Source organism: Hipposideros armiger, unplaced genomic scaffold, assembly GCF_001890085.2.
Source record: "Hipposideros armiger isolate ML-2016 unplaced genomic scaffold, ASM189008v1 scaffold_215, whole genome shotgun sequence".
NCBI lineage: Eukaryota > Metazoa > Chordata > Mammalia > Chiroptera > Hipposideridae > Hipposideros > Hipposideros armiger.
In genome coordinates, this window is record NW_017731565.1 from 1,779,612 (window position 1) to 1,851,700 (window position 72,089).

The following is a 72,089-nucleotide window of genomic DNA, read 5'->3' on the forward strand; positions in this document are numbered from 1 at the left end:
CAAGATTTGATATTTTAAAAGACACATTGACTTTTGATCATTTAAGTCTTTAAGAATTTGAATATTTACATTCTCCCATTCTCCCAACCATCATCTCATCTTAATTTTTATTTTATTGCCCAAATATAATACTTATTGTTCCTATTTTAAAAAAATAATTTGTTAATTATTTTACTACTTTGGTGTGATAGGAGAATACTGTCAGAGGAGAGTACTCGTATAAGGAAGTATTCATGCGTACCTTAAGGTGGTGATTTAGGAATGTTAATATTCTCTTTCTCTTGCCATATATATTTAATATTGTATATGTAAAATGTGTATATTATATATGTGGAGAAAGAGAGACAGAGAATTGGCATTTATATTATATATATTGTGTCTTTGTATACATATCTATATGTATACACATATAGATTTATATATATTGTCTTAGAGATATAAAAGGTAAAAAAGAGATTGAGGACTTTTTAAACCTATAATGATTGTATGGCATATCCTAGACTGAGTTTCTGTGTTTCAAAGTCTAAAATAACTCTTATTTTTATTCCCTGGCTTTTTTTCTTTTAAGACTATGAATAAACATGTTGAATTAATTTAGAGCTGTAGTTATTTTTGGTGTTGATTTCTGAATTTGTTATTCTATTAAGATACATTATATGTACATACTTTGTGATTTAATAATACGTTATTTTCAAATTTTTGTGAGTTAAAATATTACTTTACTCACAATCAATATTAGTCTTAGATATTTTAAACATGGACTTAAAAGAGAAACATTATGGTATTTTGTTCTAAATCACCCCCACCCCAATGTGGTATTTCCTTAAATCAGCATTTTTAAGAAAACATTGTAAATGTTTATGATGTGATAAGTTTGAGGTGTTTCCCCATAATAATGAATTTCTTAACATTAATAGAAATTGTGAGAAAGTGTAGCATTTTACATTATATATATTAGGATATGTTGATAATCTCTCCAATGTGAAGTGCAGATTTTTTTTTCCTTATTTGGTCTTTTTACTCTTGGAGTTCCCAGAGGTGATAGAAGCTTAAATATTGTGAGGTAAGTAAATAAATGATAGAGTTAGTAGTGATAACAGGCCTACATGCCACTGATGACTAGCCTTCATGTTTATATTTTGACATTTGATTTCTCCCTGTGAAGTATAGGTCTATTATGTAAGAATTGGAAGGATATCATTTATACCCATGCAAGTACATCATGTAAAACTAACAAGTCAGTGATCTCACCTGGTTAAAGACTAGTTGCCCCCAATACACATTTGTGTAGTGTTTAATTATGATCAATAAGTGACCAACCTAGAAAGAAGGGTGTTGATGGAAAAATGACTATGAACTCTAAATGATCATTAAAAGGCAGAGGTACTAATGCACATTTTTCTGAAACAACCAAATGGACAATAGGTATGTGAAAAGATATGCAACATCACTAATCATTAGAAAAATGCAAATCAAAACCACAATGAGATAACACATCACAACAGTAGAATAGCTACTATCAATAAGACAAGAGATAACAAATGTTAGTGAAAAGAGAACCCTTGTGCACTGTTGGTGGGAATATAAATAGGCTCAGCCACTGTGAACAAGTATGGAGGTTCCTCAAAAAATTATAAATAGAACTACCATATGATCCAGCAACTCCACTCTGGGTTTATATCCAAAGGGAATGAAAACAGGATATTGCAGAAATATCTGCAATCCCATGTTCCTTGCAGCATTATTTATAATAGGCAACATAGGGAAACAACCTTAGTGTTTGTCAAAGAATTAATGGATAAAGATGTGATACACACACACACACACACACACACACACACACACACACACAGAGGAATATTCTTCCTCAATAAGAAAGAAGGAAACCCTGCTATTTGCAACAACATGGATGGAAATTGAGGGCATTATACTAACTGAGATAAGTCAGACAAAACAAATACTGTATGATCTCACTTTATATGTGGAATCTTACAAAATTGAATTCATAAAAACAGAAAGTAGGATAGTTGTTACTAAGAGTTGGTGGGGGTGGGAGAATTGGGGAGATGTTTAAAGGTACAAACTTATAACTAGTAGAATAATAAGTCCTGAAGAATGCATGCACAACACAGTGATTATAGTCAACAACACTGTGTTATAAACTTCAGAGCTGCTAAGAGATCTAGATCTTAATTGTTTTCATCACAAAAAAGAAATGAAAATTATGTGAAGTGATAGAGGTTTTGGCTAATGCTACAATGGCAATCATATTGCAATATATAAATCAAATTAACACCTTGTACACATTAAACTTATAAAATATATGTCAATTACACCTCAATTTAAAAAGTATTTAGGAAATGAGCAAAACATTTCACAGTGGCTAAACATCTCACTTTTAATTCCATGTTCTATAAGAGAGAGTGGAGTAAAAAGATTTTTATGGATAATTTAGAGCTGGCAGGTTTCTGTTCCTGGAACATAACTTATCAAAAAATAGTTTTAAATAAAAGAAGTTGAAGTAATAGTTGTCTTCATTTATAAAATACAGCAACTGGAAACTCCACAGGCCTATAAATTGCTATGAAATTTATATCATGTTGACTTCTCTTCTGACCTTCAAATGCATTAAAATAGCATGGTATTTCTCAACTTTGTGTTTATTATTGCTCCCCCTAGAAGCCTTTAGATATTTTAATCTAATCCTCCCATGACATTTAATGTATGTACAACATATTGTGTACTGTTTGTATATCTATGCATTTCACATAAAAGTGAGATTGTTTTTCAACCCCTAAATAACTAATTATCACCCCTTTAGGACAATATCACCCCTTTTGAGAACCCCTGAAATAACTCTCAATCTGAGAGCTAAATTTATTTTTTTAAATCATTAAAACTATGGATATTTATTTTAAATGATTCAAATTATACCATTAAGATTAAAAAGTATTGGGCTGTTGGAAAAGTCATGACATATTTTTTTCTATGTTTTTCGTTGCAAATTTGCATCATGACATTTCTGACAGCCCAACAATTTCTCAGCCTAAAAATATTCTGTATAAGATTTCCACAAATGAAGTTCTAGAACATATAGTTCCATTCTGAGTGATAAGCAAAACAGCCGAAACATCTACCTTTGAGAACCAATGCTGTTATTTTGATATTAAAAAATCCCAAATAAGGTTTTGTTCCACCTTGGCTATGAAAATGGATGCTGGGTGGTTATGCTTTAAGACATGCATGGGCCTAATCATTGACTTTCTCATCTTCTTCCTCGAATAAAAACTGTTAGATTCTATACCCACAGCAAAGCAAAGGACAATTTGATAGGAATTTAAAACCAGAAGAAAATACCATCAGTGCTGAGTGAAATAAATGTCCCAGAGGATATAAACAGGGAGGTTGGTAATTACTTTTTATTGAAAAGATCACATTTCTTCAGTTCCAGAAGTTTAAGACAGGCAGATTGTGGTTGTATCATTAACTGGCAACTCCTTTAGTTGTTGAGTGGGGTCAGAAAAATATCTCTTAATACGGCTTGTGCAACACAATGATCACTGGAGAGGCACTAATATAACACCTAATGAGGAAAAGGGTAGTTTGAAAAGTTAAGTGATTAGTCTGCATCATAATCAGAGACTCACTTCCAATACAACCCTACCATTGTTATTGATATATTCAAGTATTCACCAAAAATGAAATCATCTTTTTAAATATCAAAGAAAAGATCATATTCAAAAATAAAATTTTAGTTTATATGTTGTGGGTCTTTCATAAAAATCAAAATTAAATCATAGTAAGACACTATCAGTACTTTTCAATTTTATTACAATATTTACTGAGAGAAGATGTTTGAAAGGGTTTAAATACATAGTAAAATTGAGTCATTCTTACTTAAAATTCTAATGTTTAATAACTAAAAGCAGTTTTTCCAATTTGATACATAGTTATAGAATGTAGCAGGAACCAATAAAACCTTTATTGCCCAATTCACCCAAGATAATCCAACCTTCTATTCTTAACTCTCTTTAGTATTGAGTCAATTACCAAGTATTAATTGAGCAGTTACATGGCACTGACAGAATAGCTCAATGTTTCTTTTTTTTTTTCTCATACATAGTTTGCTGCAGAGGACATGGGAGGACTCTTTCTCCACTGGTGGTTTCTGACCGCTGTGAGACAGGGGCAGTGGCAGAAATGTGCATGGACAAGTGAGAATTGGGATGAATGGAGAAAGGAAGGAAAATTAAATAGAGTTTTTAAGGTTATTTCCTCACATTTCTCACCTGTCTGACTTGTGTTTTCTGCCCTCCTTTGATGTCTGAATATAGCCTTCTGGCAGAAGGGTTTGAAATGAGCTCTATTAGAAAAAGCTTGTGATAGGAGTACCTCATTTATGACAGCAATTAGTCAATAGAGAACATGATTTAAATCGATATAACTTAAATTGAAACATATATTTTCATTAAAACAACTGTTATGGTACAGTTAAGTGTATAATCCTTTGATATATTAATTGTCCATTATACACAGAAATGATTTTTAAATCACTCAAATTCACTTTGCAACATTAGCAAGTTAATAAATGGAGACCAGGCTTGAGAAAGAGAACCTTTGCTTCATTTATTTTCAAGTATGTTCAGATTATCGAGAGCTACAATTGGAGAGGACCGTAATAGTGCAAAAATTTAAAAAAACCCAAAAAGCGAAAAAACCTTTGGATAAGAGAGTCTGCATTTAAAATTAGGCTTTGATATTTAATAATTACATGATGTTTTATAGGTTACTAAACATAGCTAAGCCTCAGTTTCCTCACCAGCAATAGCAAAACTACAAAAGAATAGTAAAATTATATTGCTGGATTTTTATAGGAAATGTTATATAAATATAAAGCATCAGAAAGTAATGTATGTGGCCAAGGCAGCAGAAAAGTGCTTTATAAACAGAATCTGAGCTTGTCTGGTACACACAGGATTGATATGATAATTAAATTAAGCGAGTATGTTAGGTAGAAAGGATTTTAACTCCTGCTAGGTTCCTATATTTCTTTACTCATTTATCCATTGACCCATCCAACTCACAAATACTTAGAGAGTATCATGTGTGATCTGGTGGAAGTGTCTATATTATTCAGGATAAGATATGCTGTTTCAATTAGAACAACCATAACATCAACTGGAGTAACATAATAAAAGCTTGTTTCTAACTCATATCATGATCTGATGTGGGTCTCACAGCTTTCCTTGGTTGTTTTCCAAGCTATGGCTTTGAGTTTGCGACCTGGGTTTATCTCCTATCTCTGAGGTGTGACTGAAAAATTTCTTAATATTTTAAATGACCAGTTCCATCATTTGTAATTTGAGGATGAAAATAGGAGCTACCAGGAAAGAAAATTAAATGAGATAATGTGTATAATCACTTCGTACCAAAATGGCGGACAGCATGAGCTCAATTAATGTGAGTCATTATTTTCCTGGGAACAGCCCGGGTGAAGGTAATAATAAACCCATTTGTGATTTCTCAAGGCTTTCTCTCATTTCTGATCTTTACGGGAGCACAACTTCAGGTTTATAGTGCACCTCATCCTCCAACGTCCGTTTTGTCTCACATTCACTGAACCTGCAGCTTTTGGTGTCTGATTGTCAGTATGAAAAGCTTCATTCTTCACACCTGTGCTGTACTTTGGCCATGCTCTTAGTGATTCTCCCTCCTTTTCATGCCTGTTATTTCTGAAGCAGGCCAGCAAGACTCCGGGATGCCTTGGCTTGACTGCCTTTTCTTCCTATAAAGTGACTTTCCTGATTTTTTTCCCCGCTTCATGTGATTGGGGAAATCACTTTGGGGAGTTTAAGCATCTCAGACTTTGTCTCCTGATCAGAATATATGTTAATGTCTTGAATCATTTTAGAATATCTTTGCCTTATGTTCCTGCCACCTTCCTGAATGAGGAAATGGACAAGACCAGCCCTTATGTTTTCTGTTTTCTTATAGGAAGCCATGTTGGGAGAACCACCAAGCTTTTATCTCCCACCCAGAACTCGCAGTCTTTCATTTTCAGTCAGCAAAATAGACCTCACCTGGGGGGGCGGGGTATAGAGGAACATTTACCCTTGTTTGACTCCTTGTACTCAAAGACCAAAAATCAAAACAGAGGAAATAAAATAAACAAAAAATAATAATTAAAAAAAAGAAACAAACAAAATCCATGATGGAAAGTCCATGAATACATCAACACTTTCTAGAAAGCTAGGAAGGGGAAAATAGATACCATGGATTGTGACACCCTCAGACAGCCTTGTGTAGCTTCCTTAAAGCTTTATTGGATTAGTTTTGTATGTTGAGAAAGTAGGGAATTCTTTAAAATCTTCCAACATACCCTGTAGCTCTGTGAGGAGAGCTGCAGTGTCTTACATACCCCTCACACATTGCTCAATGTTTGACACATAGTAGGTGCTTGACACATGTATGTGTTGAATAAATGTTTGCCAAATATTTATCCTTGTGTGTTGCCAGGCACTGTGGTGAGTGAAGGGGCCATACAAAGATCATCCTAGAGGTCCCATATATAATAAACTTTTCATAAGGAGTATTTCTAGTTTTAAAATTGGATTTCCGAAAATGTCTTATGATATAGTAGGAAAAAAGAAAAATCACTGAGGAACATCTAATTTTTAGTAACCTTCAAACATGGGGAATAGAAGAGAATAGTAAATTGTAAAGAAAATCCTAAGGGCAAATAGACTAGTCCACAAATGAATATACATAAGTTTCAACATTAATGTTTTCACTACAATGTGTAATATTTTATCACAGCATTTTAAGTTATTTTAAATTGAGGAACTAAACCATCCAAACAATTACTCTGAGATATTTTCCAAAGTTGTATTTCAATTTGCATCTTGCTAATAGGAGCTAATAGTGAGAAAGCCCAGTCCTAAAACCAGAGAGTATCATAAAATATATAATTTTGCCCAGTGGTACATTTTGGCCAGAGATCATTCAATAAAAGAAATGAATATATACAAAAAATGTTCAAAGATAATTATGCTACTTTTTCAGCCTAAATACCTTGGAATTTGCAAAGACAGCTCCTAGACAAAAGGAATACTACTAAAATTCAGTGCCATAGATTTCTCCATTCACAGTGACAGGAACATCTCTCTCAATATTACTTAGCTAATGAACGAATAGATCTGCTGTGAAGTTCCTAGGAGGCTCATTTTCTTGAGTACAGTAGTAAAAGTTAGCTGATGAATGACCTAAACTGCTTAATGCTTCTCCTTATAACTTCTGAGCAGCAAGGCATATCCAGGCAAGTACTGCAGGAGTTAGCCTCCAGGGGCCCTGATGTCCTTGCAGGTTGTCAGAGGCAATGAGCCAGGTTTATTTCAAATGGCTCCTTAAATGAACATTTATTTTGTGCCAGTAACACGTTTTTGATTAACAGCTCCTTTTGACTAATTTGCTTCCCAAAACAGCCCAATAAAGGACTCATTTAAACCATAATTAAAAGCATGTTATTGCTAGTAGTTAATACTGATTAAAACAGGCATTAAGACAATTATCGTTGAAGGAAAGTAAGCACCCCATAGTTAGTATAGAATCCATCCTTACTGTTTTTATGCATCATGTACAGGAATGAATATATGACAAGTCAGAGCAAGGGCTCAATCTTTGTGGGATCATATCAAAACATGTTTCAATTTTGTTTGTTTACTTTAATGAATGGACAGGTCTTTATATAGGTAGGGTATTGATTTTTTTTTCCTTGCGGGAAATATTTATGTATTAAGCTCATTTCAATCAATCTAAACTATTTCGGTTATATGAAGTAAAGCTCCACTATTCTTTTAAATTAATGGGATATAAGCCCTTGTTCTTTCTGCTCTCAGAACACAAAATTCTCTCAGTCACATTGTAGATTGAAAGCAATGGGTGTTTTTATTACTTTATTTGGCACTTTTGATCTGTTTGTTTTCGTATAGCTTCTTGTTCAAATCATGTCCTGTTGTGATGTGAAAGAAAAGCCCTTAAATGATTTCTGAATCTAAAAAGAAAAAAAAACAAACAAAACTTTTAAGACATAGCAATGGTGGAAATTAATATTATATGAAATAAACACATTAAGATTTTGTAAAACTTGTTTTGCATTAAATTATGATTTTTCAAGAATTGTGTAGGTAACATAAAAAGAGCATATGTTTTGCATTAATGATTATTTCATTAAAAATGAAAATACAGAAAATAGCCACCATTACATATGAAAGGTTTCTTTCAAAAAATATTTTTCTTATAATTAATTTTGTATTTTAGTCTAACTAACCTTTTATTTTTGTGACTATTCCAGAAGGCACATGTTGAAAATAATGGAAATTCAGTTTTGATATACTTGACTAGAGTGAAATTGCCTTTAGAGAATACATTTATAATAGGTCCTTTTAAAAATTTAGCATAAAATATTGCAGAGATAAGACTACGCCCACAGATTTGATCATTTGTTTTAGTTTCCTGCTTTGCTGTGGTAGCCCCTGGATATTCTCACAAATGGACAAATGGACTGCACTTACCAGGCGCCTTGGCCAAGTGCATTTATCAAGGGTGATTTGTCTTGTCCTTCATGAATCCAAGAAGGATCAGGAGTCACTCTAGTCACCAGAGGCCCGTTTCCAAACCTTGTAAGGCTTGCAGAGATAAAATCTCGAAAAATAACAACAAAATCTTATGAGGCAGTATGTGTTCTGAAACTGTTGGGGGCAAAAGCATAACAAGGAAAAGGAGAAAGCCTCTTATCGTATTTGATAGAAGTGCATTCATTTCTTTTCGTTCTATATAGGCTTTTTACATCTCCTTTCTAGATGATTTCAAGAGATTTTGAAAATGTATCCCCCTTTCTGCTTTGGTTCATCCTTCACGCTGCCATGAAAACTATGATTCTAAAATGCAAATATGATCTCAACCTGTCCCTACTTAAAGTCCCTCCATGAGTTATATTGTTTCCTTTTGACAGGGTATAATGTCTTTAATGATCTGACCTCAACCTGTATATTCGGTCAAATTTTCTGATCTGCTGTCTTGTGGAACCTCCTCACAGAGCTGACCTGCATCTCGCTTCTCCAAATATGCACTTCAGTGTACACCTACACTTTTATGTACAGGTCTCTGCTCATATTCACTTTGCTGGAAATGTCCCCCTCCTCCCTCCTTATATTCTCTAAGAGTCAGACAGACTTCTACTCATCTTCAAGTATCCAGGTTAGCAAATAAAAATAAAGGACATCCAAGTATCTTTGAACTTCAGGTAAATACCGAATCGTTTTTTAATATAAATATATGCCCTGCAATGATTTCGCATACTCCCAGTTATAACTAAAACAAATAACTACAATAAAGTTGATAGCTCTCCTATAAATAGGTCTTTGAAATTCACGTGTTCAATTTTCAGTCATATCAGCTAGTGGAAAATTTGGTACATGAAAGATAATTAATAACTTTTGTTGAATAAGGATATATATTTCATTTTATGTATTATTCACATTATGTTAAAATGCATGGGTGTTTCTAACAGTGAATAAAAATGCAGATAATATTTTGAACTATCAGATCTACTTAGATTAATGGAATAACCACAGGGACTTGGCCACTACTATACACAATGGACTGGGTTTGTTATGCAATAGGTAGGCGTTCTGGCAGACAGTTTAGCTGTGATATCTGATCTAGTCACCCGTGCCTCAGTTTCTTCATGTGCCAAATGGAGATAATGAAAATGGGAATAATAAAATGAGACTACTAAGTAAGATTTACTGGGTTAAAAATATCTCAGGAGAATACATAGCAAGTTTTACATAAAAATGAGCCTTTATAGCAACCTTGGGTACAGGCATCACTATCAGTCATCTTAAAATATCTGTGATTATCAATGTTCAGTAAGTCTAAAGTAAACAATTCTTTGTTTCTTCCTTTGCTCCTCCTGATCCAATCTGTTCTCTCCCCTCTGCTCTAAGTCTTAGGACAATGGCCCATACAGACAACTTCAACAGGCTCCCTGCCCTCTGGTTTAATGTGGGACCAGCCAGTGCGGAAAACTGGCAGGAGACAGAGTAGGAGGGTGTGTTCAGGGAGTATAATGCATTGGCCGCCATGGCTGACTGGCTGCCAGGACTTGAGGTCAGCAGGCCTGGCCAGGGACCCTCTCCATGTGGCACTCCCTCCTTCTGGGATCTAGTAGCCACTTCTTTTGCTTTACAACTCAGGCCTGAGGTTGTTGGCATTTCACGCTTACCAGTCCCAAATCAATGGGCACTGAAGTCCCCTGTATAAAATGATGTAGAGAAATGCATATGGTTGGCCCTCAGCATCCAGGAACTCTCAAAAACAAATAAAAATTATTACAGGCATTTATTGAAAAAAAATCAATATATAAGTGGACCTGTGCAGTTCAAGCCCATGTTGTTCAAGGATCAACTAATTTGATTTCAAACTCTTATCATAACCTATCTTCCATATCTAATATATTTCTATACTGTCAAAGATATTAAAAAAACTCTATTGTCAAAATGGTTTTATTATCTTTACCATGGTCATTACAATTGGCTACTTACATTGCGTTTCATCAAAATATTGTTTCCACTTAATGGCAATTGATTTTTTTTTAAGTTGACAGATAGAGAAAGGCAGTTGTTTCTGGTGGCCTTGAAACCAAAGTAGTCTTCCTCAGATATTAAAGCCATGATATGGGGATTATCTAATGAGCAATGTACTCATATTGTCTTGTCTGGGAATTCAAATACACAAAGTCACTTGGATCCTGGCAGAGCATGTTTAAAATAGAATCTGTTCTATTCACAGAAATGTATTTGCCTATTTTGACAACTCACTCAAAACTATAAAATTGTTTTTCCAAGTGGCAACTTTTAATTCAACACTGAGAAAGCTGGTGGGCAGGGTGAGAGTGCATGGGTAAAAGTAATGGCAAAGGGTGAGGGAATACAGGATTTATCTTCTGTATATTCCCACAGGTGTTTTGCCCATAGCAGTAACATATAATCATATATATATATATATATATTGGGTCTTAGGGAAAGTCATGACGCATGTTTGTAACAGATGGGGCACTAGTTCATTTTTGGAAGTACTAGAGTCATTTGCATCTATGTTATTGCTATGTAATTTGACAGCTGACAGTATTAGCTTCATTCTAAAAAACAATTGAGCGATCTGGTTGAGTTTTGGAGATTTTACAACAAGTTGAAGATGGAAGACCAAACTGTGTTTTTGCCATATTTTACTGTTTTACTTCCATAAAGGGAAAAGCACACATCAAGCTTGTGAAAAGTTGCATAAAGTTTACTGTGACAAAGCTCTACAAGAACATCAGTGCCAACAATGGTTCACGAAATTCCATTCTAGTGATTTTTATCTCAACAACACTCCTCGGTCAGGGAGTCCCACCGAGGTTGATGACAACAAAATAAAGGCATTGATTGAGTCAAACTCATGTTACATGACACGAAAGGTTGCAGAAACATTGAACATCCATCATTCAAGCATTCACAACCACCTGAAGAAGCTGGGATATGTAAGCAAGCTTGATATTTGGGTTCCACATGAACTCAAAGAAGTTCATTTGATGGTGCATATAAACATCTCCAAAATGCTCATTAAAGTGAGGAAAATGATCCATTTTTGAAGCGACTGATAACTGGTGATGAGAAGTGGATTGTTTACAACAATGTGGTGCGCAAATGGTCTTGGTCCCAACATGATGATTCGCCTCAAATGACACCAAAAGCAGACATTCATCAGAGGAAGGTTATGCTCTCAGTGTGGTGGGATTTTAAAAATGTCATGTTTTTCAAGCTCCTACCAAGAAACCAAACAATCAATTCAAACATGTACTGTTGGCAATTGGACAGTTTGAATGAATCCATCATCCAGAAACGTCCAGAGCTTGTTAATTGTAAAGGAGTTGTGTTCTGTCATGACAACACGAGACCACAAACAAGTTTGATCACTTGTCAAAAATTATTGGTGCTTGGATGGGTTGTGTTGGCACACCCACCATACTCGCATGACCTTGTGCCATCAGACTTCCACTTGTTTCTCTCTCTTCAAAACTCCTTGCATGGTACAAAGTTCAAATCGGATGAGACTGTAAATCAGCACCTTGTTCAGTTTTCCACAAATAAAGACAGGTCTTTCTATGAACGAGGAATTATGAAGCTCACTGAAAGATGGGAAAAGGTTATCGAACAAAATAGGCAATATATCGATTGATCTTTGTTCTTTATATAAATAAATGACCTTTGAAAAACATAGACAAAATATGTCATGACTTTTCCCAAGACACAATATTTAATGTAAGAGAGACAAAAAAAATATTTGGGAACCAGAGAATGATAAACTTGATGTCTGAATTTTTTTGACTCATGAAAATTTTGTTGCTTTGATTATACTTAAAAATCTGTTGATCTGTTAAATGCATTGAAATAATTTATATTTTTCCATCTGTAAAATGGGAATACAGGGCATTTTGAAGTGGAACATTTAGTAGATCATTTAAAATATTTTATTGTAATCATTAATAAAATAATATTATTGAATATTACATATTATCAAGACATTTTATAGGTGGAAAATTATACTTGTAGTTATAGTAACAGATATTATATAATTAAAAATATTTTTGATAAAATTATAATTATATTAAAAAGATACTCTTATAGAAATCCTTATTCCATGTATATCCATAGCTAACTCTTTGGTAATTTATAAATTATATTTATTTTTAGTCTTTTGTTGATAATATTAGCTTTGCTGATACAAAAAAAATCTGTGAAATTAAAAAAAAATGTTGTGAATGTAAAACTGAGCTTTGCAACCTAATGGATAGCCATTGAGTTTGATGTGCCTTCTAAAACAACTAGTCTTAGGAAACCTGCTGTGCAAATTTTACTTCCCAGATATGCCTATCTTTAGAAAGTGGCACACATCTTTACACTCAACACATAGTTTAATTACTGAGGTTTTATAGAGGAAGGCATTTTTTTTGTGATTATTCTGAAATAATATTCTTTTTATGTAGCCCAAACAATTGATGCAAACCTAAATGTTTTCCATTCTCGAAGGGTTTCTTTCCAGATCTGTAAAGGCCAAGTAGGCAGTTACTCACTGCCCTTTGAAAACAAGCAGATGATGTCTCGTTAGAAGGAACAGACTTTTGGCAATAGTAAGATATCTAAGGGCCTGTGTCTGGTTTGAAGGAAGCAAAAAAATGACAGAGCTAAAATGAGCTCTGAAATGATGCAGTTGTCAAGTGAGAATCTGTTCCAAAATTAAGATTTACTGAACCAATAATTTCTCCGCCAGTGCATTGTATCGGTGGGACACAGACATTTTATGTTTTGGAGAAATAGCCAGAGGAAAACCAGCTGAAACAGCAGACGGTGTGCCTCATTCATAACTTCACACTTTCTGGCTTTTCTCTTGATGTCCTGCTCTTAATACTGTGCGGACTGTCCTCTTACATTTCACTCCCCAATTGATTGCAACGTAAAGAGCCCATTCTCTACTGTGCGATTCAGTTTTTTACCTTCTTTCTAAAAGAGAAACTTGTTAGAAGAATTTATGCAGCTTAAATATAATGAAGAAACTAAGGCAAACTCTCATTTCAAATTATGTGCATTACTGGAATGGGTCCTCTAAGGCAGTTGTGGTTCATACATAAAATAACTGATCTAATATTAAGGAAAAAGAAAAAAATATTGGCGTAGTGGGTGCAGGGTTGTGGAGCCATGGAAAATAATCATTCACAGAACTCCTGACAGTTTCAATCACAGGATCCCCGGCAATGACTGGAAGAAATTGAAGGGTAACCAGTTCAGGAATGATTCAGAGATTGATGCAGCCCCAAAGGATGACTTCTTTGTTGCTGATTTAAGATGTGAACCACCACAAATATATCATCATTGAATTATTTGTCCTAAAAGGGCCTATGTATATGTATATATATATATATATGTGTGTGTGTGTGTGTACATACACATGAAATTTCATGTTTTGAGATGAATCAGGCTTCTTTTTATTTTCCCCAAACATGTTACTAGGTACCTATTAAATATGAAATTTTCCTGGTAAAATAAACCTGATGTTGCTTTCCATGCAAGAATTTGAAAAACTGAAGTTGAACTTAGGCCATAGTATAACACAAAGAGATCAATCCTTTATACCAATCCATGTGTAACTCCAAACCAAATAGCTGCAAAATAAATTGGCAACTGGCATATTCCTTCCAATATGCTGCCAGTTATGGAGCTGGGATAAACTAAACCTGAAATTTAATTACAAATGAAAGCCAAAATAAAAAAAAGTAAGAAACTGGGTAAGAATTCATTATGATAATATGCTGAAACCTTATTTCTTTTTTTGTATCTTCTTTTCTAAATTCTCACTTTTAGATACTAGTTTCTTACAGTTTTTCTCAGGATCCCAAAGTGCCACTGAGAGAATTAAAGTATCTGCTCAGAGTATTTAAAGCAGTCCATATGAAATCAAACAAACAAAACTACAATTCGCATCCTCTGATTTCATCTACTAGTCATCTACTTAGTCATTGTAATTTCCCCCCTTACTTCTGAAATACAGTAATACCTTGGTTTGAGAGCATAAGTCGTTCCAGAAACAAACTATTCATATTGCAAGACATTGCTCATTTACCACGTTAAAATGTATTAGAAATATTTGCTTGTCTTGCGGAATACTCGCAAACCAAGTCACTCACAATCCAAGGTTTTACTGTACTTTTGCCCAGATGGTACCTATATGCAGGGAGAAAAAAAAATCAGTTTTTCCATGAAACACTTAACGTATAAATCTATGAGGATGACGCATATGAGTAACATGTTCCTAAAATTGTGCGGTACCCAACCTAGACAACCATACATGTGTCAAGATGTTTTAAACTGTTTACTTTTCTATACCTTTGGTTTTCGATGTAGAACATGCACATTTCTCCCAACTATCTTAACACTGAGGAACCAACCACTCATATTTATTGTAGAAATAAATCCTGAAAATAAAACCCTCTACAAAGTGATGGCTCATCAGGAAATTCACTACATGACCCACTGGTTGCAGAGTGTTTTGAACCAGATTTTGTTATACTTTCATTGGACAGCATCACACTAATTTGGTAATCAAAGTATCCTCTAAAATCAGACAGTGTTTTTGGATAGTGACCAATAAACTACAACTCATTTTAAGGTAATAATCTAATAATATAGTTAGAAATGTTTCATATATGTACCATATTCTCAGATGGCTATGGAGAAGCAATTCCTGTCAATTCTTAATATAGACATTAATGCCAAGTAACACATAAGAAACAGGCTCACACTATTTTCCTGGCAGAATAACTCTAAAAACTAAGAACTTTGTGTTCTAGGACTTTGAAAATAATTCCATGGTAAGATCTGCTGTTACAATGAATTTGTAAAACCTAGAGCAACCTACACACATTTTGCTGTATTGAAATATCCAGAGAGGAATATTATGCATTTCTTACGTATAGAAGCATAGATTTCTCAATGCGTTAATCATGGCCATTTGTGTGCATTTTTTATTTTTATTGCCTAGGCTTGGAGCAATCTTTGTAAAGCAGACCCATAACAAACACGTAAAAATGGAATAAAAAGCACATTCTCCATAAAGTGCTTGCACAGCACAGAAATGTAACATTTTGGCACCCAGTCAGTTTTGTGTGGTACAAAAAAAAAATCTTATATTTAAATTCTCTGTATTTTCCCAGTCTTTCTATGTAAAAGTTTAAGTGGAGTTGACTGTTTATGCCGATTGATTTGACCATGTGACGCCTTCCGGGTTGGGGAGCTTTCACTTCACTCTGTTTCCTATCAGCCCTCCTCTCTACCAGCATGTGGGGCCAATTTGTTCCTTCTGCAGAGAAAGGACAAGGAGTTTGGATTTAATTTGAAGCCTTGACATAAGGTTTAATTTGCTAAAAAGGGGAGCTCTGCCATTGTAAATCTTGGAGGAGACACTAAGGTTGTGAGAGCTGTCAGCCCAATCTGTTTTCAGCACTGTTTGAGGTATTTGTTAAAGAAACTGTATTTCTTTCCAAACCTCACTCACCTAATCCAGTTGATGCTAAATTGCAAATATGCTTCTATTTTTTTTTATTCTGATCACTGTTGTTTTTGTTGTTGTTTTGAGAGGGGATGGATCAGAGAAAAGTTTTCATATGAAATAAGAATTTACAGTAGATGCACAGAGGAGATAGTGTGCTAAGAAGAGGAAATTCAGGAAAGGGCAATACTCCTCTTATGTTTTACATCTCAATAAAAATAGAAGAGAAGGAAATGCAATTAGCTGCAGTAGGATGAACCACATAAAGAAATATAGGAGATTCCTAACTGGGGTATTATTTAACATGGAGGAGTATTTATGTGGGAAGTTAGGAAATGTTTACTTTACATAGTTTTTAAAAATTAAAACAGAGTCAGGTCAACTTACAGATTTTACTTGTTTCAATGCCTTGATAAGGAATGGAGAAATAGACTTATTCTCACCCTGGGGCTTCACTGCATCCCCCATCCCAGGAGCATTTGTCAATGTGAGGGGATTTCAGCTCTGATGATTACTGAAGGGGACACTCCATCATGCAGTGGAGAGTAACCATGGCTAGAAGGTATCCTTCAATGTACGGGCCATTTCTGTAGCATTTCTGCCCTCTACAATGCCAGTAACTCTGCAGTTAGAAAAACTATGCCTAAATGTCTGTTTTACTTACTTATAGAAATTATGCATTTGTGTGTTCATGTGTGTGTGTGTGTGTGTGTGTGTGTGTGTGTGTGTGTTTAATATTAGAGAAGCAACATAGTATGATATTTAATATCACTGTTCTGAAGCCATACTGTCTAGGTTAGCATTTCACCTAGCTATTTGCTATTTCCTGTGATTTTGAATAAGGTACATGAACTCTCTGTGCTTCCAGTTCCTTCATCTGTAAATATGGAATAATTATAATACTCTCTTCTACATTGTTGTGTAACTAAATGAGTTAAGACATATCATGTGATTAGCAAAACAAAACAAAATAATATACAATAAAAAATACATTTGTATTTATGGCTTAAATGCTAGCAGTTATTATTAACTACTATTTCTTCTGTGATGTTAGACCAAGCTTTCTGGAATCTAACATACCCATCATATCCATGCCTGGTCTCTACAAAAGTGTGTACATGAAGAAATAAATTATATTTTCCCACGAGTATTCAGAATTTAAACACAGAAAACCTTTGAGTTCCTTAAAATTTAAAGTATGCATGAATACTCAATTCTACTTCCAAACCTCCTAACTGTTTGATAGATGCATAGTAAGAAATACTTTTTGGAATTATAATTTTAAATAGTATTTAAAATCTAAAATTGAAGTGAAGCAAAATTTTAGAAACAAGAGTAAATTTTTGTGTGTCTAAAAGTTACTCAGTACTTTTAGTTTGTCAAAGATTTGTTTCAATAATTCAAATATATGAGCCTAACCTCATACTGTTTTAGTAAAAAGTGAATTTTTGAAATGAAATCTAACTTTATTACTTTGTATACTCACAGTAGTCTTGAAGTTAATTTGAGATATTATCATCAGACAGCATCTTTTTTTGTTTTGGACAATAATTTTACTTTGAAATGAGCATTGATGCAGTACTAAATATTTTTAAGCCTATTAACAGTGTGCTCTGGGCCCTACTAATTTGCTGAGAAACCTTTATTTAATTGAAATCAGTCATCGAAGGTTTTTATAAAGCTGTCATATCCTTAAAAGTGTGCTAGATAGTTTGAGGGTGCTGGTGAAGCATGTGGCATGAGACCAATCCTGGTAGAGCTTGGTTTCTAATTAAGAAGAAGGCAAGACTGATACTTGTGCACTCACTTATTAAGCAGATACTTTTGTGTACCTGCAGTGCTTTGCATGATGGGGATGCAACAGTAAATAAAACTAAACAATGACAGTGCTTGTAGTCTAGGGATTTGAGAAGGCAAACAGTAAGATAAAAATATTTACTACCATATGAGAATAAGGATTACAGAAAAAACTAACCTATGAAGGGTGCTAAAGAGAGCAAGACTGAGGGTGTTGTGATTTTAGATTGGATGATCAGTAATTTACATTTGGACACAGGTCTAAATGTAAAGGAAGCCAGCAGGAAGTGAGAGATCCCAGGTTAAGTAGAATATAGAAACACAAAAGCCGAAGAGCTAGAACTTATATAGTAAACTCCAGGAAAATCAAGGAGGCCTAAAATATAGTGAGAAAAGATTGAGTGAAAAGAAGTTTAAGTGGGATATGAGTCAGAGAGGCCCAGATCATACACGCTAGTTGGATATTTGACTTTTACTGAGTGATCTAGAGAGTCATGGAAGGAAAGAAGAATGATCTAGTGATCTGATCTGAACTACCGATTTTATAAGAATTACATGGTATGCTGTGTTTAGAATAACCTTGCCTACTGCACTTCCCACCAAAGGCCTCAGGATAGGAAACACAGAGACCACTGAGGGGAAGAAGATAATGGTATCTTATGGATGAGTGGTGGCCATACATAGAGAGATACCTGGTAAAATAGTAGATATATTTTTAGGACCGAGCCAACAGGATTTGCTGCTAGGTTCGTTATTGGGCAGGAATGAAAGAGTAGAGTCAAAGATGGTGGCCAGGGTGTTAGGCCTGAGGAACTGGGAAGGGGATATGAAATAGACTGAGATGGGACAAGCTGGAGGTTTGGGAGGAATATCACGAAGAGTTTGAACTGGGGCTTATTAAGTTTTAGCTGCAGGTTTGGCAGCAAAGTGAAGATGTTGGGTGGACAGGGCATGCATTCCAGTAGGCTGGAATCTAGAGAATGAACAAGGATGAGATGTCAATTAAGCTGTGTACATCAGTTGGCATTTAAAACCAAAAGGAAGTATTTAAAACACCAAGGAGGAGAGTGCAGATAAAGAAGAAAAACGGTCCATACATTCTCGGTCCTTGAGATAATCGAAAGGTACAAGTTTGGGGAAATGAGATGGAACATGAAAGCAGACTGAGGAGGAGTAAGGAGGGAAATAGTAAGACTATCATGTTATTCTATAAGCAGGTAGGACATGGAAGTAATGGTGGGAGCTTGTGGAAATTATATCCTGATTGCTTTTCTTTTATCAGGAAACAAGGTTATCAGCTGGGAAAAAGATGAAGAAAGGGGTTCGGGTTTAAGGAAAGAGGGAAATATAAGACACATATATGAGTATTCTTTTATGTCACTGAGAAAGTGAACAGACAGAGCAATGTAATATGGCTGCTCAAAAGCCTGAAGGGCTGCTTGAGTTTTCTGTGCAAGGACTTAAATTGAAACTAGTCAGCATGACTGCATGCTTTTTTCTAGAGATGTTAATTTGCGTGCATGCAGTCAAGATGTTCTGGGTACCTAACAAACTACTTCAATACCTAGGGTCTTAAAATCACAACAATCATTTATTTTGCACATGGACCTGAAAGTCTGAGCAGGACTCAGAAAGTATTGCTCATGTCCGCTCTGCACCATCAGTTCTGTGGGTTCACCTTGGGCTAAAGGTCCTGTTTCTGAAGTGGCTTCCTCGAGGCTGGCAATCTAATGCTGCCTGCCTTCTGGGAATGCAGTGGCTGACAGCTGGGTCCTTGGTTGCTCTCTACATGGGCTTCCTTGCTTGTGTTCCCTTACAGCCTGGCAGCCCATGTCCCACAGCAAATATTTCAAGAGAGCTAGAGAAAATGCTGCCAGGTTTCCTATGAGCTAGCCTCGGAAGACTAAGAATGACACTTCTATTGGTCTAACAAACCATTGAGAGCAGCCCGTCTTCTCTCAAGGGAAGAGAAATTAGACTCCACTTCTATTGGGAGGAATCTATGGACCGCTGTAAGATACCACACAAGGGCTTGGTGGGGGTTTGGATTGTATCAGGTGTGGGGGTTTTCCAGATTAGTATTTAGTATAAGGAAATTAAGACAACAGCGTATTCACAGTTTCTCAGTACAAATTCTGGAATTTAATCGAGTAAGTTAGGAAATAAATGCAGAAGCAAAGTGATGGCCCATAAAAAATTTGTAGGGCAGGTGGAATTTAGTTCCCAGTGGCATTGAACACCTGTTGGAAAAGACTATTAATGGGAGACAGATAAAATATGAGATGTAATGAAGAGCACTAGCAAAATCTCGTGACATGAAGGAACGTAGCACACAGGAGGAACTGAAGGGAGTATGTGAGGCTGAGAGCAGAAAGCAGTGGGGACCATGTCTCTAGAAGCCAGAGAAACTGCAAAGGTGCTGACCCTGCAGGGTCTTTTAGGGTAAATTAAGAATTTCAGTATTTATCTTTAGGATAGTGGGAAGTTATTGAAGTCTCTTGATTTATGAGTTGATATGATAAATTATTGTTCCGTCAATGTGAGCGGAGAAATAAATAGGATGAGTTAAAAATAAAAAAGAGACGCAAACATGGGAATGGCAATGAAAACTGAAAGTAGACAAGAAAAGTTTATCAAGTGAAAAAAGTACCTCTGTAAGGGTTAGCTCCATTCTGCTGAATGATATCTTAGTTATAGATGGGCATTTACCAACAAAGTGTAGAAAATTGAAATTGGTCATTGCCCTAGAATTTTGTCACTATATGTTCGACACTAGGTCACCAAAATATTTGGTGCCAATAAAAATCATCGTAGTGCCAGTTCTATAAGAGATTACTGAAAGAGAATGCCCATATAGACAAATGTATGCACAAAAATGTAGTTTGGCATGACTTTTGGATTACCAACATGTTTCCATATAATAGGACAAAGGTGTGTGTCAGGACCAAATCAAATTAATTAACCACGCCACTATCACTAAAACAAACAAACAAACAAACAAACAAAAAACACGGAGTGCACAGCTTAGTCATCACGAGCTGAGAACATCTGGCTTTGGGTATGAATAAAATAACATTTAATGTTTTTTTAGTGTTTTCTGTGTGTCAGGTACGGATTAGAAGTTTTCATGGATAAAGTTCCCCCAGCTACCCCAGGCAGTAGGAACTATGTTTTATTTTTTACATATGAGTAAGCCCAGGCCCAGGCATGCTCAATTGATTCCTCAAAGTCACATAGTTGATCATAGTTAAGTCCTGAGTTCAGGAATTAAACCCTGGTAGTCTGACTTTCCAGTGCATATTGAAAATCTGGTTATAAGATAAGACATATGACTACAGAAGTCAACACCTATTTACACAATGTGTATTTACTGCACACCTAATTTGTTCCAGTCCTGGCAGTAAGAATGGAGTCAAAACTATTGAGGAGACAAAGTACCTGTTCTCATAAATCTCCCCATGTAATTCTTCATTTTGACTCTTGTAGAGTTCAGTGATTTACCCTTAGTTGTTTTGCTCTAAGGCTGTGGATTGCAGTGCCATGTAACAACATGATTTTAATTTAAATAGCATGTATTAACGTCTTAATGTTACTATATATATTCTGTTTTATAATGCAACTGACTGAAGGCAGTTGTGGTGTTTTGTCTCATTTTTTAGCCAGCATAAATATACACCCCTCACTTTTCCAGACTCTAGAGCAACATCAAATTAATTTAAAGTGTGTTTCATTTTGCTTAGTTTCTCTGAAACTCTCTTCTTGTTGTTAATAATAATAATTACTCTTTCTTAGCTTTATGATCAGCTAGTAAATTTCACCAGTTGATCAAACTGGTCAAATGGGATGAAATAGAAATCTTAGTTGCATGTATACCACTGAAAGTCCTACCATAAAACAGTGTTCCTTTCTATTCCTTTAGTTTATGTCCTTCATGCACCATTGCTGTATAATACATCTTTGAAAACACAAAATCTGCAGCCCCAGTAGCCTTATGTTGTATGTCAATGTTGATAGCATACATTTTCAATATATTTTCAATATATCAAATATTTAAAACATTCCAGTGCCAAGAAAAATTACATGGAGTATAGTTTTGCATTACAGGAGATCTAAGAAACCTTTGATATTAAGTATAAAATACTGAAAATTCTAAGAAAAGAGTGGAAACAGGAAGGAAACTGAGATATTTAATATTAGGCTGATACTGAGATAGACCCTTCCCCTAATATAATGAACAATTGAAATACGTTTTGATGTAGACATGATAATGCCAAAATCATGTTGCTGTTGATTGTAGCCACAATGCATAGGTGGATATACATGAACTACCTTTATTATGAAGACAATGTACCTTATGCTCCCTTTATATACATTTGTTGGGGATAGACTTTGTGTGTTTCTTTCCAAGAGTTATGATACATTGTGATGACTCTTCCACCATTTTCACTTGGAATCAAGTCTAGTTTGGTTTAAAGGTGTTGTCCATGGCCATTCAACTGCAAAAATATTTTCTATCCAGGTGGTAACATAATTCTTAAAATCTTTTATTCATTCAAGATATATTTATTGAGCACCAGATAAGCATCAGTCATTGACTGACCCATGTACTCACAATATATTAGGGAACAAAACAGACACAATCCCTGTCCTCCTGGAATTTACATTCTAGTGGAAAAAAGAAAAACAGTAAAAAGAAATCAACAAATTAATATACATTATATCAGGTGGTGTTAAGTGCTATAAAGTGCTGTAAAGGAAAAGACAATTAAGGGGACAGAGAGCTAGAGGCAAAAGCGCAATATTTTATACACTGATTTCCATGAAGACTGCTATGATAGGTGACATTTAGAAAGAAATTTGAATTCCGTTTGCCATATATATATGGGGCAGGAGGACTTTTCAGGCAAAGGAAATCAATACAGTCAGATTCCATCCTTTTTTTCCCTAACAATAACAGTAATATTAGCTTGTTTTTTTTATAGCAAGAGTATGGAAATATTATTTTCTTATATTATGAAGTCTTATGACTTAGATTGAAAAGATAAGATTTTTGGTGAGAAAATTCTGTTTCTGGTATATATCTCAGTAGAGATAACCTACGAAGGAGAGACCATGTACTCTGTAGCCAGAAGGCCTCAGTTTAAATCCTCTATCAGGCCCTTATTAGCTGTGTGTCCTTTCATTAAGTCACTTACCAGCCCGTGACCCTTTTCTCTGATGTGTGAAATACTCAAACCATCCCCACCTCAGAGTTTTGTGGGGAGGATTCATGAGATAACGCATGTAAAATATACAGAACTTTCCTTGGAAAACTGAAACTGTTGGCCATTTTTGCCTTTTTTAGCTGAGCCATCCTGCCACATGTTGGCAGCTCAGCTCGGGCTGGGAATCAAACCAGCGACCCTGTTGCTGCACTCTTGAGTGAGCTCTTAACCAACCGAGCCACTTGGCGGGCCCTGTTGGCCATTTTTATAATTCCTCCTGTTTTGTAACTCTGATTCGGATGTCCCATCCCTTGGTGATGGATTGCCAAAACATGGGAGTGGCAATTATATACAGGAAATGCCTTCCAGTTACTTTGTGGACCATCTCAGTGAATAAAAAGGAGTCTGGATTTCTGAAGTGAAATTCCAGTGCTAAAATGTCCCTCCCACACTTCATCTACATTGCATTGTGTCTAGATTCCAAAAAGAGACATTGTAGTTGAAAGTCCAACATGTTTGAAATGGCCTGCCAACACCTTTACAACAGATTAAGAATGGACTCATCCAGAACAATTGAATTTAATGGGGAGTGAATTCAACTTTTTAAATGTTTCTATTTCTTCAAACATACCATTGGGTTATAATTTTCCTAACTCATTTTTTAAATAGTACAAAAGTGCACTGAGCAACTTTGCTTTGGAGAACTTTCATGAAGCTAAACTCTATTTTTTAAGTCCTCATATATATATATATATATATATATATATATATATTCCCCATTCATTGCAGCAAATTAATAGGACCTGTCACATATATAAGAAGGCGTACATGAGCTAGTTCTTCTAACCACTGGTGAAATCAGGACAGACAAGAAGTAAACTGGTAACACTCATTGTATCAAATATTAGACCCATAAATTTGACCAAACATCATTCTGGGGATCGTTTATATGGATCCAGCTCTGATTGGCCATTGGCTTGAAGTAGTTAATGGGATACCAGGAAGATGAGTCAATGGCTGGCCTTGGCTAACTGTTTTTAAAAAGTGGCATATTGTTTATATATTCTCCTTACTTGAAAATTTGCTCCATTCACTCGACACTATTACTGATCCAAAGACCAAGTAATAGGAGTCTGCTGAATTTAGAAAATGCTTATATTTACTCAATTTTATATTTAGCAGCTCTTAAAGGAATGCATTTTTGACCTGTTAGGCCAAGTTGGCTCATCTGTCTCATAAATCCTCTTTAATTCACAGATTAAAGATCACAGAAATCATGACAAATCCTTGAGAACCATCCCAGACTTCTCTGTCAATTGAGAAGCAAAGTTGGTACAGTGAAATGATTTAGAAAGATAAGATACTTTACTTAGTTGCCCTTAAAAGAGTGACAGGGATGTAAGTAGACACTGAAAAAAGATGTACCGCTTCAACCATATTTCCAAACACTCAAAACACTTGGTTGAGCTCATAGCTAAATTTATGTTTCTTAAATTAAGATTCTCTTTTACATTATGAAACAAATTTCCAGTTGAAATAGTACGTATTGTAGTTGGAAGTGTTGGTTAGTTTCAGAAAGGGCTAATTTTAATTGGTAAAGTATTTTTCAGAATAAAAAATGTATTTTTTTATTTGGGTTATTTAAAGCTGGATGGAAGTGCTCTAAAAGGAGTTAGCTTTATTTTTATTTTGAAATTTTACCAAATTTATGCATGCTTTCTAACAAATAACATGGGATTCCAATGTAAAGTAGTCACCGAACTCATCTTTTCTTATTCCCATCCCCAGTTTTCAGGGACAATTATTTTCTTATCTTTTCTGTTTTCAATCTTCTGTAGGTTATCTTCCTAACACTAGGTATGTTTATGTCTTGATTTCTTAATTTTCCAACTTGAGACAATCTCCATTCACTTCCTAAGAAATGCTGGATTTCTCAAACTCTATTAAACTTCCCTCTCCCATTCTGCTCTCAAAGTTGGATAATTCTATCATTACTTTGAGTTTTATCCTTTACCTTGTAATTTTAAATCATATGTATATTATTTATTGAACCATCAACTCCAGTCAGTATTTTAACCTACCCTTCAGTCCACCTTTCTCCTTTTCATTTTTCTGAATTACTTTTAACTTATAAAGCTGGCTAATACATTCTCTTCACTCAAAGTGATATCTGATTGTTTTGTCCATGGGTTGAATTTTTTTTAAGTTGGAAACCATTTACAGTATTTGTATTATTCTGACCACAGAAATATTCTAGAACACATATTCAAATAACTATCTAGAAAGTGATACGTGGAAGGTAAATTTTTGGAGATACTATCTGTTGGAAAATGTCTTTTCCAGGCTTCACATTTGAGTAGGGTTGTCATGATATAGAATTCTAAAACAAAAACATGTTTTTTCCTATAATGCTTTATTCTTCAATAATCTGATATTGCTGAGGAGAATTCCAATGCCAGTTTCAGTTTTATTTGTTTTAATTAACTATTTTATTTCCTTTGGAAATGTGCAATATGTTTATCCTCAGTATTCTTACATTTTCGTAAGGGTAGTTACAAAATATACTTTATTGGGTATTGGGCATAATAAATCTAAAGACTTCTGATTTAAGTCTGTAAATTTTCTCCTATTATTCTTCTGGTAATCAGATAATTTCTTCCTAGCTTTTTTCCTCGATTTTCTTTTTCTGGAACTCTTTTCAGTAGGACTCTGATCATCTGTGACTAGTGTTTTTTCTCTCACACTTTTTGTTGATTTGTCTGTTCTACATATTGGGACACACCTCCTCCTCCTCCTCGTCTTTCTCGTCCTTCTTTTTGTTTCAAAAGCTTCATCTCTAATCACCTAACACATTTATTTTATTCTCTGATAATTTTTCTTTTCTTTTACTTAGTATCTTTTTTTTGGTCATAATTACATAATATCACCTCCACTTGTTCCCTTTACACAAGAGAGGTTTTTATTTTTTGTTCTTCTTTTCTTTGTTTATTGAATTGCCTGTTACCTTTCTTTCCTCCATAATCAGCATTTCTGTTTTTCTGGTTATTTCTCTTTAATACCTAGATTTGTCACACATCTGGTGATCTTATTTTTTCATATTAAAGAACAAAGAACGGTTAGCAGACATGGGTTTCTTTGGCAAATTTATAAACATGCACATACTTCTATTTACAAGTATGCCCCTCTCTTAAATAGGTAGCAGGGCTTGTGCAGATGAGTAAGGTGGGTCAACTGGCAGCCTTCATCATAGATTTACCAAGCAAACTTCCTCTTGTGTGGCTACATGTCACACGTCAGAATGGCCAGTTTAATTCAGTGCTTCAACAGCCACACCAGTCTTCTTACAGTTTCTCTCCCCAGATATCTCATTTAATTTCTTTAGTAAAAAAAAAAATAAATAAAAAATGCTCTGTTGTAATTTTGTTGTTGTTGTTGTTTTGTTTTTGGGTTTTTTTTGTTTTTTTTGGTCTCATAATGTCCAATGCTGTGCTATCTGAGCTCTGTATGTGGAACTGACACTACTACTTGGCTCAAGCATCTCAAATACTGACTCTTAAGTAATGGCTTTGTCCCAGTCCTATGTCTCACTTTCTTCCTCAATGTCATCTCTGAACCCAAAGCCACATCAGTGGTCTTATGGGAAAATCGACCCTCATGTCGCATAGCAGCCTTTTCACAAACTCTGCCTTACTTAATGATTTACACTGATTTTAGATTCTGAAAACCTTGTTGAAATATCTACGATAATGCTGGTAACCATGTGTCCTCTTTGGTTCTCTGTGTTTATTAATTTTATGTGTGTTGTGTCACACACACACACACACACACACACACACACACACACACCATGAGGTCTGACAATTACGTTTCCGAACTTGTTGCAACGATGTTGCTAACCTTTTTATTTTGATATCAGAGGGATTATTCATTACAAATTTGTACCAACTGGACAAACAACCAAGTTTACTATTTGGAAGTGCTGGAAAAACTGTGTGAAAAAGTGAATATGGTGCTGTCTGTGAGGGCATTTTTAGCCAGTAAACAAATAACTGTATTGGAACACCCTCCCTACTCACCTGATCTGGTTCCCAATGACTTCTTTCTTTACCTAAAGATAAAGGAAATATTGAGGGCCGGCCGAGTGGCGCGATGGTTAAGAACTCGCTTGGGATGCCAGAGGGCCCCGGTTCGGATCCCACATGTGAGGCCCAGTGACACTGCCCTCTACAGCTAAGATGCTGAACAACAGCTCAACCTGGAGCTGGGCTGCCGTGAGTCGCCGGCGACGGTGTGGGCTGCAGTCCCTGTGGCAGTGGATTGCCATGGGCTACCGTGTATGGCCAGCAGCCAGCGTGAGCGGCCAGCAGCCGCAGTGAGCGGCCGTCCAGAAGCCAGCGACTGATCTGCCTCACCTGAGAAGAGCGCAATGATGGTGCCAACTTGGGCCAGTGAAGCAACATCCTCCACAACTAGATTGAAGAACAAAACGACAGCAACTTGTCTGTTCCCCTTTCCCCAATTCCCCAGCACTGTTCCCATCCCCCCAATTCCCCAATAAAAATCTTTAAAAAAAAAAAGGAAATATTGAAAGAAAGACATTTTGATGACATACAGTACATCAAGGGTAATATGATGACAGCTCTGATGGCCATTCCAGAAAAAGAGCTCCAAAATTGCTTTGAAGGGTGGACTAGGCACTGGTGTTGGTGCATAGCTTCCCAAGGGGAGGACTTCGAAGGTGACCCTAGTGATATTCAGCAATGAGGTATGTAGCACTTTTCTCGGGTGAATCCACAAACTTGATTTTCCCACCTCATATATATCAGGGGGAAAAGGAGATTATTCCGTTTTCTCAGTATATCATCTTGAATTGCAAGCCAAGAAAAGATATGCAAATACTCAGGTTTCTAACAGCTCATTTTTAAATAAATAAATATTAATGACATGCACAAATGAACAACAATGAAACATTTGTTACTTTTTCCTAAGAGAATTATAACAAGTCATCATAAAGCTCTTACCAACAAAATGATACATTTTAAGAGAAGGCCAACAAATAGAAATTTCCCTTTAAGGTTTTCTTTTCATTTGAATACTGAGACATGCCCATATCCACTGAATGGACATGATATATAAAGTTCAAAGGCTGAGTCATGTTTCAGCATTAGAATCTCAGGATCATAAAGAACTAAATGACTGTGTGTGTTTTCCCTTTCTCTTGGAAACTAAAGATACTGCCCAAGTTTCATTGCAAAGCTTTAGCCAGGATTATGGGATTTCTGAAAAAGAGGGTTTTATTGTTTTACAGGAAGCTTTTTATCTGACGCATCAGTATATCCCTTGTTACTTATCAGTTCTGTCAACCTGGGATCTTTTTTCTCCAGGATTTACAATATGATAGCTCTTATTCCTAAAGGGATATGAAAAGTGTATTTTGATGAGCTGCTTCTGTGCCACGGAACATATTTGGGTTTCTGATTTTACATTGTAGTGAAAAAGGCCATTAAGTGTCTATTATGAAATCATTTGGTACACAGGTATTAATTTAATTATCCCTTTATTGGAAACATGTTTGAAGGCAATTAAAAAATAAAGTTACTGATTTGATTTGTTTCTGGGAGTTAAATATATCTGATGATTTTTATGACAATCAATGAATTATGAATGATATCATTATATATTATATTGTATTATTTTATAATTAAGGCATAAAATCATTCTTATTTTAGTAGTGATAACATTATAAATTACACTAAAGGTCTTGGTCCATAATAAAAGATACACATTGTTCTTTCAAAGAACTTCCACATATGACAATATTTTATGCTAATTTTTAAAATTTTAACTACTTAAATGAATAATGGAAGTCATCAGTATCTGTTCCTCAAGAAGATTCAGAATTGCAATAGCATGAAGTAATGTCTGTACAAAGTGACTTCTAAATAAGGGTTATTAAAATGTCAGATGAAACAAATTCTCTATGTTTATAAAGGTTTGTTTTCTTTGGAAATCATACTTGTAAACAATTAGCATTATCTAGGGAGTCAGCAATTTGAGGCTTTGTTTTGTAGACATATAGGGGATGGAAATGTGGAACTATGCATTCATTAGATATGCTATAATATAAGCTAGAGAGGAAATTTGTGACCCAAAATTGGGTGTAGTATTTAGTTCTTGTAGATATATGGTTATTGTTCTGTTCTGCAGCAATAATTTAAGGTTTAACCAGTTTTTCCAATTGCATTTCACTTCTTAGAATTTATGTCAAAAGTCAAAGGTCATGATTTTTAGCTATTAATCTTCCCTCTCTGAAGAAACAATCCAACTGTGTTTAGCCAGGAGAGCTGCTTCAAGCTGTTGACTGTACAGTACTAAAGTTTAGAGTGTTGTAGTTTATGTAACCAATCTCTCTTATTTAAGTTTCAGTGACAGATCTTTTTATTTTGTTTATCACCAAATAACAATGCAGACATGTCATGATGCAGCCCAAACATGCTGTGTGGTCATTGGAAAGGGCGTGTGCTATATTGATTTTTGGTCTGTCTCTTAAAACTTATTAAAAGCATCTTATTGTTATATGCAGTTATATAGAGACAAAAATTAAGCTTCTTATTTACATAAAGATGAGAGTAAGTCACTTTGTCTTCTTGATTATCGGTTGTTTGGTTAATCATAAAAGCTGTGTTATTACACTATTTTTTTGTAGACAGCAGTTTAGGAGAAAAACTGCAAATGGTGTCATGGTGAAATGTGTTCCTGGAAATTGAAATTCCAATTTTAAAATTAGACAGGCATTTTATGTTTATCATATTAGAATAATTAAGTTTCTCCTGCAGACTAGAATGTAAACTTTTAGCAAAAGCATACTCGTTATTTTTTGGTAAGACAAATGTTATTTTGAAAGCACTGTAGGGTTTTAGGCTTTCTTGGATAATTATGAGTAAATGATCATTTTATAATGAAATCATCCTCGGCTTGTGACTCTCAACTGATTTTTCCATCTGGTGTTTGTCATGTAAAGATGTCCAGTCAGCAGTATTAAGCAGTTTGAAAAATACCAACCAAACTTCTGTATTTACAGAAGGTCCTCATTCAATATGACATTTCCGGATTTCTCTCTCTCTCTCTCTCTCTCTCTCTCTCTCTCCCCCTCCCCCCTTCTTCTTCTTCTTTTCTCTCTGGAGAGCATTTTCTTCTTAGAAGAGCATAAAGAACATTTGGGTTTTATTCCTAACTTACCTAAAAATGCTGAATTAGTGCCATCATTTTTTATCTATTTCTTATTTATCTTACATAGAAAATATAAATATAAATTTAAACAGATTTATTCTGTGGGTAATGTTGAGATCTGCAAAAAATAGAAGCAATTAAACCATTGGACATTTCTTTCTTAATGCCCGTTTCTAAGTTATCCTTTCATGATAAATTTTTTGATAAATATCTCCCTTCTACCACCACCAACAACCATACCTTTTTTAATCAAGCATCCTCTTTATCCACATGGCAAATATCTAGTTTAGCCATGTACCAGGTAATTCCTTGTAAAGCCTCAAAATCATTTCTTTTTAAGTTTCCTGTAAAACTGTAAGCTTACAGAAAATTTCTTTCTCATGATAGAAAATCACTATGCTTTTGGTCTGAGATAATTTCTGGGTAACCTCACACTACCCTGGTTACCTTTGCAGCCTCTTCCAAGTCCTGATCTAATGAATTGCCTGACTTAAATTTCCTGTTTTAGCTACTCAGAAAAGTTTGTCTTTTGCTGGTGGGATCCTGACAGATATAGGAGTCCACTTAGTGTATTCCCAGGTGACATCCATTAAAGGCAGGATAAGAAGGGAAGATCCTACCGTGCTTAGCTTTGTCCTAAATGCTGCAGGGTTGTATGCTTTCCTTCTAGTCGAAGAGCTGCCAATAAATAGGGTAAATCAGTAAACTATGTATTATGTTGCATAGAAAGATTTGCAAGAGAATAAAAGAGCAGAGCAAGAGGAAAGGAAATGAGACTATTGTTTTAAAATGATGATATCAAAATTGGTTTAAACAAGACTCGGTCTCATAAAAATTTTTGCCTACTTTGCTGATAATTTCTTAGAAAACAGAAATTATTGGGAAAATAGTCTACTGAAAAAATATCAAAGTAATTAAAGTGATTACTGGGAGTCAGAGTGAAAATGCCTATGTGGAAAATATTTCAAATCAAACCCTGAGCAAACAAAACCTCTGAACTTCAGAGAAACACCATGCATGCTGGCACGCAAGCACAGGCACACCCCAGATCTCTGAACTAACATGTGTAAAGTGTTAATGACCCACAGATTAACATCCATACCTGCCTTCAGCATGAAGAGTGATTCAAAGGCCAGTCAGTGCTAAATATTTAGCCAATCAGGAAGGTGAAGGATTATCAATGAATAGCACCAATTTAAAAGCAGCAATATGACCCACTTTCTGGGGGGAAGAAAACACTTTCAAAGAACTTTATAAGTATACGAGTTTCATTTGGTTTTCTTTCCGAAATTTAGCAAGTGTTTGTAAAATAAACTGTTCTTGATTCTGTGCCTATATCAAGGCATATATGGTAAAGTTGCAAGAGGTATTTTCATCATAAACTCCTGTTTTCCTCTTCTAAAATCTTCCCTTTTGGGGCCTAGAATTTCCATGTCTGGTTTTATTTTTAATGGAAACTCCCTGGGAAAATTTGAAAAAAATCCATACATCCAATAAATGCTTGGGAAATTTGGGGTGAGGACATAGAGGTCTGCTCCTGCTGCCTGTATCAAAAATAAATGCGATTTTTACTCTCATTATTGCTCAAAAGTAACATAGTAAACCACTTTAAGGTTCCCACCAGATTAGACCTCCAGGGAGAAAAGGATGTAACAGCAACATAATCCAACAGTATGAAAGAAGTATTGCGTTTAGTTGGCATATGAAAAAGTTTCATATTAAGAAGCAGGAGGTGATGGTGTCTCAACATGACAGAACTGAGTCTAAACAGGGAAATCTGTCTTCCATTTTTGTCACTTCAGAACACAAAGCCAAATTGGAGTGACTTCATAGAAGAGCAACACAATGATGAGGGGACCAAGAGCTTGATTTATGTGGAGAGATTAAAAGAGCACAGAGTAATGTATATTTTGGCTAAGTGATTGCTAAGAGGAGCATGATAACAGTCAGCAAATATGTGAAAGATGTAAATGCCTCAGGAGAGGAAGACTCTTCTGGCAGGATGCAAATGGACAGCTCAGAGGACTAAGGGGGAAAGGACCTGAGTTAAAAATGAGAAGAGAGAGGGAAAATGTTCACTGTGAACTGATCATATCCCTAGAAAATCAGTGGTCCTCCCCATTCCTCGAACATTTGAAACATCCTAAAACACAAACAAACAAACAAACAAAACCAAACCAGGAGGCTTACTAAAGGAACAGTTATTTGCTGTGTGATACTATGGAATCAATGATTCCTTGAGTCAAAAGAAGAAAGGAAGCACAGATGTGTATTTGTGTGTGTGTGTGTGTGTGTGTGTGTGTGTGTGTGTGTGTGTACTCACAGGGTACATGAAGATGGGAAAGGATGGGGGACTGAGGTTAACCTTGGTTATAAAATAAACATAGAAAAATATAAGAGCAAGGAAAAATGTTTTGAAATGGAGAAATTTTGAAAACTTAGGAGAAAGGGGAGGAAAAAAATCTCCTATTGGAATTTGGAAATTGACCAAATATTAGAATCAACTCCTAAGGTTGTCTTGCCCTTACATGACATCGTACGGCGGATGTAGATAATTATATCTCATCTCTGCTGCCAACACTTCCTAACCTCAAGGTTAGGGGTTCATAACATATGCCACTTTTGGAGTTATGTTAGAATTTTTTATTTAAATGCCTCTCACCCAACCATGATATAATATCATTTTTGAAGCAGTTAAAGTCTGTAACAGCCCGGAGTGATGTTGCATCAACCTTTGTAAATGTAGAGTAAACAATATTGATTTGAAGCAATGGAGAAAAGAGGTGTTTTCATTCTCACACAACCCTTCCCTGGCCCTCTGGCCCCCTTCAACACATGCAGATTCCAACACGTGCTCGTTCTGAAAAGGCAACATTTACAGACATCTCCCCTGGGAAGAAAATGGCGAGAATCTACCACACAGTTGATAAAAGAAAAGGTTGGGGGACAAGGGGCGAGAAGTGGAATTTTATCTCCCTCTACCCTCCCTCCCTCCTCAGTTTTGCAGCTAACCATCAGGAAGGCTCTTTACCTCTAGCAGAAGGTCAAGTGCACAGGCTCCTGCACAGCCAGTGCTCTGTGGAGTGACCAAGTGCTTCAGCTGCCATTCTCATGAGACTGAGCACATCTGCTCGGAGATGTTTTCAGCATTCTCTGACCTGGGGCATGGGAACCTCAGAACACTTCCTAACCCAGGTCTCATTAGCTTGATACAATTAGATTACTGAAGAATGCAGTTGACGAAAGGCACATATTATTTATAATTTTCATTAATAGTAGAAATTGCTCCAGACAAAATTTCATAAGGCCATCTCATGTCATTTGTCACACGATTAATCTCACAGGGGAAGGGGGATGGCATAATAAGAAAGTCAGAGGACATAGTTATGACAAATAATTGATGGTTTTGTTTTTTTTTCCTTAGTTTTCTTTCACTTAGACAGGAACTTGGTTTAATAGGTGTGGGTGTGTACGTGTGTGTGTGTGTGTGTGTGTGTGTGTGTGTATGTTTTGATTACTGCTGTGTGTCATTTTTGGCAAATAGATATAATAAAAACTGTAAAATGTTATTTTTCAACTTGTGAGCTTTTATGAGAATGAGTTCACGAATAAGTAATTACTGGGTTGACATTTACAGTTTAGGTACTAAAACATCATTAACAACACTTTAAGGTAACACACTGGTTGAAGTTGGAGGTAATATGAGTGGAGTTGGGATCCTTGGACTGGGTGTGACATAGGTAGTTTCTAGTATCATCTTTGTGAAGTACTTATGTTTAGTCCTTGCAGAAGGCACAAAAAAATTCCTTTCTGTAATTCAGTTTTCCCACTTGTATGTTTAGCTGGTGAACACTAAGAATCTAGATAGATCTAAAACCATTTAAATTAATTGGCTAATGGTTAGATGAGATGAGTACAATTTGTTTGAAAACTTTATATATATATATATATATATATATATATATATATATATACTGTATATATTATATATTTATATATATAGTATATGTATATGTGTATATATGGAATTATAGACTAATATATTGCAATATGTAATCTTAGGCTTTCTAAGGGGAAAATAGAAATAAACTGATTCTTTTCAATATGTACAACAAATAAACAGTAAATTGAATGGACAAAACAAACTTTATCTCATATAGCTGATTTGTTACCTTTATCATTACTGTGTATTTATGAGACAATTAGTTATTAAGAAATTTTTAGTAGGGTAAAAGGTGGAAGAAAGAAAATTTCCTTTCTTTTTTTTTTCTTTTATTTCTGGAATGTTCCAAGAGTATTCTCTCTATAGTCATGCAACTATACTGTGTTCTTCAGGAATAAATCCAAGTTAATTTGGACTATAGAAGAATATGAATATGAGGAATTTAGTAATTACAGGATAGTTCATTCTTAGTTCTATGATTCTTTCTAATGGCTAGCCCAGATTTTCTATTTATAGAGCTCCATATCATACTTTCTTAGAAGATGTTTATAGTAAATATATGGATCATACTTTGATGCAGAAATTGTAGAAAGAGAGCATCAAATGAGGTTTGTCTTTGCTTTTTTGTTTCAATAATCCTTTAATGAAATGAGGACATTCTGCTATGAAAAAAATATTTATTGTTGTAGTGGCTGGTAAATTTTCATGTAGCAATTTTTAAATACTTAGAATTATTCTATATCATGGGTCCAAACACATCCTCATTCATTAACTCAATAATTTATTCACTAATTTAGTGGACATTTACCAAGTATATACAACTTGGCAGACACTCTTGGGCATTAAATGACACTTGCATAAAAAAATGCTGGGATGAGATATAGTTGGAGCTTTGGAATTAAAAAAAAAAGCTACTTAGCATTTTTAAGATTAGGAGGAGTTTCCCATAAGATGTTGCATTTAAGCTGAGATTTAACAAATGATAGGATTTAGGCAGCTGGGGGGGGGGATAAAGTGAAGTGGGAAATAAAGTGGGGGTGGTATGGGGAAAATGATCCCCAGAGACGGGCCCTAAGAAAAGTGCTGCAGCTAGCGATCACTAAGTTAAAAACTTGCACATTTTATATTTTGATGCATAATGATAAATCACCCTCCAGAAAGGCTCTATCCGTTTATATTCTCATTGAAAGTGCACAAGAGAGTCCATATTCCCACAAGTTTTACTACAGCTAGAAATCTTAAGATTTATTAACCAAGTAGCTAGTGTCTTTTGCTCAACACTATGGAGATTTTGGACTACACAGGATTAACGTGATGAGACACAGCCTCTGTTCCCCAGGCACTTATCATCTATTGGATTGTAGGGAAAGTCATGATGTATTTTTTCTATGTTTTTCATTGCAAAAATGTGTCATGACTTTTCTGACAACCCAATAGTTTCAACAAGAACAATAATGAATGACACATATCAAGGGCGCCACTGTGAAATGTTCTGAAAAAGTGGTGAGAGCTCTAAGCAGTAAGGGAAATTAGTAGAAGTTGCTAAAGCCTATGGAACAAATATCTACTCACATGATGAAAGAGTAGGAAAAGTATGAGCAGACAGTATCTGGTGTTTCTGAGATTACTTTTCAAATTAATATGATTATTATCATTAAATTATGAGGATAATTGCATTTGCCATAAGTGATTATTTTCAAGCCAAAATGTATTATGAAAGGATCTTATGCCTGGCAGTTGTGAACTGTGACATTTTTTTCTTCAGAGTTTCTCACCTAAGTTCTTTATTATCTATAAATATGATTAGAAAATAAGCACTGACCCATTTACTAAGCAATATTATAGACAAATTAGGAACCTCCCTTCACTTGTCTGTTTTCATAAACTAAACAAAGCATAAATCCCAAACACTTGTATTTTCAATGATTTCAAGTGATAGAAAATCCATTCTGTATCCAATGTTTCACATTTATAATTTTATACGATTTCATAAAGTTTAGCTTGTTTACATCTGCAGTCACAATTTACATTGATGAAAAAAATAGATTAGACCTAGACTAAAGACAGGACCAAACTTTCCAGAGCCTGATATACTGAATTTTCCTATTTTGTGTGGTTTGATGGGAAGTATACACGCTATAGAATCAGTTAGATCCAGATTTGAATTGTTTGATCCTGTGGTTTATAACATCAGTTAACTAGAGTAACCTATTGTACTTCTTTGGAGCTCCATATTTGACCCTGGAAATTGGAGATCATAATAACTCTTTCACATGTAGTGACCTCATTTGTTGATTGTATCTTCCACAGTTTTGGGTACATTGTAAGCATTCAGAGAATAAATGTTACTTTGCAGAAATGACTTAAGAGTTAAGTTAATGATTTTGGAAGCTAGTATTTATTAGGGTAAAAAGTTAAAGTTTAATACCTCAAGGGATATAATACTACTGCTATTTTTTTTCAGGGTATAATTGTGTTGTTTAATTTGGACAAGCTGAAATTCACACAATTTGAGCTGCAACCCTAATGTTTTACATCATAGAGGAAGGGAGTTTCAACACTAACTTTCATTGGAAATATTAAATTTAAACAGGCCAAGTCAAATTAAATATGAAATCTTTTGCCACCTTTTGAAATTGAAATTGAATGAATTTTATTTGTTAAAACGTTAATTTTATTTTTACTGATAAATATTTTATATTTGTTAAAGAATTTGATCATCCATAAAAGTATTAGTAGTCAGCTGATTCTCCACTGTTTTGGATGAATATAGATTTAAGTGTTGATCTATTACTTTTCTACCTGTTTATTCTATTGGTGGGTACAAAAGTATTGCTATTTTGTTTGGTGAGTAAAACTGATTGGATTCAGATTCATTAGCATTTGAGAAACCAAAATACATATTAAACACATATAAAAGTGTTCCAATAATTATATATCAGTAATGTGCGTGTTACAAGGATTTAGTACTGTTTTTCACTGGCATGTAGTCAAAGGATATTCACTATATCCTCAAAAATTTCCTTTCACGTGACTATTTTTCCAACAATATGACTTTATTTTCATATTTGTGTTTTGTTTTTTCAAGTGATTCTTGTTTCTATATGAGAAACAATTCTGGTATTTATTTTCATTACCTCCTGTCAAATTTTATGACCATATCATCCCAACATGAGATAATCATAGAGTTTAAGAAGCAATTTGTCAATTTTGTGTCTCTGATCAAAATGGCTGACTTAGTATGTTGGGTTTGAGCTCAAACATTACCAGAAGAGACAGATTCAAAGCTGTAGAAAAAGGACCCTGGAATTTGACAGATAATTGGTTGGGAGATAATCTCTAAAACTTTGTAACAATTAATCAACTTGATTCATTTAAAAATGACTGGAGATAATTAATTTTTTATTTTTAAATGTAAATATCCTGGATAAGGATTTTTTATGCCATTCACACCTTATTTTGAATGAATGAGTAACAATTGTTTTAGTCCTCACTAAGATTAACTTCTGTATAATGGAGAAATTGATAAAATGTGAGGAATAATTTTGATGTTGGTTGTTTTGGGTCATGAGGAGCCTCTGAGTGCCTAGACTCCTAAACAAGAAGTTTGGACAGTACAAATCCAACATGAGCATTCTATCACGTCCCCAGGATGGTGGGAAGCCAGGAGCATGATTGAGGAGACCAAAAAGAGGTGCAAAGTTCAGAAGAGAAACACATGGCACAGGGTCTGGCACTTAGAAAGTGCCCAATAAACGTTTACTGAATAAATGGATGTGAAAGATTACTTATAGATTTGATAGACGCAGATTTATAAAGAAAATAAGGGGAGAAATTCTATGTTTATCAACCTGAAGCAAGATATGTTAATAGAAAAATAGAGCAAGGAAAGGAGATGTAAAACAGTAGGGAGAGCATGACAAAAACAAATTGGATTCACCTTGTACCAATAGTCCTTTCCAGGATCCATTTCTCTGCAAAATAAATGTTTAGCTGCCTCCCTTCATTCTCTTCTGCCCTTACTACTTGTCTAGTAAGAAAGCACTACTCATTGAATTTAAAGCTATTGATCTATTCTCACTGAAGCATTACTCCTTAAGGATCTCATCCTAACTGTTGGATCAGTAAGATAAATGGAGCTGAACAACATATGTTTATGATCTCACTTTATTTCATTACAAGGCATATAGATAATAAAGATGGAGTAGGAACAGATAGCTTAAGACATCCGATAACACTTATTCATATGGGCTTAGCTAAAAATCTCTGGGAAAATCTATTTATCTTTTTTGCAATTGTTTGCTTTCTAGCATTCAGAACAGCACTTATGAGTAACCTCCTGAACCAAATCAATTAGGGACTGTAGGCAGGAAAACTTAGAAAATTATTCTAAGATAATGTCTCATCTTTGCAACAGATAAGGGATAGGATTTGACCATATAGATGGTTTACCTTGCTGAAATTCACAGGATAGCTACCTGGTTTTATATTCACTTCTCCATTATAAACACATTTTTGTTCTCCTCAGTAACAGAAACTTTTCTTGAATTAATCAAATTATGACCTCAAAATTCCTTAGCAAGATTTTAGGAGCTTCTCCTTCTTTTATTTTTGCATCCAGACTATTATTTTGAATATCTTCTCTTTGCAGATACCATTTAAACTCGTGTTATATACTAAAGAAAAGGTGAATAGTTGATTATAATAAGCAAAACAAGTAAAAATCCTCAGATAAAGATTCAAATTTTAGTTGAAAAGACAGATATAACCCACATGGGTTCACAACCTTTTCTGCATGGAATAGGGTGATCCGTTGACGATGTAGTTTATTTCTATGCTGTTGTGGTACAGAGAGAGGTTATAAAGGGTTCAGGATGCCTGATGGAATATCCCCTCAATCCCCCTGACATGGAAGCAAAGACAGTCCAAAGCATGGATCTGTGTCTTCCATTGCTGTTTCCATATGTTTCTTTCCTGTCTAGATGAGAGCTTACTAGGTTAAAGGAAGTGCTTTAACCTGGACACCCAGAGCCGTGAACTCTGATCCTGACACTAAGTAGCCAAGTTGATTTGATCAAGCTTTTTGGCTCTCCAAGAAGTTGCTGTAAGATAAAGGATGTCCAATGGAAGATCTTTCAGGTCTCCTAAATATTATTCTGACATAAACTATCATGTGCTTACGTTTACCCTTGCATATTGAAATGTAATTAAAGTTCCGTGATTGGATACTTCTTGAGCTAAATCATGCAAGAATATATCTACTAATACAATTGCCCATACAGGAACTATAACTTATCCTTGAAAACACTGTATATGTCTCTAGACCTATAGACATTACTATTCCAGTATGTATGCTTTAAAAGGATCATTGTTTGTGATCAGTTCTCAAACACATATTCACAATGTTATGTTCCTAGTGAGAGTTGATGACCCTGACACATCTAGTGGTTTAAATCTTCAAATATGTTAATAATATGTATATATATATATATATATATATATATATATATATATATATATATATAAATCATTTGTGATTTGTGGCTCAATAAATCAAATAATTGTAATCTTTTAACATTAGGAACATTTTGATCATCTCTCACTATAACAGAGACTGAGTTGAAATTAAGCATCATAAAATACAGAATAAAATTATAAAGACCTTCTTGTAATACAAAATTCATGGAAACAAAACTCTAATTTCATGACGGATATATTATATTAATGTAATGGATACCTCAGTGTAGTTAAATTGCATTAAATGGTTATTAATGCTTGAATAAACTTCAAGGAAGTGGGTACTGGTTGAAATGGGATAATATTTTGTTCTGCTAAATTATACGTTAATTGGTATTTCCTCTCTTGTAAAAGGACCTAAAGGGTTTAATAAAATATGTGGTAGAAACATTATTTTTTTTTCCCTTCTTGAGATATTAAGTCAAGAGTTTAACTGGAAGTGTTTCAAACCTTTCCCAGAAAATTCTTCAGTATTTGCGATGACATGGGTTTCAGGGACTCCCAAAAGTAAATAATTAAAGCTTTTAGTCATCCAAATAATGATAGACTGCATCATGGGAAAAATGTTACAAATTGTGCAGTTGAGATTTGTTTTCTTACTGGTATTCCACAGTGAAGAGGGAGGGAGGGAAGGAGGGAGGGAGGGAGGGGGAGAGAGAGACCCAGACAGAGATCCTCCTTAGGTAAGTAGAGGTCATTTTCAAAAGCTTTATTTGATATAAGGAAGAAGACCGTGCAGTTCATTTTCCCTTTATCAGATAATGAAAAATACCAGAAACCTTACTTTTTACCTGAGGGATGTGGTGCTTCTGCTATGAATGAGGAAAACAGCTGCAGCCAAGTACTTGAATTTGGCCAGGCTAGAGTCTTGTTTTGAGTTTTCGTAGTTTAAAGTAGAGTTAACTCTGTGGTAAAATTAGGTCTGTGCCCCCAGATGCTTAAAGAGGACAGAGTATTTAGAGATCATATTTTTAGGACTCAACACAAGTGAAACTGGCACAGGGGGCATATCAGGAAAATTTAATTTGGGAACTTAGAAAGCATGCATAGGTTTACAGTTCAGAGTTAGTGCCTTGACTTCTATTTAAACATTATTTAGAAATTTCAGTGCTCAGCTCTTGTCTTGTGGGAGGTACATCTCATTTTCTTTAGGGTCAGCAGTCATGCCGTGTAACTCAAGTGCCATACAAAAAAGGAAACACGGGCTACTCAATCTAAAATAATAGACAATGTGGCCCCGTCAGAGGGCCTACATCACCAAGATGAAATATGTGTAATGCTGTAAAAGCTAAACCCATGGGGCTGGCAACCCCGAGTAATTAAGACCAACAGGAAATGACCCCCAACTCCAACGTGACACTGCTTTTCAATTGAAACATACTTATCAACAGGGAAGTTGAGAAAAGAAAAACTACAGAAAAGAAGAGAAAAGTCATTAATCAAAGCACCAAAGGGGGAAAACGGTATGTGCACTTCAAGATAAACAGGGGCGTTGTAAGGTCAATATAAATTCATGGCCATTTAAGTCTATCACTGAAAGCTGTGTGTACCCCCAGTCCCTTTAGGGCACCCCATATATACTTTTTTCTCTATTCATTTGTTCAACTAGAGAAGACTGGGACCAAATTAAAGGATAAAACCTCAACTAAACCCACACAATCGAGATGCATTTATACAATCACATAGTGTAAGCAAGGAAAATAAGGTACCCTTAGCTTTTAGCATATTTGTCTACAGAGATGATCTGATTCTGTCATGATTCGGGATTGCAGATGTTATATTGGGCCCGATCTTTTGAGCTTTCTCTTTCTGACATAATTCTCTTCAGAGGCTACTGCATTTGTTATTTATCAAGATGTGACAGAACCTTAGTTTTCCAGTGATTTAAACCTAGGAAGTACCTGGCTTCCAGTAATTCTAGTTACTTGTCATTTAATTTACACAGATGGAAACTATTGTTGTTTCTTTTGTGTTTGGATGATTCAAACTGAAAATCCTGTGTCATTATGTCTTCCCTGGAGAAAACATAAAGAAATTATAGCGGTCTCTAAAGACAGTGCATCTAGTAACATAGCGCATGGGAAAATATCTTCCTTTCTCTTCACACTTCCTAGACTGTGCACGGAAATAAAAGATCTAATTCCATGCCAGCACTAAAGTAAGCATACGGTTTTATCTACAAGATTTCAATCCAAAAAGTCATGTTAAATATTTTCATTCCCTCGTTCAAGTAAAAAGAATCTAACAGCAGTCTTTAGACTGCTCTAAATCACTACAAGATGGGATTGTGTTAGCTCAATGGAAAGCATTGGTGACAGGGTAGAACTATTGTTCTACTACCTTACTAGCTATGTGATCTTAAACAAATTACCTAACATCCCCACATTTAATTTCCCTCCCTTTTAAACTAAGGCAACACCCCACCTCCTAAACTTGTGGTGAGGCTTGCGCATGTGCAATTTTTTTAAACGATCTCTTGTCCCTGTCACACAGGAGTGTATCAAAAAGACTTATCACTATTATTATTATTATTTATGCCTCAACCAATCAAATTAATTCATCATGGCTCTCTAGTGATATCAGGCGATATGCTAGTTGATAAACTGTACTAACAGAAGTGCTTTAAAGTTTGAAATTTTTTTATTATTCAATTCTTAGAGTTCTTTTCCCTCTAAAAAGTCCATTAAATTTAGCAAATTCTTCTATTCTTAGACATTTACACACACTCCCTCAATTCCTATGATTAGAGAGTTGTTATATCATGTCACTAAGGGCGGCCATTGTCTCCTGTAGGTGCAATCCACCCTTATCCTTCCCACTTTGTTTGATTTAACTTAGAAAATGCCTGTATCGGGTGCTCACCTTTTTACCACAAAAGTAGATGCTTCTTTTTCCAGTAGTTTTCTAGATAAAAGTGGTAATTCTTGGTCTAAGGAAGAGGGTGGTAGTAGTTGCCAAATGTTTTTAGTCTTTATTTGGAGGTTTATAGTCTTTCCCTTTCTTTTTTCATCCCTAACCTCATCCGAAAGCTATGGTAGGTCTTACAGATGCACTCTCTACATAACTGCATTAAACCTTGAAACTTTGTTCATCGCACATTTTGTCTGGAGGGTTTACCTCACCCCCACCCCCACTGGCCTTTTATTTTCATTATCTGGGGCATCTTGGAGACTGATTTCTACATCTGACTTTTGTAAAGGATAAAGCAACTTGGAAATATGTAGAAGAGAGAGTCTTGGGTGTAAAGACATGTAAATCTTAAGGTTAGTTTACAGCTATGATACAATCTGAATAACTGAGAAGTGAAAGAAAAACTGAGAGATAATGAACTCTTTTGGGCATATAGAAAATGATAAATAGGTTAAAATAAGAAATGAAACAGCACAGGGAGGTATCATTTATTAAATGCATTTCTGGATAAATATAATTAAGAAATAAGTGGCCACATGATTAAGAAAATTATAATTCACTCAAGAATTTTATTCAAAAAACTAAAATAAAAGGAAATCTGATAGGTCACTTATAAAAATATAGATATTATATTCCCTTTCTGTGTCAAAAGCAAAAGAGTTAATTTGAAAGATAAGTGAAAGCTTCACAGGGGAATCAATCCCAAGAAAAGAACATTTAGAAGCCTCTGGAAAATGTAGAGAATAACCCAAAAGCAGAAACATTTGGGGATATGCATTCCACTGGTTAGTATAACCTCGGGCCTTGTGGAGTCAAAGACGAGCACATAGTTAACACTTTCTTATTCCTGAAAAAGAAGATGTGTGCGCTAATAAAACTGTGCAGATAGAGAATGTGAGAGCCTATGGACTTTCAGTGATGGACACTGTCAGAACAGCCAGCCTGGTCATTTGTTATTTCCAACTGTTAAGCTCAGGGGCGAGCAACTCACAGCCTTTTCACAGCATTCAAGTTTATTGCTTTTGTTAGAGTCATAAAGGGCAAAGTAATCTTTCTAATGTGTTCAATGGCTTTTGAGTGAGATTCTAGTTATGCAGCATAAAACCTAACACAAGATTCAACTAGCTGGCGGCATAGGTTCTCAGGACATAGACTGCTGCATAACATGGTGTGGGCTCTATAAATATCAGAATGAAGTTCAGAGTATCTCCTTATGTTGTATCTGGGAGCAGAAGACAGATATTAGGTCAATAAGGAGGTTAATACAACTATGCAGAAGCAATGGAGTGCAGTGGTAACAGATGTCTGACATGCTGTTCTGTCAAGGGGAATTTGTGACTATAAAATGTCAATTATTAGTGGCCTAATAGTGGTAACGTTGATGATTTAGACCATATTTTAGATGATGATAATTATGGAAGGCCATGGTCTCTCCATTGTGAATTTGGCTTTTAACATTGTTGCTTCTCATTGAAAAAAAAATGTTATTGAAGCTATTATGTTATTACTACATTCTAGGACAAAGTGATTAAACCTATTTTCCCAGAATGACAGATGATTGCTGAGTCATCATACACTCAGACAAAATAGCAGCAGACACCAACTCAGTACTCCCCAACAGAATATCTTTTTTCAACTTTCATTCCCTCAAGTCTTTTTGGTTATATATCTGCTAGTTTTGATCCAATTATTAAAAATGTCTAAGATATTATAAAAAGGAATAAAATTTGATCTTTTCTACTTAGAATTGGCAACCAATAGAGCAACTATTAATTTAAGATACTGCTCTTAAGTTAATTGAGGCATAACATGGGGAAAAATGAGCAGGATACAGACGTGCATATTGTGCACTTTACAGTTTCTTTATACAGATGAACTAAACACACATGCACACTTAGTACAACACCAACATTCCATATTAATTCAACAGCCCAAGGGAAGTCACAGAGCAATTCAAGATACAGTTTCATTTGAGGACCCCGGGTATAAAATGCTATGCATGCAGAGTGGAGGAGACTATAGTGTCCTAGAGTAAGCTGAGGAGACTTCTTTGAAGACTAAGGCTACAATTGTCGTTAATGATGGAAACGAGAGGAAAAGTAGAGTGCGGTCAACATAAACACAAAATCAGGCAAAAGAGCACAGAACATGCTTCCTAATATGGACATATTAACAAATGATTAGCTTTAAAAAGAAGATGCATAGCATTTTATCTATTTTTCAAATTAAGTTCAAACTTGTCTAACTGTTAGTGGAGGGTGGCTCAGTCCACCCTGAAAATTTAAATGATCAGCACTAAAGATTGTAAGAAAATATTAAGGGAAGAATAAAAGGAAAGAAATCCATCAAAACTACAGTAAATATATATTAGAACAGAATGAACAAAATAAAGGCTTAGCCTATGCCTTCCCCCACAGAAACACAATTGCCATGAGATTATAGGCAAGGCTAAAGTCTTACACTTTTTGCCATTTATAATGCATTTATGGGGAAAAAAATACCCACTCAATTTCTCATTAGTGGTGTCAAAATTATTATTATATTTTTCTTAAGATGCAGTTAGGAAGAGGTGTATAACAAGATTACACAGATATCGAGATAAATAGCATTAGAGTACATGCATCCAAATGACAGTTACTGTCACTGCCAGAGAGACACACGTACAGACACATCAGCCCTGGCTGTAAAAGGGGAAGCTGTCATTCTAAGCAAACTCTTGCACTTGGAAGCATAGGGTTGCCAGAGCCAGGGGGGGAACAGATGCCCTGCTGGGCTTATTAATGGTGTGGAATTTTTATATAATGCACCGTTCTCTGGCGTGGCTTTCATTAAAAAGGCTAAAAAACCAGGACACTGCTTAGTTGCTTAGTCATGGAATTGTTAATGTTTGTGTGTTCCGCTTACTACTTTGGGGATTTATTAGACCATTCTCTTCAAATCTTTCAAAAACTTTCTCTGGGCAATGCTTTTTAAATAACATTATATTTTGCTAGTATGTGTCTACTCTGTAAGTACATTGTGCCGGTCTCTACTCTGGCATTAGAATGAAAACATTTATGTTCTAAAATTTAACTGGAAATGTTGTTATTGTGTTTGTTTCCCCTTAGATTCAGGGTTAACAGATTTCCTCTTCCATATTCCTCCAATTCTCTATACAGGCTCAATTTTAAGGGTAATTTATCCAATCTCCTCACTTTCTGCAGTGGCTTCTCAACTGTTCAGCCTTTAGGGGAATAAAAAATCATATTTTGCAATGTCTTGAAATTTCTGCAGTACTCCAGGAAGAGCACCTAATCCTGCTTAATTCAGGAAACAGGGGAAAGTGCTGTAGGTTCATCACGCTATTTTAGCATCTTCTGGAGTTTGCTCAAAGTACTGCCACTCCCACACCCCTTACACGAAACTTGTAAGGGAATTTGAAAAATCCCTGCTCGGAAACCCTAAGTTTCCAAATATAGGTCTCTACACATTGATTTTAATTAATTAGCAAAGATAGCATAAGTCATCCTGGATGTCTAGTTGCTAATCTTCCTAGTCTCCTTTCAGCTAGGACATGGACAATTCATTCATGGCAAAATTTAATTTTAGCTATAATTACAAAAGTTTGAAATTAAATCTCACTAGTGCTATGCTTCCATTAATATGGACAAAATAACTGATCTACTTAGGATTAATGTGGGAGACAAAAGTAAGATTTAATTTTTAACTTTTGTAATTAATTTGGGAAAATGTGATAAAGGATTTTGTTTCAGAGAAAGAGAAAGTTTCAGAATTTCAAGAAAGACATTCCAGTAATCCCTCAAACCTCTTATATCCTTAAAGAATATCATAAGGTAATATGAAGCTCAAGCTAAAAATAATATGTAACTGTTCTCAAACTTGAGGAGTTGAAACTTAAGCTTATAGTACACTTCACAATAACAATTAAAGAAGAGAGGAATATGGAACAGAATTCTAACTTTTTATGCTATGGGATAGCCACTTAAGCCAATTATATTGTTAATCAGGGCAATCATAAGGTATACAGTACTCTTACACAAAGGAAGCACCAGCTATTCAATTACCTTAGAACATTCAATATTTCTTCATGGTGTTAATAGTCTCGCTAGTATACACAATTCAAGTTATTAAGGTCCAGAAAATTAAAAAGAAACTGACAACTATATTAAGAACAAGGCTGTTAGACATATTTGAGAAAATCTCAACACTTATTTCTCTGGTTTCTGTTTTTCTCTACTTAATGACAATTGTGGTTTGTGGGATGAAATATTCTCAAGTTTCAAAAAAAAATTCTAACTTATACTCTAAAGGGAATAATTAATATATAGAGAGATTCATGATAAGCTGTAACCACAGAACTCTAGGAGAATATGGATGAGAGTGTCTTTCAGTAAACCTAATGTGAATTACTCCAGTGGGAAATTCTAATGAGTAATAGAAGGCGAGTGATGTCCATCCGTGAACAGAGGCAACAGGGACGCTGCACAGGAGTTGATTACTATAGGAGAAACTACTTAAGTACAACTTCCTTTTGCTTCAGACATACAGATGATTGGAGATTACTTTTGTTTTCCTCTCCTTGTGTATGCCTATTGTCTACACTGCACTGGTAGCTTATGGCGTAAACACAAGGCAAAAAGTGATTATATAAGCTTTAGATACAGTGAAGGAGAAAAGAGAATGTACTAAGTCCTGTGGATGAATGCCACTTAGTTTGAATAACCTGCAGAAAGAGGAAAATTATATTGTTTAGTTGTAATGACATGCTCAAGTTTGATTGTCCACATCTCTCTTATTTTAATTAACTATGTTTATATTTTTAGAAAATAGAAGATTGGATTCTTATAGATAAATGATATATTTGGTTTTTACATTGCTTGAGACATTTCAAATGGCCAAAAAGAAAATGCATAAAAGTTAAAAATAATGTTGGATTATGGAGTAAGAAAATAATTATAATCAATGAAAACCAATGATAAGATATATAAAAGAAGCATAGTCTTTCGTTGAATAGAAAGAAGTATGCTATTTGGCAAATAACAGAATGTGTGATTCAATGGTTAAATTCCTGGAACATTAGAAAATGAGAATTAATTTTAAAAGATCTGTAGTATACCAAATGATTAGAGAGGGGTAATTCACTGCTTATCTAATTAGCAGTAAATAAATAATAATTATTCCAAAATAGATATTACAGCACTTTAGTTGGTGGTAAATCATTCAAACATATTCCTTTAATATTATATGCCATAAAGTGATGAAAAATCCAAAATTATTTACTGGTGATTTTTTAGAATTTATCTCCTTATAAAGCATCTTCTCTCTTATTTAAAAGAGGCTAGCAGTTACTGAACTGCACTTCTACATGTTAATGTCCTATTAATTGGCAGATAAAGAAGTTTGTTGAAATCAATTAAAGATGGCATGTAAACCCCAAGGTGAAAAAGAGGTCACCGACAAAATCTAAATGACTTTATTTAGTGGAAGAAAACAAACATCAGACTTTCCCATGGATGTATGTTTGATTTTTGCATAGTTCATCCCTAAAAATGTGAAATTGATATAGCTTTTTACTAGATTAGACTAAAAATTTGAGATGGTAAATAACACAGATCAGAATTTATAAAAAAATCAAATCTGAAGATTTCGTTTTGTTTTGTTTTGTTTTAATTGTTCTCCCTCCAACTTTGGTTAAGATGTTATGTTATAAACTCTTCTGTCAGATTAAAACATAATGTGTCTAATTGGCTTAAAGGCCAAATTATATTGGGAACAAGGGATTCAGATAAATGAAAAATTAAAATAAATCATATTCAGTTTGGCCAAAGAAGAAATCAGATATGTTTTGTTCTGAATAATTCTAGACCTTATCTTTGGTTGTCAGAAAGTTTATCTCTAATTTCACTACTGGTTAGCCAATGTGAGGATATAGTTTACTATCGTGATTAGTGTTTAGTTAATTAAGGATAGCTGTGTAATCAATACAAACATAGTAATATGTGTCTGTCAAAACACATATATGTGCCAGTTTCATTACTTTGGAGAACTTTTGACTGATTGTAGATTATGGGATGAAATATTTCTGATTTAGGAAAAAATAATTTCTGGAGGGTTTAGAGAGAGAACCTTTAAAATATTCACAAGAAATGCAAAGTGTGTCTCAACATATTAATTAAAATGTGTACATTTTCGCAAAATTCATATCATGAAGTAAGATCAATAACACCACATCAACAGATGTTTCTTTTTCTTTGAATTTTGTGTCAGCTTGTTGGACAGAGAAACACTCAGACCAAGTCAGGTTCCTTGCAATTTTTTCAAGGCTCTTTAAATGACTTATCAAAACTACAGAACTTGTTGTTTTTGTAGTTCCCATCCAGGAAGCAGTAACTATTCTAACCCACTTGCTTCAAGGGTTTTTTTTTTTTCTTTTTTGGAACTAATGAGTAAAGACAATGTATGCAAAGGCATTATGCCCAAAGCTTAAAAGTCTGGTTTCTAGTGTGCTGTGGTGAATATTTGTGTCCCTCCCAAATTCATATGTTGATATACTAACCCCCAAGTGATAAGGTTGGAAGTGATAACCCTTTGAGGTGATTAAATTATGAGGGTGGAGTCCTCATGAATGAAGTTAGGCCTTTATGAAAGAGGCCAAAGAAAGCTCCCTTGTAGTTCAGCTGCTGCATGAGGTTATAGTGAGAAGGCTTTCAATGAGGAAGCCAGTCTCACCAGACACTGAGTCTAAGGGAGCTTTATCTTGGACATCCTAGCCTGCAGGACTGTGAGAAATAAATGTTAATTGTTTATAATCTACACTGTCTCTGGTAATTTGTTATAGCAGCCCAAACAGACTAAGACACAGTAGTACATTGATTGGATTAATTGGGTCAAATCCCCTGCTCCAACAGGTGTATGTTTTGTGACTTCGGTGAAGTTTTTAAAATTCTCAAACCCTTAGTTTCTCATCTGTGAAATGAACATAAGAACCACAGTATCTAACTCCATATTGTCATTGCTAGGACTAGCAACATTAAAGAACTTAACAGAATCCCTAATATATATATATTTAAGACAACAGTTTCTTTTATTTGTAATTTAAGAGCAAAGCAGACACACAGAAAGACAGAGAGGCCTGGTACATATTAAGCAAAGAAAAAGCTCACCATGTTTTGTTTTGTTTTTAATTCCATTTAAATTATTTACAATAAAATAAACTCTTGGGGAGTACAGTTCTAAAATTTTTGACTCATGAATAGCATCATATAATCACCAACAAAATCAAGACATAAAGGAGTTCTATCACTCCTCCCTAAACCTTGTTACCCTTTTGCAATACTCCTTGATTAGTCACCCTTATAACCATTAATCTATTCTCCATTGCTACAGTTTTATCTTTTCCAGAATGTCATATAAACGGAATCATACATTATGCTGACTTCTGAGACTGGCTTCTATTATGTAGCATAACGCATCTGAGAGTCATCCATATGGTTGTATGTGTCAATAGGTTCATCCTTTTTATATTTATTTTGTTTAATTTTATTTATTTTTATTTTTTAATTTTTTTATATTATTTTTTTTTATTGGGGAATTGGGAGGATGGGAACAGTGCTGGGGAATTGGGGGAAGGGGAACAGACAGGTTGCTGTCATTTTGTTCTTCAGTCTAGTTGTGGAGGATGTTGCTTCACTGGCCCAAGTTGGCACCATCATTGCGCTCTTCCCGGGCGAGGCAGATCAGTCGCCGGCTTCTGGACGGCCACTCACACTGCGGCTGGCCGCTCACACTGGCGGCTGGCTACACACGGTAGCCCATGGCAACCCACTGCCGCAGGGGCTGCAGCCTACGCCGTCGCCAGCGACTCACGGCAGCCCAGCTCCAGGTTGAGCTGTTGTTCAGCATCTTAGCTGTGGAGGGCAGTGTCACTGGCCCTCATATGTGGGATCCGAACTGGGGCCCTCTGGCGTCCCAAGCCAGTTCTTAACCATCACGCCACTCGGCCGGCCCAATGTTTATTTTTATTTATTCATGCATTACCAAGTTCAGGGATATTCGGGTTTTTCTCAGATTTTAGTGATTACAAATGAAGCTACTGTAGACACTGTATAGGTTTTTGTTTTGATTTTGTATAAGAGCCCTACTGATATATACTTCACATTGATACAAATCATGCATTTAAGGTGTAAAATTCTATGGCGTTCAGTTCATTGATCTGTGCAACAATCAACTCAATAAACATTAGGACATTTTCATCACCAGATAGAAACTGTGTTTAACATTTTGAGGAACTGTCAAATTGTTTTCCAAAGCAGATGCCCCATTTTGCAGTTATATCAGCAATGCATGATGGTTCGTTTCTCCACATCTTTATCATCAACTGTTTTTTTCCATTTTTTATTATAACCTTCCCAGTAGGTGTGAAGTGGCATCTTATTGTTATTTTGATTTGCATTTCCCTATGGCAAATGATGTAAATAAAGCAACTTTCATGTACTTTTATCATTTGTATATCTTCTTTGGATAAATATATATTCACATTTTTCCTATTAAAAAAAAAGCAAAAACAACTTGGGCTATTTGTGTTTTTACTGTTTACCTGTAAGAGTTCTTTATATATTCTAGATGTTAGTCTCATCAGATATATAATTTGCAAATATTTTTCCCATTATATGGGTTGTCTTTACCCTTGTTTGATGGTATCCTTTGAAGCCAAAATAATTAATTATGATAAAGTTCAGTTTGGCTGTTTTTTTTTTCTGTTCTTCTTTGTGACTTTGGCATCTGTAGATGTGGATTTGGATTAACACAAGGTCAGAAATATTTACTATATTTCTTCACAGGGCTTTTGTAATTTTAGGTCTTACATTTAAATCTGTGTTCCACTTTGAGTTAATTTTTGTGTATGGTATAATAAGTTCAATTTATTCCTTTTGTATGTGGATATCCTTTTATCATGATACTGTTTTTGAAAAGGCCATTCTTTCTCCTTTAAGTTGTCTTGGCACATCTGTTGAAATTAATTTACCATAAATGTGAAGGTTTATTTCTGGCTCTTATTCTATTTCATTGATCTATATGTCTACTCTTATGCCAGTACCACATTTGTTTGATTACTATAGGGGAGGTTTGTCTTCTCCCGATCTTTCTTCCTCTCCTCCCCCCAAGATTGTGGCTGCTCTGGGTCCCTTAATTTTACGTAAGAATTTTAGGATCATCTTGTCAATTTCTATGAATAAAAAATCTGAGATTTTGATAGAGATTACATTGAATCTGTAGGTCAATTTGGATAGTATTGCCACCTTAAATATATTAAGTCTTCTTATCTATGAATGTGAAATTTTTTGCAAATATTTATATATTTAATTTCTTACAACAATGATTTATTTGTTGTATTTCTGTATTCACCTTTAACATCTTTAGCGTGTGTACTGATACCATTTTGTTGAAGTCATGATTAATTTTAGTCTTCTCTCTTTTTTTGGTTGTCACTTTAATTAATGGTTTATACATTTTCTTGATATTTTCTAGGAACCATCGCTTGTTTTCATTGATTCTATTTTTTGGCTTTTACATCATTATTTTAGGTCTTATCTTAATTTTTCACTCCTTTTGATTGCTTTTTATTTAATTTGCTATTCTTTTTGCAGCTTCCCAAGGTGTAAGCTCTGATTAGTAATTTAAGACATATATTATTATTATTATTATTATTATTATTTAAGATTTTATTGGGGAATTGGGGAAGGGGAACAGACAAGTTGCTGTCCTTTGGTTCTTCAGTCTATTTGTGGAGACACTGCTTCACTGGCCCATGTTGATATTATGATCATTGCGCTCTTCTCAGTCGGAGGCCGTTAGTCGCCGGCCATTGGATGGCCGCTCAAGGTGGCTCACGGAGGCTCATGGCAGCTCTTGCCAGCTGCCGGCCACCGGAGGCTCATGCTGGCTGCTGGCCACTCACGATAGCTCACAGCAGCCCACTGAAGCAGGGGCTGCAGCCTACACCATCACTGGCCACTCACGGCAGCCCAACTCCAGGTCGAGCTGTTGTTCACAATCTTAGCTGTAGAGGGTGCAGCATCACTGGCCCATATGGAAACCAAACCAGCGGCCCTGCTGCTCAGAGCTTGCACTCCCAAGCCAACTCTTAACTAACTGAGCCACTTGGCTGGCCACTTTATTATTTTAATTTTTTAAATTTTTTTAGCTGAGCCATCCTGCCACCTGTTGGCAGCTCAACGGCAATTCAGCTTGGGCCGGACTCGAACCGCTGTTGCTCAGTGCTTGCACTCTTGTGTGAGCTCTTAACCGACTGAGCCACTTGGCCAGCCCTTATTTTTAATACAAACATTTACTACTACCAATTTCCCTTTTAGCATTGCTTTGGCTTCATTCTACAAATTTTGATATAGAGTAGTTCAATTAAAATGTTTTAATTTTACTTTTGACATGCTCTTATAAAACATTAGTTACATAGAAGTGTACTATTTAATTTCAACCTATTTGGACATATCTAGATATCTTTTTGTTGTTGATTGCTATGTTAATCTGATATTATCAGAGAATATACTTTGTATGGTTTCCATTATTTTAGATATTTTTATGGTATGAATCATGGCCAAGAACATGGCCTACTTTAGTGAATTTTCCATGAATATTTGGAAGAATATCTGTTCTGTATTTGTTCAGTGGCATGTTCTATAAATGTCTATTAATTTCTACTTCAGAGTTTGGCAAACTTTTTATTAAAGTGAAAAGTAGTAAACATTATAGACTTTGAAGACGGAGAAGCAAAATTAACATTATGTAGATACTTATATAAGCATTTAAAATGCAACACTCTTAGATTGTGGGCCTTACCCAAAAGGATGGTACCCAGATTTGATTGGTAGACCATAGCTGGCCAACCCTGATTTAGTTAGTTGATGCTATTCTTAATTTTTTTTTATATCCTTCCTAAGTTTTTATCTACCTGCTTTACCAATTACAGAGAAAATAGTGTTCAAATCTTTATGTATAATTGTGGACTTCTCTGTTTATCATTTTTTAATCAGCCTTTAAATATATCTTATATTTTGGAGCTATATGCACAAGTGATTTCAAGATTGTTATGGATTTGGATTTTACTAAGCTTTCTGAATCTGTGATTATATGCTTGTCACCAAACTTGGGATGCTTTCAACTACTTTTTCTTCAAATGTGCTTTATGGAACAATTTCTTTCTCCTCTTTCAGGAACTCTAATGGGGGAAAAATTAAATGTTTAAATATAATTTCATAGTTTCCCACGGTTCTATTCATTTTGTTTTCTCCCCTTTTGTTTTGTTTTATTCAAACTGGATACTTTCCATTGTTCTATTTTGGATTTTACTATCTCTTTCCTCTGTCATCTTCATTTTCTATTGAGCCCATCCAGTGATTTTTAAATTTCAGATATTGTTTCTCCTTCTGTTTAAAATTTCCATTTTCTTCTGCTTGATGGTTTCTATATCTCTGCTTAGAATGTCTAACTTTTCATTATTTCAAGAGAGTTCATGTTTACTCATAAAGAATGACTATAATCACCTCGTTAAAGCTTTTGTGTGGTAACTCTCATATTTGGGTAATCTCAGAATTGTCATGTGTTGATTGTCTTTTCCCTTGATAATTGATCAGATTTTCTGGTTTTTGGTCACACTGTCCTGAGTCTTGATATTTTGGATAACTGGGGATTGTATCCTGGACATTTGGAAAGTGTGTTTTGAGAAATTGATTCCTTTTAAAATCTAGTGGACAATGTTGATTTTGTTTCTCTCTTTCAGCAGGTAATCAAGTGTGGAGCAAGCAAATCAGACTGCCTTCTGCAGGTAAGTCTGATAAAAGTTCAATTTTCAAACTGTTTACTATTGTCCTTGAGTCTGCCATTCACCTCTGCAATTCAGAGAATGAGCTGGAGACTTGGGTAATGTATAGCATTTCACTTTTCAAACCCTTGATTATGCATGTTGAGTGTGTATGCACATGGCTACTTGAGGGTGAGCCAAAGATTTGTATTGGTTCATAGACAAAAAGAGGTTCTCCAGCTCACTCTGTGGGATTACTCCAACAGTCTGCAGCTTCTATGGACTGATTTTGTTTTTTTGTTGCAGTTTCTCCAGACAAAAAGATGAGATTCTCTCAGTGTTTTGGCCTCCCAAGCAATTGCATATTTCCATACATCTGGGCTTGCCCATGAGGCAAAATAGAGAGAGAAGAGATAGAGAAATATATTAGGAATTCTCCTCCACTCTGCATAACATGATCCCTCTTTTCTGTTTTTAAATATAGAGTGATGAGTGTTTTTCTCAGGTATTTATGTACCTGTGCCACTTCTGCATTGTGGCATTGTAGTTCTGCAGTGAGGCTGGTTTTGGAGCAGGGCTAAGAGAATTTTTATAAAGGAGAAAATGAAAAATCATCCTCACTCTCTGAAGCTCACTGGTGGCATTATTCCTGGACTTTTGGCCAGAAAGAGGGATTATATGAGATTTAGATACTGATGTCCTTCATGCAGTTTAATTTGTCTCACAGTGGGGTGATAAAGAAGAAACAAAAGCATCAAACATAACATGACCATATTAGTTATTCGTCAGGTTTTAATTTCCTTCTTAATTTCTCTGTTTTTATTTACCTTTCAGATTCCTCAGTTGCTTTAATATTTTGTCATTTTAAGTAATAATCAACTGCAGTGTGCTTACTATAACCGGAAGGCTTACCTCCTCCCTTTTAATTCTGAGGTAAAACACACACACACACACACACACACACACACACACACACACACACACACACACACACTTTAAAAACAGAAGTCCTCCTAACAGCATTGCTACTTTATAGTTCTTCATAGTAAATAATCTAATTTACTTAGTCACTAAAAGTGCAGTTTTTGGTTGTTCTTTTTGGTTAGCATTAGAAAGAGCTGGCTTTTGGGAACAGAGCTCACATGTATGAATACTTACCGTCTCAAGAGTGATAAATTAAAATTGCTCTTTCTAAAGAAAGTGTTGTTTTTTTTTCCAGAACCTCGATTTCCTTAAAACCCTTTATAGAACTTCAGAGACAAATTATCATAATTGATTAGTTATACTGTGACACCTGAATAAATTAAACACTATTTTAATGTTAAATATTTTATCAGATTTGTAATTAGTTTTTATCCTAAAAAGATAAACTGGCCAAATGTCTCTCAAGTGGTCATGCAGTATTGCCCAAGGATATTACAAGAACACATCTTTATGTGAATTTTAAAATTATCCAGTCCCCTGCAAATTAATAAAAAAATCCAATATATATGTCAGAATTAAAATTTATTCTTACTAAATGATCTTGAAAAGACAGAGAACCTATTAAAGCATTTTTAGAACAATTTTTAGCAACATCTCTCTCTACACATGTCTCACAATAAATCCTTTAACTTTTAAACTTAAAATTAAAATTGTGAGATTCCAAACACCCAGGATATTAAAAATCAACTCCTGTGCCATGGAGTCATTGGGGCTAAGATAAAAGTTATAGTCCACAAAATGCTAAATATTGATCTGTTCATTTTGCATCCATTATTGCTGATCTTTCAGGATTAAAATATTGATTGTGCACTGCAGTTACGATAAGCTAGAGCAAAGGCTCATCCATATTGCAATTTGGGGTAAAAGAAAAAGAGTTCTCACCTCAATAAGCCTAAGGTCTAGTTAGAAAATGCTATCCTCCTTCTAAATCTTTAGCCTGGCTATGAAAAATTAATAATTTATTAAAACGTATTTTATTACAGGGCTTTCCCTTCTGTCTCCCTGGCAGAATGCCAGTGTACACTATGAAGTAACAGTTGGAAAATGACCTCCACTTCTTCAAATGAGTTGTTTCTTTATTTTGGCTTAATATTAATCATTTATTTTAAAAAATATGAGAAATGTTTCTTAGGATGGCTAAACTTTCATGCTCATTGTGGCTCTTTGCCAGGATCTAAGATGACATCAGAGTGATGTTACTATGACTGTGCCAGCCATCCTAGAATTATAATGCATTGCTCTGATGATATATTAAACATTGACTTGGAAATTGAATATATAATTGGCAATGACAGAAGGAAGCATGATTTAATATCTTCCATGCCACCTTCCTCTCCCACACCCCCATGAATTGCTTAGGGTCATGTCTTCTCAACGCATTCCCATTGTTTCAAACAGGATACACTGATGTATGACACACATTTTATAAGCTCCTACCAAAATGCCTTTGTTGGAAATATTTTGTACATATTATAGCACTCAAAGGACTTTCTCATCTTTTTAAATAAAGTAGAATTAAAAACTTGATTTTTCTCCTCTTCTGCAAATAAATACTACATAGTTAGTTAAATATTAAATAACTTATTGTTCATAGACCAAGAAAGCATAAAACATACCTTGACCCATCCTAAACTGAAGCTCATTTGTTTTTAATCTGTCCAGAAGCCATATTTATAAACTCTCAGCCAATTTTTCAGAGACACAATATCCTTCACATTTTTACTAACCTAGCAGAATCAACTTCTGCCATCTTGTCTCATTGACATTTATTTCTTATAATAATCAGCAAAAAACAGTATTATTGTGAAGAAAATCAGAAAGCAATAAGTTTATGTTGCCCTTGAATCACTATTTTATATTTGTTCTTCTCTGTTTCCTGGGGATATTTTTCATTTGTTTTCTCTTCCTAGTATCATCTGAGCTGTCAGATATTTTCTTAAAATCTCTACAATATATTTTCACAAATGTTGTCTTAAATTTATCATCCTGAGAAGAATGCACAGACACCGATTTCCCCTTTACCTTGATTTTCGGGTTTGTAACATCTAACATTATTTGGCCTTGTAAGTTGCAAGAAAGGTATAGCTCACAGTTTGATGACAATTTCCTTTACTCTGCCATTTTAAAGTTTCAAATAATTAAATATTTTTAAACAGTGCTGTTAAACAGGCAAGAAGTTTTCAGCTTCATTTCTGTCTTCACATTTTTTGTTAAAAATGATGGAGATTTCTCAGAAACAAAATTCTACTCAATTTCAGCATGAACTGTTTACAGTGAAGGAAGATTTTAATAATTTGTGTTGTCCTAAAATTAGCAAAATATGCTACAGGGTCATACCTGCTCAGCCCTGAGACCAGCTTCTGTTGTTACATTTGTTGCTCATTTTTTATTAAATGAAACTTTCTCCCTTAATTTTGTATTTATGATGTTACCATTTTGGTTTTGGGGGGTGGGGATTTCTGGGACTCCTTTACGTTTCATACCCATCACTTTAAAGCAATTAGAAATGATGTTTGCTTCACATGAAATCTGTAGCATGCAGATTTTAGTTTAGTGACAATTGTCAAGACAACTCTTCCCAGCACGTTGTCTTTGACTAAGAACAAATACTAAAAGAGATGTTGGTGAATAGTGGGGAATGGCAAGGAAACATCTAGAATACATAATATTTGGATGGTAAAATTGCATTTTAAAGACGGAGTTGGATTGACTGAAAGAAAATTTTCATGAAAATATGTGTGTTGTGCTGGCATATTCTTCTGTTTTCTGGAACCATTTCTATCTAAAATTGTTTTCCCTGGCATCTTGAGCCAGAATTTTCTGTGGACTGTTAAGTACAAGAAAATGATGGCAGTTACATTCTTGCTGTATAGCAACTGAAGGCAAGATTTAGGGGGACAGACACTACACTTTGTGTAATTACAGTAAAATAACCCATATATGTGACACATAGTAAAATCATTCTCAATCCTAAGGGCCAGGATATCTAGAGTCCACTTTGATTTATCACATTTTTCAAACAAACAAACAAACAAACAAAAAACTACCAACAGTGTGTTAAAATTCTCACACTTGCTGAAATTCAGTCACTTTAATGAGTGTTTCTCAAAGTGGGTTTTCAGAGTACCATATTATTTGCATTGGACTCTTGTAAATATTTTGAATTTCTGGGTCTTTTGACACATCTACCAAATCAAATTATCTAGGGTAATCTTAACGTATTCTGGGTCATATCACATCCCTAGGTCAAACAAGCTGGAAATTTAAGGATTTTCTAGGGTACTAAGTTGTTTTTAAGTCTTGCTCCTGAATAAAGTAATAAATTTATGTTTCATTATAAAATCATTGGCATTTTTGCATGTTTTGACTCCAAGCCTAATAAAATAAGCTTTCTTCCTATCGCATACCATACACAAAAATTAATTCCAAATGGATCATAGGTCTAAAGGTAAAAGCTAAAACTATAAAATTCTTAGAGAAAAGCAGGAGTAAATCTTTGTGACCTTGCATTAGGCAACAATCTCTTAGATGTGGCACTAACAGCATAGGTGATTAAAAATAAGATTGAAGAGTTGCACTTTATCAATTTAAAAAATCCTTTGTACTTCAAAGGATACCATCAAGGAAGCAAAAAGACAATTCATAGGGAGAACATATTTATAAATTATACATTTGATAAGGGACATGTAACCAGAACACTTGCAATTTAATTTAAAAAAAAAAGAGAATAACCCAGTGCAACAATGGGCAGTGTTTGAATAAACATTTGCCCAAAGAAGATATAAAAACAACCAATAATCACATATGAGAAAATGCTCAATATCATTAGTCATTAGGAAAATGCAAATTAAAACCACAATGAGGTAGCACTTAACACCTGCTAGGATGCCTAGGATCAACAATACAGATAATAAGAAGTATTGGCAAAGAAGTGAAAAAAAAATGGAATTCTCATTTGTTGCTGATGATAATGTAAAATAGGACAGCTGATTTGGAAAAGTTTAATGGTTCCTCAAAATGTTGAATATGGAGTTATTATAGAACACAGCATTTCCACTCCTAGGTATCAGAAAAACTGAAAAAAAAAAGAATCTCCACAGCCAAAATTGTACATAAATGTTTCTAGCAGTGTTGTTCACTGTAGTCAAAATGTGTGAAGAACCCAAATGTCCATTGACTGATGAAAGGATACACTTCGTGTGGTACATTCATGCAATCAAATATTATTTAGAAATATAAACAAATGAAATACTCATACATTTACCACATGGACAAACCTCAAAATATTGTGCTAAGCCAGTGAACAAAGGCCATATATTATACTATACCATTTATATAAAATGTGCAAATCCATACAAATAGAAAATAACAAGTCTATGAGATAGCTAGTAGATTAGTGGTTGCTTAGGGCTGGAGTTGGTACAGGTGTTTTTCTGAGATGATAAAAATGTTCTAAAATTAAGTTATGGTAATATTTGAACAACCCTAAATATGCTAAAAACATTACATTGCGCACTTTAAGTGGGTGAAATTTGTGATATGCAAATTATCTCTCGAAAAAAGCTGTTTAAAAAAGCAACTCTCCCCAAAGGCCTATCCCAATATCACATCCCAATATCATATCCCAAAACTACCTGGGTGTCCTGAGATTCATTTGAAGAACAATTCTTTAATCTTCAGCACAAATAGGTATTATAATCAATTGAAATTTTTCTTTAGAAATACTTTCTCCAAACCGTTATGTATAAACCCATACATAACTCGTACAAACTCAAAAGGATTGAGGGTTTTATGATTTCACAGACTAAGGCCTGCAAAATAATTCTGGTTTTTAGTTGAATTTGAACAAATTTACTTCCTCAGTTAGCACTAAAACTCTATTTCATTAGCACACAACAAATATAAAAGTATAAGCATGGTAACTTGGAGTTTTTAAAAGTAGGAATAGTAGTGTGATATTTTTGAAAAACTGACAAAAAATGGAAGAATGGACTAGTTGGCTCTAAATTTATCGTATATTGTGACCTTGGGCAAGATACTAATTTTCTCTCTATTTTAATTTTACAACCAACAAAATGGAACAGTGGTGCCTATCTCATAGGCCTATTATGAGAATGAGATTATACAATCAGCATGAAGTATTTAACAGAGTGTCTGGCATATATAAAATCAATTAATAATATTTATTATAATAACTATTGCAACTACTTTCTATAATTTACTTTTGTATGTACTCTTGCTCCAGGACCTTCATTGTTAGGGGCAGGACTGCCTTTTGCCTCTCCCTTACACCAGCCATTCAGCTCTAACTGACTTTGTGTATGTATCCTGTCCAAAGAGACTTCTTCCTAAACACCAGTTCTCCCTCCCCTGTTTCAACATGTTTCAAAGCTCCTTCCAGGTTTCTGTCTAAATCAGAAGTAGAAGTCTGGATATATCTACAGAGCTTTTAAGGTCTCAGCCTGGTCTCACACATCTTTCATGCTCCAGCTTTATCTTCTACTGCTCCTCAAAAACCTAACTGGACATCATTCATGTAGTTCTCTAAGGATCCTCCATGTACACCTTTCTCCTCCTGGTCCACCTAACTGACAAGGACTCCACACACTTCATCAGCTGGTGAAATACAGCCCTTGCTTGCTGCAAGCTTCGGAAAAATGTCCCTGTTTACAGCAGCCTTGCTGATCTAGCTCCTTACTACTCAAACTTTGCTCCACCCATCAGTCATAAGACATCCACTGGGATCATTGTGGAAATACAGAATCTCAGACTCCATCAGGCATAGACTCTGCAGTTCAACAAGTTCCCCAGGTTATTTTTATTCACATTAAATTTTGAGCTGACCTGGAATACTTAGAGCAGTGGTGATCAATTTAAGCTGTTGCACTAGAATCACCTGGAATCTAAAAATAATGACTCCTTCACTCCATATATTATATATTAAGTTAAAGTTGGTATATCATATATATGTGTGTATGTGTGTATATATGTTATATTATATATATATGTATATATATGTATATAGTTTCTCTGAAAAGGTAATAAAGTAAAACTATTCATATCCATTCTAAGTTTAAAAATAGTTATTTGTCTTGCTACTGCTCTCTAGGTCTGGATGCTTATAGCAGCAAAATCAATTTACTATTTAGAAACTACTATTTATGGAGTGTTTGTAATTTCCAAAATTGTATGAATTAGTGATTTATTATTGTCTTCACATTTTTGGAAATGAAACTGAAACTTCAGAAAATTAAATAACTAATCCAAAACTACACATTTAATAAGCAGTATTATCAATATATTGACCAGAGTTACATCCTATGCCAGGTACATTACCACATAATAAGACAAATCTAGTATAGAGCAATAATGAAAACATCACTCTCAGTTCCTATTTTGAAATAATTATTGAATCTAACCCCTTTTTATTCTCATTCCAATTGTGAGGCTCTATCATCTTTTATATGAATTCTTGAAATAACTACCCAATTGCTCTTTCTGAGTAGAAGTCCTCAGTTCTTCATTTTATATCATTTTTTAAAGATAGATCTGTGAACTATAAATTGTAACATGCCTCTTTCTGTTCCACCCACGTGATGGCTGCTTCGGATATTAAAATCTTCCATAAGTTGATACCTACCTCCGTGCTGTTGCCTATTATTTTTTTCCTTGGCTTTCAATTTATGTCATCTTATTCAATGTCTGCTGTACTCTTGAAGGTCCATGTCAAAAGTCTCACTTAAAGTCTGCTGATGGAATACTACTCAGCCAAAGAAAAGAACGAAAGCTTACTATTTGCAACAAACATGAATGGACCTGGAGGGTACTATGCTAAGTGAAATAAGTCAGACAGAGATACATAACTACTATATTATGTCAATTATTTGCAGAATCTAAAGAACACAATAAATGAACAAACCAAACAGAAACAGACTCATACATACAGAGAACAAACTGAAGGTTGCCAGACTGGGGGTGGGGTGAGGAGCTGGATGAAAAAGGTAAAAAGATTAAGAAGTACAAATTGGTAGTTACAATATATTCACAGGGATGTAAAATGCAGCATAAAGAATATAGTCAATAATATTGTAATAACTATGTATGGTGCCAGGTGGGTACTAAACTACTTGGGGAGATTGGTTCATAAACTATGTAAATCTCTAACTGTGATGCTCTACACCTGTGCACCTCAAATTAATATAATATTGAATGACAACTGTAAATGAAAATTAGACATAATTAAGATTAATTAATTAATTAATTTAAAAATTAACATATGCTTAAAAATAGTCTGCTAAAATATGGCCTGTATTCAAATTCAATGTAAATGTTTAAGCTACTGATACTGTTATGAAACATCTACTTTTAGAGGAACGGGGTTTGGGATAATGTAGGAGAACACAAAGACTGGGGTGGCCTCTTCTTTAAGAACATTTTACATCCATGACTCATCATGGGACTAAAATACCGTAATGCTTTCTGCCTAGATTTAAAATGTATTTTTAAACAGGTTAAAAAAGAAAATCAAAGGGATATTGTGAGGCAAGGAGTGAACAAAGTTTTCATTCTGAGATCTGTTTTCTCCTCTAATGAATTTTTAACCTCTGTGACACTTTCCTAAACACTAAAAGATTTGGGCGATGTAGTCCATCTCGGTAAGACATGTGAAATGGGACCTCTTCGTTCTGTCTAGCATCAAGGATCACAGGGTAAATAAAGGCAGCAATATATTAAGACAATAAAACTGAAAGATATCATGGAGTAACCTTGTGCAGATTGATAGCAGTCTGTCACACGGTTAATCCTAGAGGAAATTTGGTTAAAAATATTGAGTAGCAGAGACTTCGGTTCTAACCATCACCGCTCATATGGAAAGAATAATTCCTTCACTGCCTATTGAAGGCAACCTTAAAAATTAGCCCCCTCATTTGCATAGGCAAACCTTGTACCTTATCATGTTTCATATTAATAATTCCACACCCAGCACACTTCTGTGTCCATTCTTTTTTTTTTTTTAAGATTTTTATTGGGGAATTGGGGGGATGGGACAGTGCTGGGGAATTGGGGTAAGGGGAACAGACAAGTTGCTGTTGTTTTGTTCTTCTGTCTATTTGTGGAGGACATTGCTTCACTGGCCCAAGTTGGCACCATCATTGCGCTCTTCCCGGGCGAGGCAGATCAGTCGCCGGCTTCTGGACGGCCGCTCACTGCAGCTGCTGGCTGCTCACGCTGGCTGCTGGCTACATACGGTAGCCCATGGCAACCCACGGCCACAGGGGCTGCAGCCTACGCCATCGCCGGCGACTCACAGCAACCCAGCTCCAGGTTGAGCTGTTGTTCAGCATCTTAGCTGTAGAGGGCAGTGTCACTGGCTCTCATATGTGGGATCCGAACCGGGGCCCTCTGGCATCCCAAGCCAGTTCTTAACCATCGTGCCACTCGGCTGGCCCATGTGTCCATTCTTGATGCTCAAAAAATATTAGTCTCATGAAGGAATTCATATTCAACATAGTAGAACATACCCAAACTGCACTGAAGAAAAACTGTAAAAGTTACCACACAAAAGGAATGTTTTCATCACCTAAAAATCAATTCTCATATATAACTACCACATGTTGAATATGACTTTAATGATCCAAGTTAATATTAACATGTGTATCAATATCAGACATGTACTTAGAGATAAAGCTAATTATTACTTAACCAAACACAACTGCTTGAACCATGTTAATTTCAACTACTAGTTAATTCTGCATATGTGTATATAAAAATTACATAATCACAAACATTTTACCATAGTTATTTGACTAAATTAGTTGATTACTTGAAACAAGTATTTCTATCATTTGAATGAGCCATATACTATCTTATTGGATTGTAATCCATTGGTCAAATCACATCATTTATAGCAATACTAAACGTATCTAGTTTGCATTTAACTCAATTTGGCTGCATTTATTTGAGTGATTAAGTGCTAAATAGGTTGCAAAACAAGCCTTAGAACTGTACAATATGGGTGTTATAATACATTTTCAATTGCCAGTAATATTTGTGGTACTTTCTCAAAAAAATAAAAAAAATTCTAAGACCTGATAAAAATTTGCTAGCAAACTTACTATTTTATTTTTTTAGTGTTTTACTGAGGGAAGTCCTGCAAAAAATTAGCGCGGTCTATAACATAGAATTTAAATTCTTACTGGCCAATGGAATTCTGCAATTCCATTAACACAAGACCCTGACATAGCTGAGATTTATATTGCCAGAAACTCTCATTTGATTTATAATCTAGTAATCCTTTTATCCTCCATTTATATGCAGTATAACTTGACGTAAGTGCAAGAATGCCTCCATTAATAGAATTCACGAATATTGGACCAAGACATTTTTTAGAACATAAAGGCTCCCTGAAAAGCGGAAGAAAGGGAAAGGGTGGACCTGGCTATCATGAGATCTGGCTTTAACACAGTCTAATAAAATGAAACTCAGGTTAAAACTGCTGATTTTAGAACATAAGACTGCCCTAGAATTTTTTTTAGATGTGTATGCTCCCTCAACTCAGCCCACATAACTGTTTTACCAGCCCTTAGGCTACAAAGGAGTTAGATATTTGTAGTTTTTATTAGAGTTTATATTCTAAAGTTATGTGGACTTATGAAGTGGGTGTATATGGGGAGAAACAAAGAAAGTGGATCTGAGAGGAAAGCTCTAAACATCATACTTAGCCTGGGAAAATTCTGGTCTACAAAGAAGGTGAAATATAAGAAAGAATATTTGCCATAGCCACTTCACTTACAAACTGGTATTATTAATCAAAGATCAATTAAAAATAGTAAATAAAATCCAAGGTTGATACAGTTGCTGTGTTGTCTCTTCTATCCAACCTACACTGTCTTTCCCACCCCCATTATGTCCTGCTTATCTGTTGTCTATACTTTGAACATGGTTTGGGAATTAATTCCTTTCAGTGCTTGCCACTCAACAATAATATGCTGTTTCTGTCTCTTACCGTTCATTTAAATACTGATTTTGAATAAGTATTATTTTATTTTCATGATTTTTCCCTATCAGAATTCAAGTTTAAAGACACCCCTTAGACATGTAAGATATATGTATCTATATAAAAGCTCATAGCCATACATGATATACACATGGAAACCTCAATTAGAAAACTTCATGTTACATTTGGAGCTTTAGAGGGATCTCAAGTGACTTGAAGATATTTGTCTTTGTGCTTTTGTGTGTTTTACAAATTTTCTGTTTGAATATGTATTATTCTGGAGTTTCAAAAATTTCAAAAGTATTCCTGTGAAGAAATAAACTTTAAAAATATCCAGATTACTTATATAGGAAAGTGTGGTAGAGCATAATGATAAGATCATAGGCGGTCATTGCTTTATCATACTTAATAGGTCATGCAAAATAAGGCACTACTCAGGCAGTTTCAACCATTTTAACATCTTTGAGTTTTCTATGATTTAAAGATCAGTCTCTCATTAATAATATATCTTTGCTCTTTTTATCATTTGGTATTTTAAAACACACGTTATATGGCATCCACAATACTAAACACACTGTGGTGAAACATGTTAAGTTTATTTAGCCACTTAGTTATAACATTAAAACAAATTTCACAAGTAAAGCAAGATTTTAAAAAAATGATTCGCCTCTACACATAATAGCTTCAGACAGTATGGATACCTAATCCCACTGAATGAATGGTTGGATATTATTTGATTGATCTTTAAGTCAGAGAAATAAGGATAAAGGAGAGAGAGAGAGAGAGAGAGAGAGAGAGAGAGAGAGAGAGAGAGAGAGAGAGAGAAAGAGAGATGGAGAAAGGAGAAAGAGAGAGGAAGGTATATCAGTGATATTAAATAAGACCCTGTGCCTAGATGAAAAGCTTGATACACTGTCCCTTTGGTTGATGAGAATGAGTCAACTTCAAAATGTTTCTGTGTCTTCTACAGGAAGAATGCTGTTGACAGGACCCCACACCACAAACACTCTGCCTTGCAGTTTGAGCTAAATACAAAGCCTAGTTTCATAAAAGTTGTACTACTAACTCTTCCTCTATTAAAATGTATATATTTATTATTAATTATTATTAAATTTCTTAATTTTAGAGTATTAGAGGGCAATGTAGAAATTTTGTTGACTCATTAGAAAGACCTAATGTGATATTCTGCACAATGTAACGTTGTATTAAAAGGCTGTATTTATAGCATTAATTTTAAGTCCCCATTTGAACTGTTATATTAGAGAAGAATGCAAAAAAGGTAAATCTCTAAGTTAAACTGAGAGCTTTGCCTATTTCATTTTCCAGTTTGCTGAACACACACATATTCCCTCCTCTATTTGCCTCATATCTGCCTCCCTCTAAATTCCCTTAACTCACTACTTCTTTCATATCTAGTTCCATCTCTATTGCTCTCTCTCCATTTTCTTCTTTCTTCCTCATCTCTTTCTCCCTATTTTTAAATTTTCTTCCACTACACTACCATGCAAATGGAACCTTGCTTATTATGAAAGTCAGTTCTGAATTCCATTTGTTTATTCACAGTGATCACCAAAGACAAATTATTAAATTTCCTTCTAAAGCAATTAACATTTTCAGAAGTTTCATGTATTATAGCAGTTCATGATTCAGTCAAAATGAATCAAGTAAAACATTGGTTGAGTTTTATGTTCTACTTCCCTGTGACTTGTGATTTGGTTGTACTGAAATAAAATTAGGAAGTTTCTTGGAATTAATTTAAGCATTATGCTGCATTATACTAGAAGTAATCATATGTGTAGTGCATTACTGTAATGCATTATTCCTTATTTTCTGGATAATGATTACCTCGGTGATACAATAATATAATACCGTAACTGCATTCAATTTTTCAGCAAAATACATTTAATTCTGGTAATGATAAAGAAATCAGTGCATTGCAATATCTATAAGACTGTATCTAGTGAACAAAAACAATGCAGCATTTATACCTTTTCATACCTTAATTTGGAAAAAAATCAGTTACTAATTGCAAGTATATATTATCTTGAATTAAAATAGGCAAAGCAGGGAGCAGGAAGAAAAAAGGTTTGACATTCCAAAATGAACTTAAATCCCTGATGATATGCTTTTTAAGTGTTTGAGTGTGTGTGTGTGTGTGGGGGGGGTGTTTAAGATAAAAAATCAACACAAAATAGAAAAGAACATGCTCCTGATGTGACAAAAAACAATATTAAAACAGTATATATAATGTTCTCTTAGAGAACTCATCTTCCTTAGGAACTATGGATTCTGCCCAAAAGCAAGGAAATTAATACATCTCTAAAATACTATTTCAGGTTATTTGATCTGTGAAAATTTCCTAGAAAATGATTTGGTAGAATTTGGAGACTTAGAAATACGTGAACTTAATTACTCACCTTATAAATTGTTAGGAACATTACTTAACTTTATGATGCTCAGTTTTAAAAAAACGAATGAAGATTGCACTCCTCAATATTGTTTTGTGGGTTAAAAGGTATAATAAAAGTTATAGCAACTAGCATAAAATATGTACACAATACAGCTTTCTTGCTTCCTTTCTTTCAGATATGAATTTTGTCCATATTTTCAGGGATTACATGTGTTAGGGTAATTACTTTTTTTTATAACTCTTAAAATAAGAACATTGATTCTCATTGATTTCTTGAATTATATCTTCATTTCTAGAAAATATTGAAGGCTTATAATAAAATAATTTAAATTAAAAATATTATGTCTTAAGTTTGTATTTAGCCACTGGATTTTCTATTTTCCTTTTAGATGACTAATGTAAACCACAAGAAATAAATACTTTGTGTCTTTTTTTTTTATTGCTATATCCCCAGTGGCTCGGAAAACACCTGAGACATAGTATGCCCTCAACAAGCATTTGCTGAATTGAAAATATATCAAGTTCAAGTTGTCACTTGTTTTCCTCAGTATGTTTTAATTGAATGTAATTCTGACATAATTTGTTTTTTTAACATAGACAATTAAATATTTTGATTAATAATGGACAATTATCTCCATTTTAGTTTAAAGTACACACATTAATAATGAATATATATATGTGTGTGTGTATATATATATATATATATTGAATATATATATATATTCAATAAATTTGTCAGCCTACTCATTTTTGGAAATAAATTGAGTGTCCAAAATTTATTCAAACTATTTGGAAAAAAGAATAACACTTTACTATTGTGGCCAATATAAGAATGCTAATACATAGTTAACAAATATGCTCATTGTCCTCGAGAAGTATTTTTGATGGCAGTTTGCAAAATTGAATGTTCAGTATAACTCCTGTTGTTGAAAATTGGTGGAATAAATCTGTGGAATCTGGGATCATTTACACATTCCTTCTATTGGAATTTACAGGAAGACTTGAAGTGTGTGACATATGTTCCTGTGCTCTTTTTCTGTGGCTTTTTTTTAAATTAAAGTTTATTGGGTTGACAATTGTTAATAAAGTTACATAGGTTTCAAGTGTACAATTCTATAATACATCATCTATATATCATGTTGTGTTTTACAGCTTATTTTCTAAAAGGACAAAGTTATGATTATTTTCTAATCTCCCACAACAGCAAAAGCTTTGTAGAACAAGAGGAAGATAAGAGCTACCACCTGGAGAGTAGAAAGTTTTGGGTACGTCGTCAAAAGCAATGAATCTACGAATCAGAAAGATCTTGAACAATTACTCCCTCACTTTAATTTTTAATCGTGAAAATAGTTGGTAGGAAAAGAGACTCTGTCTAAAATAGCATCTGTTTTTATATTCAGACATTTGCCATGCAAAATAATTGGATGTTAGATAAAGAACTGCCTGTCATATTTTGCTATTAAAATAATATATTTTTGTGCATAACCAGACCTGTCTTGGTGAGTTACTGTAGCCTATAGTCTCCCTGAGATTTTCCAATGGGATTTTAATAATACTCTTATGTTTGCCATCTTAAGCAGTACAGGCTGTTAAACTCAATTTGTAAGAAAAATATTCAGGTATAAAACCAGATAATCTGTATCCCTTTGGAATCAAAAGTCACTTTGCCAAAATATTTTAACACGCGAAATTGCTTCTTGAGAGATGTTTGCCATATAAAATGACAGAAAACTACATTTCCATTATAATTATAACTGACTCGTGGTGCTAAGTTTTTATAATTTAAAGGTATTCTCAACTCTGACAGCCCTTCCATGTTGAATTATGCATCTCAGGCTCTTAAATAGTTCTGCTGGCACAAGACAGCTGAGATGAAGTTGTCTTTCTAAAATAATTGCTCCATGGAGCATCCATTATACCTTCAGAAAAAATGTATTACTTGACTTCTACAAATTATAGACTAGCCTATAATGGGTATTTTTGACAGCTATTAGCTTAAAAAAATCTGAACAGTAAAATGAGTATGGATATCACAGTGGTGTGCCGTGCATGTTAATACCAACCTTCTCTGTACTTTCTTTCTGAAGCATGATGTAATCATTAATTATTATAGTATTGATGTAACTGAACTCATGTTAAAAATATAGTATTGGCAAAGTATGTCATTTTCTCACCTATGAGATTAAAAGCACTAAGTGAATATTTACTGTAGATATGGAAGACGCTGTCCAAGTTTAAAAGTCTAAAATGAATTCACTTTTGGTAATGTTTTTCCAAGTTATGAAATTATTGAGCATATTTTAAAAATCGTGAATGAGACAATAATTAAAGAAACATAGAGGTTCTTTTTTTTTATTCCCCAGATTCCTCTTCAAAATATTGAACACTGGTAGAAACACGATTCACCAAAAAATTGTTCAAATATATATTCTTCTTATCAGGAGTTTTATGCTTTCAATTTTTAAAGCAGCTGAAATTTCCCTAATAAAAACACCTGCAAATGCTCTTTCAGGGCATTCTATCCTACGGAATAATAATAATCCGATTATTAGAATCCAAAATGGAAACAACAGTTACAGTCAGGAATCAGGGGGAGGGTTGGTTTCTTTACTGTTTCTCTTTGTACCAATTAAAATGCAGCTATCTGCAAGAAAATATTGTTGTTAAATTTAGAAGAATTCAATGCAAATGTAGATAAAATTTTCTATGGTATGCAAGTATGTGGTAAATATTTTCCATGTCTATTGCATTGCTAGGGTTTTTTTGTTTTGTTTTGTTTTTTTAAATATAATCACAGTTGGAAGAAATGCCTTAGATTCCCATGTAGCTCCTATATAAACAGTTCCCAAACCCAGACACCTGAACACATATACCTTCTACCTGAAGAATCAAAAAGCCAAAATCTATAACTAAATTCAACATTAATATATCCACTGCCTAGTCTAGTCTACCCTGCCAAGAACTGGCCCTTCCGTTATTATTCATACTTACTTCTCTTCAAGCAAATTCTGTAGGGCTCCTCCCTCTATTCATGGCCAGACCAAAAATTGCCCAGATACATGGTCTTTCCACATTGCCTGGGCTTTAAGTTTATCCTCACCTGGTAGGTTAATAGGAGAAAGACAATTCCTATACTTAGTTCCTGCAGTCCACTTGCTACTTAGTTGAGGCCAGGGGTGAACGGTGAGGATGGTTAGGATGATGGGAGGAAGTGTGATAGAGTGTTCATGCATCCTTCCAGTTCTATTGTATCAGGCTTATATCTCTAATTCAAATGAATTCTCTAGAAGTTTAGAGGACTAGCTTTAAAGGCAGAGAAACATTTAGAAATAAATCTTCAACAGATTGTTTTCAATGAAGAAGGGCAGGAAAAAGGAAAACAAAAAACAAAAAACAGGCTACAGTGACTCTGTTCCACCTCAGTATGCTTTAATCATCATACCCTTTATCACTTTATACCAGTCCCAGTGGGTAAAGACCAATGTGGGAAAAAATATCCCAGTGTTGGGATTAACAGGAAAATTAGCAATTTACATTAAGATGACCACAACTGTTTATGACAATCTAAGTTAAAATTTCTTCCATTTTATCCAATGCAGCTGATATTATAAAGTTAAACTTTAACATACCTTTTAAAAATGGGTGGCCTTTTCAATCTGATAGCACAAGATTTAGCTTTTTAAAATAGTTCTTGTAGTCACAAATTATTATTTACCTAATTACACATTTGAGGCATTATCTATGGAATTACCAAAGCAATAAGTACCTACACTGCCCTATACAGCAAATCTGCTTAGAGCAACATAATGACTGTTTTTATGTCCAATGAGTTGAATAATACACCTCTACATCTTTAAAAACCACTGAAAATAGAGGTGTTTTTTTTCTTTAATTGTGATATTACCAAGGGGTGGGTACTATCTGCCATGAAGAACACCAATATATCTTAATTTTATTTCAAAAACCTAGGGCATTCCTATATTTACAATGACTAAAATCCAACATGTACATTATATGTGTGTACGGTTATGTGTGTGTGTGTGTGTGTGTTTTGTGCATGTGTGTGTAATGTTATAATTACACATAAACCCATCTGTTGAAATGCAATGGAATTTTGTGTGATTTTAATTACATCT